General features: G+C 41.1%; 2 protein-coding genes across 2 annotated transcripts; both read left to right on the forward strand.

Moving 5' to 3' along the window:
* Nucleotides 1-604: 604 nt before the first annotated feature.
* Nucleotides 605-52897, forward strand: IL18RAP (interleukin 18 receptor accessory protein). Its single transcript, XM_063458489.1, has 10 exons — nt 605-706; nt 6649-6910; nt 7024-7192; nt 11334-11508; nt 14658-14726; nt 33078-33201; nt 34251-34405; nt 48365-48508; nt 50990-51169; nt 51803-52897. The coding sequence occupies exons 1-10, from the start codon at nt 634-636 to the stop codon at nt 52201-52203; spliced, it is 1752 nt and encodes a 583-aa protein (XP_063314559.1). The 5' UTR covers nt 605-633; the 3' UTR covers nt 52204-52897.
* Nucleotides 15431-17795, forward strand: LOC134614559 (AP-2 complex subunit mu). Its single transcript, XM_063458502.1, has one exon. It carries the CDS (start codon nt 15472-15474, stop codon nt 16807-16809), a length of 1338 nt encoding a protein of 445 aa, XP_063314572.1. The 5' UTR covers nt 15431-15471; the 3' UTR covers nt 16810-17795.
* Nucleotides 52898-60948: the final 8051 nt, after the last annotated feature.

Here is a 60948-nt window from a genome sequence, read left to right on the forward strand (position 1 = left end):
TTCTTTGACTGTCATTGAGGGATGCTTTGTCCTTGGTATGATTTTAAGTGCTGAATGTGTTTATTTGATAAACTATGAGGCTGCTGCTCCATTATCCAGGCCAGTATCCCTCTTCAACACAACATAACTAGTCCTGTCCTTCGTTATATCACTGGTTTGGCCCCATTCAAATCTAATAATATTCCAGTATATAATTGGTCGCGAAAGGGTTAGAAAAATTGTGACTACATAAATGGTGTGGTTTCACAACAATATCTGTAGCGACACCTTGCACTTAAAATTAAAACTGCATACGTACTCTCTAATTTATTCTAGTCTCCTGCTTTGATGTTTTGATGAGAGAAAAGATGTGATACAACATGGGTAAGTAATAGCTACTTTATAGCTGTTTAATATACTTTGTTTGCTGAGTTATAGCTACATTTATGTTAAACGTAATATACAGAAAATTAACGTCCTACTATAACATACAAATGACTCCAGAACGGAAGCTTGATTCTCAGGGAAGGAAGTGTTAACACAATCTTCAATAGTTTTGTTTATCTTCCAGTAAAACCTGTGGCTTGCTAAATTTGTAATATTTCTTTAACCACAGATGTCTGTTCATAATGACTGATGGGACCGATTTGAAATATGCTGCTGTTCGTTCTGTCTTTTTGGTACGCCTTTGCAAAACAAGTATTAATGACAGATGGTGCCTTGAAAAGTAAGTTTCCTTTTTTTTTTTGTAATTACATTTCATGGTGTTGAAATATAATATAATATAATTATCACCCTGTATGGGTATTCACAACACAGAAGATATATAATGAGATCATATTGTTTTATAAGATTTTGTTAATTAACACGGTTATTCGGTAAAGGGAGAATTGCAGGGGATTTAAAGTGAATTTAAAATGTTAAGGTCAAACTAGCTGAACTGGGACAATTCACCCAGTCAGCTATGATTCAGTTTGACTACTTTGCCCTTCAGTTTTAAATTCACTCTGAATTTGTGTTGAATTCTCACTTCAGTGAATAGCCCTATAGCACTGCTAAGTGAAGTTGAATTCAATTAACATTTGTAATAGTACATTTTGTGAATATCAGCGTGTATTGAGAACAATGAGTACAATCTCTACATCTCTATCATACTTTTGTAATAGTTTTAGGTAAAATTGGATTACTGTGCATTAACCTCTTTGAAGCAAGTTAGGAAATTCTTACATGCATAATTGTGAAAACGTTGCTTTATTGTGGTTTTGTGGTTATGAAACGTAGTTATACGCAATGCTGCTTTGTGCCTATGAAAAATAATACGTCTCTGTGTATGTAAAACATGGTATAAAATATATTTTTTTTCGGCTTACTCTGCTGCTTCAAACGCTGTAAAAACTCAGCATAGTAGGGCTATTGAATTACCATTTTGAAATAAAGCTCACATAGTACTCTGTCAGTGATACATGGTATAGCTTTAAGAACACATATATTATCTTGTTTAAATATTCCACACCTTTTCCAAATAAAGGAAATTGGGAATTTGAAAGATTTGAAGTTGTTGGTGCCATGGCCATTAAAGGCTTCTTGTGAACTGTTTTCTGTTTAAACTGATCAGCTTATTTTTGTATTACTTGCTAAAATAATCTTTTTAATGGAACTTCCCATGCACATGATTTTTAATTATGTATCCCATGCAGCATCAAATATATATAACTTTAACTCCATTGTCTTATGCTTCTAGTTCAAAGCATTGAGAGAGTGCAGGAAGCTGGGCAGTTGTATGTACCTGCTGAATAATATTCCATTAAAATCCAAGGAAGCTTGGTGTTCCACTTATATAAACACAATTGGTTTATAAGCAAGAGTTGCAGATTTCTATTCACTTGTACTAATACATTTTCAATCATTTTAATTGAATGAGATTATCTCATTTGTTAAATAATACGGCATTAAAAATGAAAACAAAAAAACATTTAAAAAAAGGACTTTGCGACCCGTGGTCACAGGGTCATGGGGAGGATGGGGGTATTGGATCTAATTAAGAGGTGACAATTGTAAGGTAATCCCTTTTTAGCATGCCCATCACCCATTGATATAATCTTTATGAAATACTTATATTGAGTGTGTTGGAATTTCAATGAAATTCCAATCCAGTCAAAATATTTTGAGACACAGTAGGGGCTACTTTGTCTCAGTATTTTTTCTATGCTTGACACTGGTTGACACTTGGCGGAACTACGCCATCAAGCCGTGCTAATCCCCCAGTGACTGCTGCAGTAAAATTCACTCTATCTGTGGAGGACTCCATAGTCTTGCAAAAGTACAGCAGTGACATGGGCTCCTGGCAGTTGAAGCACAAGGAGCAGAAGAGGACTGGCAAGACAATGGGGGGGGGGGGGGGGGGGGGGGGGCCCGCAAGGGACAGGTTCAGGTAAATAAAACTCACTTTTGCCTGCCCCCCCTGGCTACTGGACCACCCCAGCAGTGATGTTACAATTAGTTGTTGTTTTTTTGCAAATTATGCAAAGCCCCCAGATGGTGACAGGTAAAGAGACCCCACCCAACACAGTGGATAAAGTAGGATGTATCTTACATTTTCTTAGCCCCTAGTCTGTGGGTGGCAGTAGAAGGGACTTTACTATGGCCTACTTATATCTTTTTTTCATTTACAGGAGGCAGGGGGGTTTACAGTGAACTGTCCACCATCATTATTGTCCCCTCCAGCAGACACACAGTATTTCAAATTATCTTTCACTTGCATGAAAGCAAGTGAATGATAATTTGCAAATGTACATCCTGCCAATTGTCTTCGGTTCTAAATTTGATTAAAACCAGTGCTTTCTGAAACTTATGAATCATTTACTTTGTATAGCATTCGATGTAAAAAAAGCCATATCTTAATCTAGACACTGAATGCATTTCGACGATTGCTGCAGACTTGCTCTGTGATACCGAATTCCAACCGCACTTTACTGTAATAAGTATAAGAAGTGCCAAAAACGATCTGGATTCGGCCATTTTCACCAGATTTTGCCCAGATATAAAATCCGGTGTTTAAGGAATAACCCTGTGTAACATTTGGTCCTTAGTTTTGCTAAAAATAAAAGCTTTACTGCTTACTGCAACATAGTTTTAACAAAACTAAAGATATTTAAATGTGGTACTTTTTGTTAACCAAGCAGGAAGCTGCTGTACTCAATCCATTGTTTGCTGGTTGCTGGTAAATGATTGTATAGGAACTTTTCACTCTGTTGGACAACATCCATAAGTCAAGCAACCAGCAGTGCAACACTCTTCTATTATCTAATAGTTTTAATTTCACAAGAAAATAAACAGTTGAGCCTAAATGTAATACAAATTATGCATCTGTGGCATGAATGTAGACAAACATCAGTATATGACAGAAAAAAGTGAGTTTGTAGGAAAAAGTATGTACAGTTCAAGAAGTAGTAAATACAAAAGGTGGAATCACTGGACACGTAAAAAGAAGTATTGTGTGAGTATACTGTGTTTAACACTAATGTGCCATACTCTGAGATTAAATCAGTTAAAGCTAAATTATTGACTCTTTTTGGTGTAGTTGTGGTCTGTACTAGTTTGCCATGCCATTCTTATTTTTGCAATTTTCCATTTTTGGATTTTGTGATATATATTGTTACTGTTATGGTAATTCACTAAAGTCTGAATGGCATTGGATGAGATAAAACCATCTGTTACTGTATGAGGCCATTCAGACTGTACATTCTGGACATTGTTCACACTATTTAACAATGTCCTGATTTTTCAGAGTAGGCTCCAAACTACTCTTTTTTTATGTGCAATGAAACCTGCCAGACAGCTGAAATTCGGACCTGGATTTTTGAAATCCGGGACTGAATGCTTTAACTTCAGCACGGATAGTAAAAACTATCTGGCATATCTACTAAACAGTTATCAGACAGCAGTTTCTTCTCTTCTCCATGCCTACAAAAGTCCAGTGAAAAAAAATACTAATTCTCAATGTTACTATTAAAAAATATAAAAAGAGCCCCGATTTGCAAAAAAAAAAAACCTGATGGAAAAAAAAGAAAAGGTTGCAACAAAAATAATTCTTTCTGAGCCCTGTAGAGGTTCTACTCAGAATGAACTCAGAGCATTCTTACAGAATTTCTAATAGGAGAGTTGTGCAAGGGAAGGGGTCCCTACCTTTAATAATCCTAAGGACAAAAGTTAAAAAGGCAGGAAAGGTCTAAACAGGGATATAGAGTCAGGCTAAAACATTATAACCTTGATCCAATATATGAAAAGGTTAATAGGTAATAAGAGGGGGGGGGGGGGAGGGGGAGGGAAAGGGAAAGGAAAAAAATGGAAGAAGAACAAAGCCTCCTAAATGGAGGAATAAAGTTACCCAATAACTAGCCCAAATTCCCCAAACTCCCCACCTAAAGAGAACACTGAACCGTTCCCTGTATACCTCGGCACTATAGTGTAAGTGCCTACCTATAACCTTATTGCCCTACCTGCCTAAGTAGCCAAAAGTATAAACTTAAATAAGAAATCAATCCATAGTGCTACCTAAAGTGAACAAAATAAATTAAATAAAGAAATAAAGTCTAACTCGACGCGCGTTTCAGCTTTCTAACGTAGAACGCTGAAATGCGCGTCGAGTTAGACTTTATTTCTTTATTTAATTTATTTTGTTCACTTTAGGTAGCACTATGGATTGATTTCTTATTTAAGTTTATACTTTTGGCTACTTAGGCAGGTAGGGCAATAAGGTTATAGGTAGGCACTTACACTATAGTGCCGAGGTATACAGGGAACGGTTCAGTGTTCTCTTTAGGTGGGGAGTTTGGGGAATTTGGGCTAGTTATTGGGTAACTTTATTCCTCCATTTAGGAGGCTTTGTTCTCCTTCCATTTTTTTCCTTTCCCTCCCCCTCCCTCTTATTACCTATTAACCTTTTCATATATTGGATCAAGGTTATAATGTTTTAGCCTGACTCTATATCCCTGTTTAGACCTTTCCTGCCTTTTTAACTTTTGTCCTTAGGATTATTAAAGGTAGGGACCCCTTCCCTTGCACAACTCTCCTATTAGGGACTCCGGTCCCCTTTCTCTCGTTACAATTTTAAATTTTGTGGGTTATTCCCCGTTAAGGAGAGTTATTTTGGGCATATTACACCTGTCTACGGGTAATCTACATTGCCCCTGGATTGGTGTATTTTTTCTCTGTTTCTTCTTACAGAATTTGACTTACAGAATGCTCTGATTGGTTGGCTTACAAGCCAGATTGATTGATTGATTGATTGATTTATACTGTGGTGTTGCTTTATTTTTTTGTTAGACTTTTCTCCTAATCAGATCTTTTTTTTTTTTTTTTTTTTTTTTTTTATGGTAACATTGGGAATTATGTTTATTTGTCCTTTTGTGGGGCTAAAGAAAAGAAGAAGTAAGGAGAAATAATGTCTGATGTCTGGGGTAGGCAGGCATTTTTTTTGTTGATTGGGAACCCAAAGCTATCCATGGTGGTTACAGGGAGGCTGATAATTGTCAGAATTTTGGGGGTGGACAAATGCTATTATAATGCGAACAGGGGGTGTCTCATCCTGTCCTGTTAGGTCTAACCCTTCTCCTATAATATTATGGACCATCTTCCTGTGTTTCTCCTTCCAGACTGGTATCTGCCCCTTTGCATGCACTCCTCTTTCCAGACGGGTATCAACCCCTCTGTCAGTGCTCCTCCTTCCAGGTGGTTATTGAACCCTCTGCCTGCACTCTTTCTTCCAGGCAGATATTGACTAATTCTTGCATTTTTTTTAGAAATCCCATATGGCCATTTGTATTGTTATGTCTCCCTCTTCTACATTATCTGAATCCCTTCTTCTTTTTATTGGTGTCTCTAATTTTTAGGGGAAATAACTGACTGGAATAAGCCCAATTTGCTCGGTCCCAAGAGAATTATTTGGAATAACCCCAATTTGGTCATTTCTTTTTTTTTTTATGTTCCACCCAAAAAATATTGAATCTTGTTTTTGGTGAGATCCCTTCTCTTACAGAGTGGTTACCATTATATTCTCTTTTCCTCACAACAACCTCCATGTTTGCATTATTTCCTTCTCTTTTAGGTGGTGAAAAAGTTCTTGTGGGATCTTTTCCTTTTTGAACTGCCTCTGAATAAGAGCTCAACTTCATACTTTGCTCTCCATCTTTTGGAGTTTGTGTTTTAGTGAAATATTTCCCTCCATTATAATTTGTTTTTCTCACATTACCCTTCTCATAATTTTCTCTATCTCTTATCTGGTCCTCAACATTCCTAATTTTATGTTCTATATTTGAACTATTTTATTATATGGTTTCCAGGGTTTCCTTTTTCTCAATCTCACCTTCTTTTTCTTTTAGAGGGATATAAAGTCCTTTACATTGTGGCAGGTAGGTGAGGGTTCAGTGAATATATCATTGTAGAATACATTTTGAGAGGGAAAGAGTAGAAATACATATTAAATTGATTCACATAGATTTAGAAGTAACTGTATATGTTAGTGTGTGTGCATCTATAAATTATGAGTAGCAGTTTCCTTTGATCAAATTTGGAATATGTGGTCTAATAAGCATTTTGACATGTTCACTATACTTTAATCTTTAATATTATAATAACCTCACATTTTGCTTTTTCTATTTTAAATTTTAGATTTTCAACATAGTTTAAGTGAACCATGTCTCAAATATCAGGCATTTGCTGGAGAGAATATTTTTTTCCTATGTGCACCACCTTCTGTTGAACCAAGATATATTCAGAACACATCTGGAAATAATTTTGCCTGGTTCTTTCAAGACAGAACTGGTCATATAAATGCAATTAAGTTTATTGAAGGTTCACCTATACAGATGAAAGAAAATGCACTTTGGTTTTCACCGGTACAAATAAAGGATTCTGGAATTTACATCTGCAAGTATGGAATTACCATAATGTAACATAGTACAAACATTTTAAAGCAATATAAAACAATACCTGACAAAATATAAAACAACACTGACATATATTTCCTCTCTTGGTATAATGCAGCGCAACAACATTCAATTTAAAGATACGCCTTGTTGTTAAAGAAAAAGAAAACTGTTTGAGATATTCTCAAAGTCAGCTCTTTTTAAAAATCAGCACAAAAAGAACGATTACCTGTCCTTCACTGAGTTGTCACAATAAGCAAAATACGTCAAATGTTATATGGTACAAGGTGAGTAGTTTATATTAAAGTAGCATTATTAATTATTTTACTATAATTTTACTATAATCTTCTTAAAACAAAGTATTACCTTTATCTAACAGAATGAGTGCATAGATACAGTAGCAGATACATTTGTTTCATCATTTGATGTCTAGAATGCTTTTCAGGATTACGTGATATTGAAGGAGAACGGACACTTTCTAGGATTTTTAATGCTAAAGAAGTGACAAAGGAGGACAAAGAGGCTTTCCACAAGAGGTCCTTCTGCTCTCCACATATAACAACCACAGAACATGCACATGGTTGCTATGGAAACCCCCTATCCAGCACTGCTAGGGGTATGAAAACGAAAGGACATTATGTCACTCCATTCAGAAACTGACAAAGAAGCCAGCAAGCTAACATCACTGGGAAGTTTTGCCCTGCTTGGGGACGTGTCCTCGAAAAAGGCAAATTAGTGATCAGCAGAGAAGGAGCACAGTTGTACCTGAGAGCAACAGAGGAGGCGTGGAGCAGGACCTCGCTGATGTGATCGTGGCAGGGAGCAGAGGCCAACTTCCCTTTAAGCTCCTCTACATGAGAGATGAAAAAAATGTCTAATAGTGTCTATGTATCAGGATTACAAGTCGATCCAGCACGCAGTATTGTGTCACACCTAGAACTAAGGATAATGTATAACCGGACCTTAGAATGGCTGGACTTAACGTCTCCAAGAATAGTCAAAATACTTGCTGAGGTCAGGGACACAGAATCAGACACAAAGATGAGGGAAAGCCAAAAGTCAAGGGTACCAGATATCAGGTAAGTCAAAACAAAGCCAAAGTCAAATACCAGAAAATCAAGATCAGGAACGCACTCTCGGATAACCATAGGCATGAAGCCACGACACAGCACTGAGCAACAGGAGAACTGGGCCTGTATACCCCTTCTTTGAATCCGATTGGCTGTAACCGGCCCTTGACCCCAAAGGCAATTACCAGGTTTCCATTTGCATGATTGCTGCTCAGCACAAACCCTCCTGTGGATTTGATTGGCCATGACCGGCCTTTAACACCAAAAGTAACTACCAGGTTTCCATGTGCATGATTGCTGCTCGGCAAAACTTTTCCTGTCAGGACAGTAATTCTGCTCAGCACAACTTTTCCTGTCAAGACAGTAAATGCCATTAACCACATTTTTATGTGCAGATGAATGCGTGACACTGTGGTGGAAGAGGTAGTCCAATTAACAAGGTCCATTAGGAAGCAAGAGTATCCAAATACAGGGAGTGCAGAATTATTAGGCAAATTAGTATTTTGACCACATCATCCTCTTTATGCATGTTGTCTTACTCCAAGCTGTATAGGCTCGAAAGCCTACTACCAATTAAGCATATTAGGTGATGTGCATCTCTGTAATGAGAAGGGGTGTGGTCTAATGACATCAACACCCTATATCAGGTGTGCATAATTATTAGGCAACTTCCTTTCCTTTGGCAAAATGGGTCAAAAGAAGGACTTGACAGGTTCAGAAAAATCAAAAATAGTGAGATATCTTGCAGAGTGATGCAGCACTCTTAAAATTGCAAAGCTTCTGAAGCGTGATCATCGAACAATCAAGCGTTTCATTCAAAATAGTCAACAGGGTCGCAAGAAGCGTGTGGAGAAACCAAGGCGCAAAATAACTGCCCATGAACTGAGAAAAGTCAAGCGTGCAGCTGCCAAGATGCCACTTGCCACCAGTTTGGCCATATTTCAGAGCTGCAACATCACTGGAGTGCCCAAAAGCACAAGGTGTGCAATACTCAGAGACATGGCCAAGGTAAGAAAGGCTGAAAGACGACCACCACTGAACAAGACACACAAGCTGAAACGTCAAGACTGGGCCAAGAAATATCTCAAGACTGATTTTTCTAAGGTTTTATGGACTGATGAAATGAGAGTGAGTCTTGATGGGCCAGATGGATGGATTGGTAAAGGGCAGAGAGCTCCAGTCCGACTCAGACGCCAGCAAGGTGGAGGTGGAGTACTGGTTTGGGCTGGTATCATCAAAGATGAGCTTGTGGGGCCTTTTCGGGTTGAGGATGGAGTCAAGCTCAACTCCCAGTCCTACTGCCAGTTTCTGGAAGACACCTTCTTCAAGCAGTGGTACAGGAAGAAGTCTGCATCCTTCAAGAAAAACATGATTTTCATGCAGGACAATGCTCCATCACACGCGTCCAAGTACTCCACAGCGTGGCTGGCAAGAAAGGGTATAAAAGAAGAAAATCTAATGACATGGCCTCCTTGTTCACCTGATCTGAACCCCATTGAGAACCTGTGGTCCATCATCAAATGTGAGATTTACAAGGAGGGAAAACAGTACACCTCTCTGAACAGTGTCTGGGAGGCTGTGGTTGCTGCTGCACGCAATGTTGATGGTGAACAGATCAAAACACTGACAGAATCCATGGATGGCAGGCTTTTGAGTGTCCTTGCAAAGAAAGGTGGCTATATTGGTCACTGATTTGTTTTTGTTATGTTTTTGAATGTCAGAAATGTATATTTGTGAATGTTGAGATGTTATATTGGTTTCACTGGTAAAAATAAATAATTGAAATGGGTATATATTTGTTTTTTGTTAAGTTGCCTAATAATTATGCACAGTAATAGTCACCTGCACACACAGATATCCCCCTAAAATAGCTATAACTAAAAACAAACTAAAAACTACTTCCAAAAATATTCAGCTTTGATATTAATTAGTTTTTTGGGTTCATTGAGAACATGGTTGTTGTTCAATAATAAAATTAATCCTCAAAAATACAACTTGCCTAATAATTCTGCGCTCCCTGTACAGGTGATGAAGTTAAAATATAGACAAAGATAGTGTAACCAAGGTTACATGATAATGCATGAGTTGTTTCCAAATTATTAAAGTGGGTTTAATAAGCACCAACATACCTTTAGCTTAATGAAATGGTTTTAGTGCATATATAGTACCCCGCAGTGTTACTGCTCAGTTCTCTGCTATTTAGTTAATTCACTGTTTATGCAGCCCTAGTTACATCTCCCTGCGTCTGACCTACACAGTCTCCTTGCACATTTATTTCAACGACAAATCTAATATTTAAATGAAGTTGGATTAGCTGAAACCAATTTTAGGAGGTAATGCTTGGCCCCAAGGTTGAAATTCCTGTGGAGAGAAAACAGACATAGTAACAGTCACATCTTACTGGTGTGGTAGACCTAATAGTAATGCACAACGATTTGGATGGGGTGACTTTTAAAGTAAACATATAGCTGCACAACTTTAACTTTTATGGGTAGTAAACTCCCATAACTCCTGACACTAAGGAAACAAATACCTAAGCTTTTGGAAAGCACACTGGACAATTTTAAAGTTTTTTTTTTAACTTCAGTTAACTTCACTCTTGCTTCACAGACCTCCTTTCTAGTGTTTGTTTCTGAGACGTTCTGTGCTGTGAAAATTTAGGAGATGATACCCACATTAGCTATTCTGAGTTTTGCATTGGGAGGTTCTCCAGTCTGCCATGTTATCTAACTACTAACTCAACTAATTTTATTAATTGTATTCTTATTTAATTTCTTCTGCTACTCTTACTATCCTACCTTAACCGCTCACCTAATTCTATTTTCTATACTTGTATTTACTATACTCTGCAGCAATATGTGCACATTTTCTTATAGAGAATATCTTGCATACAGATTCATATGTCTGTATTTTGTATTTTCTATTTATACAATCTCTTAAGTGGGCGCTCCATATACCTAAAGCACTTTTGGAATTCTGGAAAGAAAAAAATGATGTCTCTGTCAGATAAAGACTATCCATAAAGCAAAAAGGAATGAGGGACTTTATAGCTTACAATGTTCTACAATGTAAACAAAATTCAAGCCATATAAACATAATATTTGGAGCAAAGTAGTTAAATTACGATTGCTAAAATGTATACATTTATCTGGATACAGACTTGTGTCTGTTCTTTATATGATCAGCCTAAGACTATTTGAATGGCTTTATAGCATATATTATTTGATGTAGAATATTTATTGAGAGACACATTGTTTTTGACACATAAAGTATTCTCAAAAAAACAAAAAAAAACAAATGTAACTAAATTTCCGCAATAAATGTTGATAATTGACTTTGAAATTCTGCTCTATTTCAGGATTATAAAAAAGTGACCGAGAGACCAGAAAGATTTTCTTTAAAATTATTAAATGACAATATTATACTGGAATATATAATCTATAGTGACAAAGGAATATATACATGTGAATATACTGTAGAAATAGATGGAGAACAATGGATAGTAAGAGCAACTATAAACATTGAAACTGGGGGTAAGTCTACATTCATTACATAAATTTTTATAAAGCTATAACTAAACAAAATTTTACAAAGAAAGATTGTCAGTCATGTGCTAGTTTATATTAGAAAACATTAGTAACAATTCAGTACCACAAAGATTGTTAAAATTAGGATCAATAAAGATCCCGTTTTCAGTGGATAGAATGGTAATATTGAATTGAAGTATATTAGCCTGGCCTAATGGTGAACAAAAGCTGCAAAGAATGTTGGGAAATAACAAATTGACAACTTGAAGAATGCACGCACTTGTAATGTAAAATTGGAAATAGATGGAGACTTTGATGGGTTTTACTTTGTTTTTTTTTCAGTGGATAAGACAAGAGAGCTATAAGGGGGCACTTACAAGCTTTAAAAATAACTTCACAATTCTCCAGGTTCAATTCTCAGCAAGTAAATATAAAATAATATTTAGCTTGTCACCATTTTAAGGGTGTTCTGGTGGTCTGATCATGACTCCAAGATATCCTTAAAAATGGTCACAAGCTAAATATAAATTTCCTGGTTAAATAATTGGATATTATTAAAAGATAGGACTTCCATAGCATCTCTAATATATAATTGACACACATATGTAATCATAATTTAGACATAATATCCATAGTCATTTTAAATAACACTACAATAAACACCCAAACACAATCTCACTATTTAGGATGTTGTTGTTTTTTTTTTTTTTTTTTAATTCTTTATTTTATTTGTGCATGGAAATTCACATATAGCACACCGTGCCACAATAGCCAGAGTATGCAGAGTTGAACAAAGGTTTACGTTAGTTAGGCAGTGGAAAAAACGTTGCACATTTTTAAATTTCTAACGCTTAACGAGTTATATCTAGGCTGATTGTTAATAAAAATAAGAAACTGGATTAGCGTAAGACAGGTTATAATGGTGATAGAGAACATTGCAGGCTAGTTGTTCAAGCTTACATTACTATGTAATAGATATGCTAGTGATTAGCTGTATCTGGCTAAACATGCTGAATAGATCAATATAAGCTTCACATGCTAGTATCTAAGTTTCGCAGGCTAGGAAGTCCTGCAGAGAGTAGCTTAGGCAGGCTAAGTAGACTGGTATTGCTAGAGAGACGAACCACAAGATGCCTTCATTGAACAGATTAGTAGATGGGGCAAAAAAGTAAAATAAAAGGTCACAGGCAATATAACACATACAAAAAGCGAATGCCATGTCAAATAGTATTGTGGCTGCAGGATTGTGTACAATTTTTATATTTAATGTACAGGTGGTGCCGATTAAAGCGAGTAGTAGACATAAATAACCCTGGTGAAGAGTTTGCCTGACTGTTGTAGGGTAGTGGTATGTTAAGTAGCATTATTAGATGTGGCCTCTTTAGCGTTGCAGGTGTCTAGGTTATGATGTGGCACTAGTCAACAGAAAAGTAAATTAAATTAACAGGTTTTAAAAGTTATGTCTAGTGACAGTTGCGTTAAACCTATCAAAAATATATAGTTATAACAAGCTTGGCTAAACAATGTAGGTGCTAGAGTAAGGTTAGCTAGTTTTTGCTTAACAGATTAGTCTAGTCTATGTAGGCAGCAGGTCAGTACGCTACTATATGCCAGACAATGTTAGACAGAGTGTCACGTTAGCCTCCAGCACATGCTAAACATTATGCTAGTAACCACCTGCTGCTTAGTATCTATCGGTTGGGTCATAAGCTGTGCATATTTAGTCATGCAGCCTGCGTTTCTGGCTAACTATGGATAAGGTTGCTTTAACACGGTTATGCTTTACATGCAAATGGCTGTATGAGTAGATGAAACGGCATAGGCTTAACAGTAAGGTGTGTGTTTAGCATTGCATTACGTGAGACCATATACTGCTCAACATGGCGCTCACGGTTCTTAGTGTACAGTCCGGGTCATTCACCCTACTCCTGATGCTTTGAGGGTGTAGCTGGCGTGATGGCTCGATTGCTGCCTCCCGTCTGCGTCCTCCCGCCAGGCCTTTCTCATGGTGTGTCCCCTTGGGTCGGGTGGTTTAGCAGTGCTTTGCAGTGTGGCAGCGTAGATTCTTTTTCCAGCTGTGCTGCGTTTCGCCTCCGGTTCCAGTTGGGGGCCATATTGGATGTATGGGGGGGTTCCCATCTAGTTGGCGCCGAGTTACCGGGCGGATCCATGCCGTGATCTGTCTCACTGCCAGCCTGTAGAGCTTCCCCCGGACTTTCATCTTTGTCCATAGGTTGTCTCAGAGCTGATCATAGAACTCCCTCGTGTGTTTGGGAGGTTTGATGAGTGTGCTCTGTGTTGTGAGTTTTGCCTGGCGTTGGCGGGTCCGAGTTGCCTTACGTTCGGTTGCTTGGTTAAGCTGTGGTGCAGGGGTAATCATCCCCTGTGAGGACCTGGATATTCCCCGCAGGTCCAAAGGGGGGGGAGGGGAGAGGTAGCAGGGCTGCTGTGGTATCATGCTTGTGGGCATGTCACCTGTCGGGCGGTCGGACGCTTCCTTCTGCTCTCGGGCCTCACTCTATTTTAGGCCGCCGCGTGGCCGGCAATGAGTTTTCCACCGTGCACACGTGCCGGACCGGTGTCAATTTGTTGCTCACGATCTGCTGAGTCGGTCCCCGACCCCTGTGTGCTGCCAGCTCTGGTATCGCACGGTACTTGTTTAATTTTGCTCATCTTTGTGGGAGCTCATGTGAAGTGCATCCGGCCATCTTGGCTGCCAGGCCCCGCCCCAGGATGTTATTTTTTACATTGATGTCAACAGGGGTTTGGGGATTTTAAAGAGGTGCATACACCGTGGTGAGAATTCAAAGTTAATTTCAAATTTAAGATAAGACTAGGTCATGTATGCTTTGAGTTTGGCCACTCTGGCCTTAAATTTGAAATTTTAATTAGAAATATTTATGTGAGAAATTAATAAAATACAGATTCCTACTCTGATGTCTTAGCAATTATAAGTAAATGTGTGCATAGAGATATGTTTGTAGAGCAACAAACACAGTGAGTATATGTTATGGTGCTTGGAGTGCTCATTTACAGAAATGTCAGCTGCTAATTCATAGAAATGTGCTATTATTTTTTAGTTGTCGAGCTCTAGCCTTACATGCAGCTATTGTACAGTTGTTGGATCTTCTAATATACTGTTCATTATTTTCTAGTTAATGACACATGGCAACCTCCCCATATTTTATTTCCCACCAATGGAAGTACTATTGAAGCAGAGCTTGGTAAGAAAAGTTATTAAATACTCTTTTGGTTACTGTAATGCAAGTGCCTTTTTTGTAAACTGAAGTTTATGAATGAATTGATGCAAAAAGATAGACATACTGTGAAAAATACAAATTACATTTGCATTTAAACATGAACAACTTGCATGCATGCCAAATTCATTATTAAATTAATAATAAAATTGTATGTATAGTATTTGAAAGTAATTAAGTGTAATATAAGAACCTACTGTAATACACACATCCAAAGCAAGAAAGAAAATTAGTAAATGCAGCAGTTCCCAAACTGGTGTGCCGGGCACACAGGGGCGCCGCAAAATATTTCCCCCGGTAGTATGATCATATGAATATTTGCACCGGGAACTGTGCCTCACTCTCCTGGAACTGTGCCAGCTGTGCAGGAAAAGAGAGGAGATCAGAGATTTCCCTCACCGGCCCACTTTTACTGTATTTTTTTATATATATATATATTTCTATATATATATTTGAATTTGCCCACCTACCCCCACAGACCCACAATAACCCCACCCATACACACACACTGCCCTCCATTCACACACTCTATCCCCTATACACACAATTATCCCCCCATACACACACACATACTGCCCCCCATACGCACACTCTGTCCCCCATACGCACACACTGTCCCCCATACAAACACACTGCTCCTCCATCCACACAAACTGTACCCCTCACTCTCATCGGAGGCACGGAGAGTGAGAGGAGGTCTGTATTAACCATCATGGGAAGGAAAAACGGAACTGTAGCCACCATGATTGGAGGACTTTTCATCTATAATCACAAGGGGGAGGTCCTTATCTCCAGAGTGTACAGAGATGACATAGGGCGGAATGCAGTGGATGCTTTCCGGGTCAATGTCATCCATGCTCGACAGCAGGTGCGCTCTCCAGTCACCAATATTGCCCGCACTAGCTTCTTTCATGTCAAGCGCTCGAACATCTGGCTCGCAGCAGTCACCAAGCAGAATGTCAATGCTGCAATGGTGTTCGAGTTCCTCTACAAGATGTGTGATGTTATGACTGCCTACTTTGGGAAGATCAGTGAGGAGAACATAAAGAACAACTTTGTATTGATTTATGAGCTGCTGGATGAGATCCTAGATTTTGGTTACCCTCAAAACTCTGAGACAGGAGCCCTGAAAACATTCATCACACAACAAGGGATTAAAAGCCAGCATCAGACCAAGGAGGAACAATCTCAGATCACAAGCCAGGTTACTGGACAGATTGGCTGGAGACGTGAAGGTATTAAATATCGTCGGAATGAGCTATTCCTTGATGTGTTGGAGAGTGTCAATCTGCTGATGTCCCCACAGGGACAAGTTCTTAGTGCCCATGTGTCTGGTCGTGTGGTGATGAAGAGCTATTTAAGTGGGATGCCGGAGTGCAAGTTTGGGATGAATGACAAAATTGTGATTGAGAAACAAGGCAAAGGAACTGCAGATGAAACTGGAAAAACTGGGAAACAATCCATTGCAATTGATGACTGTACATTCCACCAGTGTGTTCGGCTCAGCAAGTTTGATTCAGAGCGCAGCATTAGTTTTATACCGCCAGATGGAGAGTTTGAACTAATGAGATACCGAACCACAAAAGACATCATCTTACCTTTTCGTGTCATCCCTCTTGTGCGTGAAGTTGGACGAACCAAACTGGAGGTGAAGGTGGTCATTAAATCAAACTTCAAACCCTCTCTTCTTGCTCAGAAAATTGAGGTTCGCATCCCAACTCCACTTAATACTAGTGGTGTGCAAGTTATTTGTATGAAGGGTAAAGCCAAGTACAAAGCCAGTGAGAATGCCATCGTCTGGAAAATAAAACGTATGGCAGGAATGAATGAATCTCAGATAAGTGCCGAGATTGAACTCCTGCCAACCAATGATAAAAAGAAGTGGGCACGTCCCCCTATTTCCATGAACTTTGAGGTCCCCTTTGCTCCGTCCGGCCTGAAAGTTCGATACCTGAAGGTATTTGAACCGAAGCTGAACTACAGTGACCATGATGTTATTAAATGGGTTCGCTATATTGGAAGAAGTGGAATCTATGAGACACGTTGTTAATGCAGCAATGCTCTGAGGGGAAAGAGCAACTTCACTCGCTAAACCTTCCTCCCAATCTAACATTTTTGGTAAAATAAGGTCAGAATGTGGACCTTAAACAGAAAGGAGAGAGCTTGTCTTCTACTTTCTGTGGTGGATGGTTTAAAGATGCTCATTCCTTGTCCTGCTTCTTCCGCCCGATCATTCTTACCACAGAGCTGCATAATCCATCCTAGTACTGATGCTTTCAAGGCTGCTTCAGAACTGGAAGGATTTACTATGAATACTGGGGGTCTCTTACTGATGTGGGATCTCCTGTCTTGCTGCTGTGTCTTCAAAATACCCTTCACATGCAGCTGCACTTACATTATTTTACGGGAATGCTTCAAGCACTATATTCTACATTGCTTGTTGTAATTGTGGTGCAAGGAGGTAGTGAGAAGTCTCTCTCCCCTCCTCCCTCCCTCTCTCCCACCCCCCCAGTTCCCCACACTGCAATTTCTCAGCACCTAAAGCACTCTCCTTGCTGAGAATGTCCAAAATATAAAATGCGCACATGTTGTGCTTATTCGTTGTCATTAACCCCTTTTGGTGTGACAAAACTCATGTTAATGCTGAATTATTTTGTGCGTATAGGGACTTCACCCACTGCCTCCTTACATTATAACCATTACAACGGACTAGTATTTATGGTGCTAGATGTGTTCTGTTAACTCCGTAAGTCTGTGAATATTGCTGGCAGATAGTATTCCTAAATAGTGTAGTGCACCCCGCACGCTGTCCATACTACCCTCTTCTCTTACTATAGTGTCCTGTTTTGTGTCCCCAAGTATTTCTCTCATTAGAGCTGTGAGCACTGCCACAGACCAGCAGAGCATCTCCAGAAGAGTGACGGGAAGGAGCAGCTGTGCTCTCTGGCATTCTTGTCTATGGCTGGAAAGCGGACTCATTGCTCTATTGCAAGGTGTTTAATCCTCTGTGTGGTTCCTGACCTCTCACAGTGTTTGTGACCAAATGAAGGAAAAAGATTGTCTTGATTCTTGGTAAAAGCTTTCTCCTTCTTGTCCATTACAATGGGAAAGGAAGTAATTGTCGCTCCTTAAAGCAATCATTGGGGGTCTAAAGCATTAATCATATCATTGCCAGGGAGCAGTTACAGATACTAAATAAAGGATGGGATTCCTCACCTTCTCCTGCTGGTGTGGCCCGATTAATTCTCTCTCCTACACATGTGCTCTTTGTGCTGTGATATGCTGTTTTTTTTTCTTTGTGATGGTCAAATTATAATAAACCCAATAAAAAGTATAGAAACTAAAAAAAAAAAAAAAACTGTACCCCTCACACACACTGTACCCCTCACATGCAGGTTCTGGATCTGCGCCTGAACGGCAAGCATTTCTGCTGAACAAGGGCCCAGCACATGCCGCAGCGCTGTACATATATACAACCTAGACAATTGTTTTGACTTGGGGCGCCTTGGAAAAATATTGAAATATTAAGGGTGCCTTGAACCAAAAAAGTTTGGGAAAAGTTTGGGAACCACTGAGTTAATGGAACCAAGTTATGTGTCAAATGCAACACAATGCGAGCCATGTCAGCCCTACAATACCCTCCAGTCCTGTATGCTGCCTGTTCAGTAATGTTCAAATTGTTCTGACTTAGCAACTCACTATGATGTCAGATGAAATAGTAAACTTGATGGAAAATAAGCTATCCACCAGAATCAGGATGATTACAATTTAAAGGGTATCTGTCCTAACAAATACAACTTAATCTTAAATAATAGAGAATCCATTTTAATATATTCACTGAGCTAGCAGAATTGCTAGCAAATGTTTTGATTTTTCTAAAATCAGTGGTTAATATCGTCCAGGCCATTTCCTCTCAACGACGTGGGCTGAGTACAGTGGCCCTGTCCTTTTTAACCCTGCAATATAAAACATTGCTGTTTTTGAGGGCTACATTGTAGGGTTAAATTCTCCTCAAGTAGGGTTAAATCCTCCTCAAGTGGCTGTCATGAATAAAACTCAGTAACGTGAGCGAGAAGTTTCCATAAAAAAGAAACAATTCAATGCACATCCTCTATGAGGAGCATTAGATTGGGCCATGCCACCTACATGCCATTGCGGAAGAGGTGAGCAGTACCAAAGGAAGCCTTTGTGCTGGAAAAAACGTGTAAATCTATAATCTTACATTTTTACTGCACACTGGGGAACAATTAATGCATTAGGAAGAGTCCTTCTCTCAGTCAGTTCAGTCTGTGTTGAACCTATGCAGGTTAGCATAGAGCTAAGAAGACTGTGCTCTGCATGTCTATCAGGAAACCCTCCTCTGAGTGTCTTTCTTGCTTGAATTGTAGATTTGTATGTACGTAGTGGGGAATTACGATGAAGCATAAACATAATTAAACCCCATTCAACCTCCCCCCAATAACGACAGACAACGTGGTATGGATGAACAGGCCACAGCATTTATTATAACATAAATAAATTACTGTATAACACACCCATAACTCCATATATTAAACTCTTCTTTCTGTAACGAAATTGTTAGCAACAAAACATAAATAATATATATATATATAAATAACAACTCAACATACAGTGCTATACAGAGAACCCCCCGTCCTTGCCAATAAAAACCTGCAGTGGCTCCTAAACACCACTGCCTCTCACCTCCCCCCCCGTCATAAAAACATATTCCAATGCCTGCCATCAGCCGACCTTATCCACGCTCGATGGGCACGAGACCTCAGGCAACCTAAAGTTAAACCTTTTGAAGCAGGGGAGGCTGAGACCTGTAAACATGAGGAACTTATTCCATCCTTAACATAACCACACTTAATTGGCAAGGACATACCCCCGACTCGCTGTGACTAACTAAACCTACTCGGGGTGGGCGGGCGGGAAGCTGTTCACTGGCCCGAATCCCAAGTGGCACTGAGGTAAGACCTCCCCCCTGCTGGCTCACATAGCCCTAACCCCCACCCACACAATACACCCACTATCAAAGACCCTCCCCTGCATCTATCCCCACACTCCTACATGTGCCCTTGTCCGCTTAGCTGCGCTATCTCCCCAGGGCCTATACTAGCTTTAGTGTAACTATAATCTTAATTTTATTAATGACAGGAGGTGAATATTTGCTTAAGTCTCTCTTTACTAGAACTCCACAGCAGCACATTAACATAGAGAGAAAAAAACAATCACAAAAAAGTAAGGAAGCCATAAAAGGCCCCTCCCAACCAACTACTTCCTCTTTTAAGCTGCGACAAAATAAAGTACATGAACAATGTACAACTCAATAGATAGCAGAAGAACCAAACGAGATCAGCCGATGACTGTCATCCGAAACTTGAAGCGAACGTTGATCAGTAGATGAACTCTTGAACGCTATCCTGAAAACTGGAACTTGGATCTGTAGCCAAACCATTAAGCTGAAACAAGATAAACAGAGTTGAAAACTCTGATTAGTGAATGAAATGTACTGTGAAATCATGAATACCCATAATCAATTAATGACCGTACAACATCCCAGAAAACACACTCTGACTTCCTCTAAATAGACAATAACCTGACCTATCTACCACAGTCCTGGAGAACAAACTAACACTAAAATAGGTCATTGAAATCTTAAAACAAGTAGAGGGAGAAACTGCGAAGGAAATAGTCACCTCCTGTCATTAATAAAATTAAGATTATAGCTACACTAAAGCTAGTATAATCTACAATTTTATAGCATGACAGAAGGCTTCATATTTGCTGTTTTAACGCTCTGACAGCAATGCAAATGAAGCATGATCCGATGGTCTAAAATAAAATTGGCAAAAGGTATCTTCTCGTGACCGGTCAGCTGAACGCATAATGTCTTGAAGGGAAGCGCCCGCCATGAAGGCTCCAGAAGTCGCCGCGCCTCTAACAGAATGCGCTCCAGAGGTCAAATTCACCCCCGCCAATGCCAATAACCATTTAATCCATCGCGTCATAGTAGGAGATGAGACCGTTTGTGAAGTCTGACGTAAGAAATCAACAAATGGCTGGAATAAGAAGAGCAAAGAGAAGCGGTAATCACCACATAATGAGACAGAGTTCTCGCTACACAGAGTTAGTATTGCGGAAATACGGATAAAAAATAGCTGTCGAATCTGACTTAGTCCGTCTAGACACCCTGAAGGTGACCCCTTCCAGAGAGAAAGAAAAAGCATCAACATCGAAGGCCCGGACATCAGAAACACATCTGAAAGAAATAAAACATAGTAAGAGGGTAAATTTTGCCAAAAAATGACGAACTTGAAGTCTTGATTATCAGGCCAATCCCGGAATGACAAAACTGTGCGCACGTCCCAGAAGGAGGAATACTTAGGCAAAGGCAGTCGCGACAGTCTCATACCACAAAGAAGTCTGCAGACTAGTGGATCATGACCAATGGGCAAACCTCTAAGCAGTACGTGGGCTGCCACATTTGCCAATCTCGCCACATTTTGCCTGTTCGGTGTTTGCTTCCGGATCTTTGCTACACTATTGACTGATTTCCTGGACTCTGACCTCTGCCTGATTTACCGACTTTGTTACTCCGCTGCCAGCCCTGAATTCTACTTCTCGCCTGACCCTGCCTTTGGATGTTGTCTCCTCCTTGTGCCATCTCCTGCAACTGGGCTCCAACTCCTGGTAAACTGTTCCATAAGTCCCCTGGTGACTGTTAAATAATGACCAGATCATTACCATGGAGCCCGTGGAGATGTTGAATGTCCTGACTATCCTCACACAGCAAGTGACCCTCCTGTCCGAAACCGTAAGTGAATTGCAACGTGGTTTTGCTGAGTTAAAGGGGAACACACACCATGCTCCTGAACCTGATATTGCATTACCTGGCAAGTTCACTGGGAAAAAGACTGAACTGCAATTATTTATCACAGTCGGTGAACTGCTTTTCACTTCAAAACCATGCACATACCCCAATGATTATGTGAAGGTTCGCACTACAATTGCCCTGCTGTCGGGTAAACCCCAAACCTGGGCACACCAACTCCTGCACTCCAACAGTCCAATACTGGACTCATGGGACTCCTTTGCTGCTGCAATGCGTACATTATACCATGACACCCTGAGACCCTCTGCTGCACGCTCTGCCCTCCGTTCCCTCCAGCAAGGGAGAAGACCAGTGGAGGATTATACTACAGAATTCCGGGAGCCAGTTGCTGACAACGGTTATAATGAGACTGGTCTGTCTGAGGCATTAAAAGATGAACAAGCCAGAGTTGGGGTACCCACTTCATTCACCTTCTGGTCACCCAGCTAGATCGCCGGTTCAGAGAAAGAAAGCAGGAGCAATTTGAAACCAGCTTTTTTCCCCATCAACGTTCCAAACCTGCTGGTGAGACCTATACCCTTGTCCCCACCATGGACACAGAGGAACCCATGCAAATTGGAACATTGAATACCATGCTCACAGTAAATGAAAAAGCCACAAGCAGAGCCAAAGGCCTTTTCTTCTATTGTGGCAAGGGAGGCCACTATATCAGCTATTGCCCGATACATCCTCCTCGCCCTAAACATAGCCATGTGGGGACTATGTGTCACCATCCTACAAGTCAATAATGGTCTCTTTTTTGTTCAACTCTGCATGCTACTGGACCACAAACACCACCTAACCAGACCAATGGCACCATCACAGCACTGGCAAACCCTGCTCCTGTTCCAGAGCCTCAAAAGGAGACTGCTGTGGCTACCTTCCAATCCTCAGCTTCTGTCTCCCCTAAAGTTTCCTGCTCTAACACAGAGGATCTGTCCCCAGACTTTGTAATTGCTGTCACGATTCGGGGAACCCAACACGCTAACACACACACAGACACACACACAGAAAGTGTGCATTACCGGTCCTTAGAGTGGCCGGGCTAAGCACACACAGAATAGTCAGGAGACAAGCCGAGTAAGGGGGAACCAGAAAACAGAATAACGAGAAACAAGCCGAGGTCAAAGGGTAGGAGAAAGTCACAAAGTCAGATAAACAAGCCAGAGAGTACGTAACCAGAAAGCACACGTTCAGAATCAATACTATAAAGCAAAGACCACAACAGGGCAGGGAGGAACAGGAAAGGTAAGTATTTAAACCATCAGGTTAATTCTGATTGGATAATTTCCAATCAGAATTAACAATCACACGTGGGAGATATCTAAACCTCCCACTGTGATTGAGGCACTGTGCCTTTAATGCCGGGTCAGGTGACTGACCCCGGCGTGACATATCTTGGACAGTCTTCCAGCGTGCAGCGTCATGCATGCTGCCGCTGGGGGGCGTGGAGGAAGACGCGGGCGGCATCCGAGGCTGGAGGGATGCCGCTCGCCGAACCCACGTGGAGAAGGGGACCGCGGACGGCTGGAGGGTGAGTGCCGCGATCGGACTGCAGCCTCCCCTTGCAGCCGCCCGCGGGATCCTGACAATTGCCTCCAATGGAACCGTGGTCCGCAGGCAAGATCTAAAGGTCTTTGAGCAGGCTCCTTGCTTCCACTGCCTTCTCAAAGAATAACAATCTGAAAAATGTTCCAACCCTCTCAGATCCTGATGATTCTGATGCCTATACAGACCTGGATTTCCTGTCTGAACCTGAACTGGACTAGTTAATGCCATGTTTGTTCACCCCCGGAGGTCACTCCTTGTGGGGGGGGGGGGGGGGCTCTGTCACGACTCAGCCCGAGCCCTGCAGACAGCAAGGCTTGACTGCCCCTTTAAGAGACCTGACTGGGTTTGAACTCACTGCTCCAGCATTTTCCAATTAGGGTCAGCTGCATCTAATTAGTAGGCTGTAAAATCCAGCCCTGCCTGAAACCTAGTATCTGGTCATTATGCCTGCTTGGTGTTTCCTGCCGGATCTTTGCAACACTACTGACTGATTTCCTGGACTTTGACCTCTGCCTGATTTACCGACTTTGTTACTCCGCTGCCAGCCCTGACTTCTGCTTCTCGCCTGACCCTGCCTTTGGATTACCCCTTTATCTGTACTGTGTTTTTTTGGATTTTGTCTGCTCCTTGTGCCATCTCCTGCAACTGGGCTCCAACTCCTGGTAAACTGTTCCACAAGTCCCCTGGTGACTGTTACAGTTACAGGGCCCATAAAGGGATCGGTATCCCGTTGCAGACACCATCAACACCAGGAGCCCCATGCTGATAAATAACATCTCCTAGTCCCCGGGATCCAGGAATCCCAGAGGAGGTCCTTAGCCGACTACGATAACGCCTCAACATTCCAGGCTCCCCTGAAAGAGTCCAGGCCACCAAGTGTAGGTGGCTGTCCCTCACGAGGGGATGAGGATTGCCCCTGGGAGTCCAAGAGGAGCAACAGAGGTGACGGCAGGAGCAGTGGATCCCGATGGGAAAGATCCAGGAGCTCCAGAAACCAGGCAACACCAAAGACACACGCTGACGTCGAACTGGCAGCAATACCCTGGGAATCAGAATCATAGCAAACAGAGGAAATGCATAAACTCTCCGAGAAGGCCATGCCTGAAGAAAAGCGCCCACCGCTAAGCACGCCGGATCCGGGAGCCAGCTGAAGTAGATCAGGACCTGATAGTTCGTCTGGGAGGTGAAAAGATCCACTGTGAATGGACCCCTCTGTTCCATGAGTTTGAGGAAGATGGGCCGAAGGAGTTTCCAATCGCTGGCGTCCATCCAATGTCTGGAGAACCAATCCGCCGTCAGATTCAACTCCCCTGGCAGATACTCCGCCTGGAGGGTGATGTTGCGCTGGAAGCAGAAGCTGTAAATCTCCTTCATCACCTCCGAGAACGGGCACCTCCCAAGCAGTTGATGTACTGCACCGCCGAGACAAATGAGGACGCAGCAATCCAAAAGGTGGTTTGCCAGACTCCAAATCGCAAATGATCCTGCAATCAGTTCCAGGCAGTTGATGTGGAACTCCGACTCCATCTCCGACCATGGTCCCCCCAAAGACTCGCATCCAACTCTAGCACAAAATCTGGTGTTGGACCGAAGATTGCCTTACCATTCCAGGCCGACATGTTAAGGAGCCACCAGTGCAGTTCTGTCTTCACGTCCGAGGAAAGGGGAATCATCTGGTCGTAGGAAGGTCGTAGAAAACAGACCTTCAGCTGCTGCATGGCCCTGTAATGAAGTGGGACCGGGTAGATCGCCTGGATCGAGGCCGAGAGGAGACCCACTACTCAAGTCAACATTCGCAGGGGAATCAGATCTTGAAGTAGGATCCTCCAGATTTCCTTTCGGATGGTCGCTATCTTGGATAGAGGCAGACGCAGGACACATTCCTTCACGTCTACTTCTAAACCCAAGAACTGACTTCTCCTGGTTGACCACGAACCCCAGGTGTTCGAGTAAGGAGACCGCAGAGTGCGTCTGACAACAGCAGATCGTCCAGGTAGACAATACAACGGACGCCTTCCGATCGGATGTGAGCAATCACCGGTTTTAAGAGCTTGGTGAAGCACCACAGAGTCGAGCTGAGGCCAAAGGGAAGACAGAATTGGCAAAGTCTGCCTTTCCTGAGGAAGCGGAGGAACCTGCGGCACTCGGCGTCCACGGGGACTGAGAGGTAGTAGTCCTTCAGGTCCAATCTCCTGGTCGGGAGAGGTCCCGCCGGAGATGGATGCCCTCCATCTTCAAATGGTGGTAGACAACGAAGGCGTTCACTTCCCGTAGATTGATCACCAAGGGAAATTTTCAAGATTTTTTTTCTTACCAGAAAAATCGAGCTGAAAAAACCTTGCGTGTCCGGAGCCCACTGTACCGTGCCCTTGTCAAAAAGGGCCAGAATTTCCACATCTATCAGGGCTCTATCAGTGCACCTGAGTTGGAGGGGAATGAAAATCTATGACATATCCCCAAAGAACCCATTCGTCTGAGGGCACCTTCCACCACCTGTCCCTGCAGTGAAACAGTCAGCCCGCATGCAACATGGAGAAAGGAGAAATGGCAGGAGTTGCTCTCACCTGAAGAGAATCTTGCAAGTCCTCTGGCACGATTTCCTCTACCACTGTCTGACCTCTGAGAGTAGAAGGGCCGGGCTGGTCGGAGTGGAAAAATTATGGTCCATGGGATCCTCGACGGCCAAAAGGCCAGAAGCGTCTGGAGTCCTGCCAAAAACCCGTGAAGTCTGCGGATGAAAGACCCTCTTCATGTAGGTCTGCGCCTTGTCCAGGAAAGTGAACAGGTTCACATGTTTGTGCAGTTCTTTTATGAACGGTTCCCCGAACACAAGACCTTTAGCCAAGGGGCCCAATCCCTTCAACCCCAAATCTGACAACTTGTTATCCACCGCCTTCCTGCGTTCCATGGAGAGCGCCACATTCATATTGCCCATCAGGCAAATAGAGCGCAAAGCCCAGTCCTGCATGGCGGCTGGGTTCAGGGTAGCCCCTTCCGAGTAGGCCTCATCCACCAACATTAACATCCTGCATAGGGGACCCAGCATGTCCAATATCCTGTCCTGCGCCAAGCGTAGGCTGCGCTCAACTCCTTTCTTTAGATCTTGCCCATTATGGGTCATGTATGTAGAAACCAGGGGATCGATTTCCCGGGTTGTGGCGACCTTCTCCGGCAGTACAAGTCTGGGGCATTCTGCCCGAAGCTTCCTGCGAACCTCCAAAACCAGAGCGGACCCAGTAATGCACTAATTGTGCTAAATGTTCGGGGAGGGACCATTCGGAGGACCTGGGGTGTCGAATGGTCCGAGGGCTGAACAGGGGTTTGTCCGTGGCGTCCAGGAAAGTGTCTTCGTCCATGGCCATAGCCGTCGCCCCTTCCAGAAGTGCCCCTGCGCACTTGCCTGATCTCTCATAGGAGAGTCTGACTCAGCCGAGTCGTCTGCCATCTGGGGGAATCCCCTAGCGCCCCACTCTGGTTGAGTTAGAGGTAGGGCCCTAGCCAAGGCCTTTTCCACGGAGGTCGCTACTGCCACATTACTGATGGACTGCAGATTCTGCTCCTGGATAGATGGATCCATGATCAAGGAGTCGTGGACAAGGTGACACATATGGGCATAGAGGACCGGTGTCGCCAGCAGGTAATTGGGGCAGCACCCCTAATAGTGGCAGAGGCAAGTAAGCTAGTGCATGCAGGGTCCAAATGAGAGTATGGAGCCGCCAGGCGTACACAGAGAATGGCACAGACAGCACAGGCCAAATCAGGGGGCACAGACAAAGCATGCCAATCAATAGGGCACAGTCAAAGCAGCCCAATCCAGGGCACAGCCAAAGCAGGCTAGTTATATGGGCACAAACAGAGCAGGCCAAATAATGTGGTATAGCCAAGGCAGGTCAATCAGAGCATGCAGGCAACATGCTGAGGGCAGGTTTCAGGCATTAGGTTTCAGGGTGAGAGAAACAGGAGACAGCTCCCGCTCTGCGGGCGGAGCCATCGGGTGGGGGCCAACACGTGGGATCATCGCGGTCGTCAGCGGGAGGCGGTCGGAGGACCGATCCCTGCTGACCGCAAGTAAAACGAGTTTGGGGGGAAGGGGTAGGGTAGGCAGTGAGGGCAGGAAAAATAAGTAGAGAGAGGGGTAGGCAGACAGTCCCCCAATCCTGCAGAGCCCATAGAGTAAGCCCCAAGCAGAGAGAAACCATGCAAAACACCCCCACACAACAAAACAATCGCACAAAATACAGAAATAGACAGAAATCTATACAGGAAAAAACTGTAAAATGCAATAAAATATCCAGTCACCCAATGTTAACAGGAGGCAGTGGTACTCTGACCTGTGCTTGATGTGGAGCAGCAAAGAAAGAGGAAGTAGTTGGTTGGGAGGGGCCTTTTATGGTTTCCTTACTTTTTTGTGATTGGCTTTATCTCTCTATGTTAATGTGCTGCTGTGGAGTTCTAGTAAAGAGAGACTTAAGCAAATATGAAGCCTCCTGTCATGCTATAAAATTCAGCCTAAGGGAAATTTGAGCGACCGTAGCTGTTCTGTGTGATGGGACCATATGGGCTAGCCTTCTCTCCACACATGCTTTAATTAACCTTTTGCACCCGTAATTCTGATACTGGATCACTGGTTACCCTGCAAGACTTGCTGTTTTGTAGGTGCCCTTGTCAAAGTAACTCAGGTCTTTTTTGCCTGCCCATTTTTCCTACTTGTAACACATGAAAAACCGACTGTTCACTTGCTGCCTGATATATCCCACCACTTTACAAGTGCCAATGTAATGATATAATCAATGTCATTCACTTCACCTGTCAGCAGTTTTAATGTTTTGCCTGATCAGTGTATATCTCTCATATCAAGTGCATTTTAAAATCACTCATCGTCATTGAATCACACTGCCCAAGCTGGTTACAGTGATGCACGGTGTGAAAACTGACAACACTTGAACAGACAGACTAAGTTGTTAATTTAGTAAATAACAGTTTGTCAATGACCCCTAACATTCAGATTGGTTTGTTGGAGGGCACTCACACCAAAGCAAACACAGATTGCAGCCAAGGGGTGCTTACTGTAACTACTCTGTTTCCTTCAGGGCACAATCCATACAATGTAACACAATACAGAAGCACACCAGGTTAAAAAAAACAAATAATCTTTAAGAAATGCAAAATAGCAGTTTATTCTCTATATAAGAGAAGTCAAACTACAATCACAAATAGTACACGCTGTTTGCAAAATTTAATACTCAAGTATTCACCATACCTAAGAAAAGTCTCCATCACAAATAAGACAAAGCGCAATTACAAAAATATACATATGAATGGGATTACAAACTAGATGATAAGAATGCAAAAGTGTAGTGAGTGAATAGAGGATTCTTATACCAAAACAAAAACAAAAAAAATTTCAACCAAAATCTCCTTGTTCTTCATATTTATTATTGTATTGTGTTTAAATCTGTAGGTATACTGAGTGTATGCAGTTATGTAAATGCATACAGGGTTCAAGATAATATTAGCAGTGGTTATGGTAAAGGGTGGTTTATAGTGGTTAATATCAGAATACTAAAAAAAACGTGCAAGAGTTAGGTGCTCACTAAATCCAGTATACAGGCAGCAAATCTTGCAAAGAGTCCCCAACCTTGTGAAAACATAAAAATCAAACAAACAAAAGTAGATTTCGCCTAAAGAAAATTGATAATGTCACAATAATATACATACATTGTTTACTTTTGTAGTGCCAGGTATCTCAAGTGGTGTAACAGGGATAAACTCACACTTTAGTTTTCAGCGTGGACGGTATAATCCCCGTCTAAGGATATAATTCAGCAACGATGGTATTGCTCCAGTAGATAGATAATGTGAAGACAAAAAGTGGAAATATCCAATGGTACAATAAAGCAGCAGACAGTATTAAAAATATAAAAGTAGGTATCCCACTTACATTTCCCAGAGCATGGACCTGCTCTGGTGTTTAGAATGTTGGTGGTATGATCCCCACCTGAGATTTGCAGGACCAGGAAGCCAATGGGTAATAGAGTATACAATCCCAAATAAATCCCAAATAAAATAAATGTAACAAGATTAACTAAAAAGCAGAACTTGTGGTGAAACCCCAAGGTGAAACACGTGTGGCTCTCAGCCGCTCTCTAAAGTGTGAGTTTATCCCTGTTACACTATATTTTAGCTTACTGTTAAAACATACTTCACTATTTTATATATTTTGTTTCCCTTTCTTTTGAGATACCTGGCACTACAAAAGTAAACAATGTACAGTGAGACTTCGGTTTATGAATTTAATGCGTTCTCCAGGACATTTCTTATTGCGAAAAATTTGTAAACCGAAATGCGGTTTCCCATAGGAATGCATTGAAAACCAATTATTCTGTTCTGGAGGTCAGAAAAATGTCAAAATGCAGAACACACAATAAAAGTAATGCAAACAACGGAGCTCAGCTCCCTACCTTTCCACAGCTTGAGAAATGCACCAAAAAGTCCCAAAACAACTGAAATCAATTTCCAGAATGGCTCCAAATCTCGATGCAAAAGCCGCTCCAACACCTCCACACTCGATGCCATGTGCTACCCACAGGCTCCAGCATGCAGGGGGCGGTGCTATAAATCTCTCAGGTGCAATGCATCCTAGGGAAACTCGCTTTGTATTGCAACATTTTTTTGTAAACAATGGATTTTCATTTGTAAACCGAAAATTATGTTAACCAAGGCATTTGTAAACCAAGGTCTCACTGTACATATATTATTGTGAAATTATCAATTCTCGTTTGTTTGGTTAATATCAGAGTTAAAATATACAAGGAGTTGAGTGTTAATAAGAAAGAAATGCTTGAAATGGGTTATAGTTGTGGTATACGGGATGTTTAGAATTTTTGCCTATTATTACCACACCAATACACACATGTGCACAACACCTATACGCATACACACAATGGCACCCCCTGCAATTCCTAGATACATGAAATACAGTCCTTACATGCAAACGCAACACACCACTAGGCACACACACTCTAAAGGCCCTATAAACACACACACAAACACACACACACACATATAATATACAGCCCAAAAACACAGTGGAGTTAAATTTAATATTTAGTGTTTTAAGATGAGTTAAACCTAGTATTAAGGTAAAGGGTTTTGTTTCAGGTTTAGACTTTAAGTGCATTTGGCACAAAGAAAATTGTGTGTTTATGTTTTTGGAGGGGTTCCATTTAGGATTAAGAAAAAAATTAGTGTTTAGGGTACAGACATGTGGAGTTTGAACCGTTATTTTCAAAGTACTCACCCTCCTATGATTGATACTAAAACTGCAGTAGACTAGCTGTTGTGCAGTGTGCATTCTGCAATGCTGTCTCTAACAATGCTGCAAGGTATTTCCTGTGTGGGAGGCTGTTAGTGAGCAGATGGAAAGTCATCCCTTCCACTTCCTGTCCAGCCTCAAACACAGACAATGGAGGAGCTGGGGCAGCACTGAATTTTACATCTACATAAGCTCCAAATATGTTGTATATGCACATTATTAATGCGGTAAATAGGTGCCCCTACAGGATAGGCACCTACTCTGTCTGATGGGAAATTCAGCCCTGAGGAGAATAGTTCTAAACTTTAGCCACATGAACCTTTAACCCTTTAAGGACCGCTGACGGTTCAGGACCGTCAGCGGTAAAACGTGCGTTTGGACCGTCATAACGGTTTTGGGCAACTTACCTGATCGCCGTCGGTCCCACGGCGGCGATCAGCTCTCCTCCTGGTCCAGGGGGACTGCCTGTCTGCCCGGGCAGTCCCCCCTTGGCAGATCAGGACGCCACGGCCATGTGATCACTCGATCACATGACCGCAATAGGTGTCTGTGTATCTGCCTGCAGGGGGACTGTCTGTGCTGACAGGCAGTCTCCCTGCAAGTGTAAAATCATAAAATAAAGTTTAAAAAAAAAACAATCAGTGTAAAAAAAATAATAATATGTGTATATATATATGATATATATACATGTATTATATCTATATATACCTATATATAATATATGTATATGTATCATATATATAATGTCATAGTAAGTGTATTTTTATATTTATATATACGTATATTAATATAAAAATACACTTATATTTAAATTACACACGAATATATACAATATATATAATAACTATATATATGGTATATATATATTATTATAAAATACAAATAATATGTTAATAAAAATAAATAACAAAAAATAAAAATAATTTTTAATAATTAAAAAAAAATTATATATATATATGCAATTTTATTCTAACAGTATTTTTTGATATTGATATATATATATATATTTATATCAAAATACACTTAGAATGTAATGATATATATATCTATGTATAAATAAATAAATAAAAATAATACGAAATATACATATGTCACATACATAATTACATAAATAATTTCATAAATATACACGTAGACGTCAAATATATAAATATGTATATATATTAAAATTATACGTGCGGATTTATGTAATATTTTTACCTAATTAAGTAATTTTAATGATTGCAATTCGAGGGACCTGCCTGCCAACCCAGGCCGAAAGTCCAGATAATTTCATTTGCTAGCACTGTGTTTAACCCTGTAACTTTCTATGACACCCTAAATCCTGTACATGGGGGTACTGTTTTACTCAGGAGACTTCGCTGAACACAAATATTAGTGTTTCAAAACAGTAAAACACATCACAGCGATGATATTGTCAGTGAAAGTGAAGTTTTTTGCATTTTTCACACACAAACAGCTCTTTCACTGAGGATATTATTGCTGTGATATATTTTACTGTTCTGATACACTCATATTTGTGTTCAGCGAAGTCTCCTGAGTATAACAGTACCCCACATGTAGATGTTTTATAGTGTTTGTGAAAGTTACAGGGTCAAACATAAGGCTTGATTTTACTTTTTTTTTTTATTGAAATTTGTCAGATTGGTTAGGTTGCCTTTGAGAGCGTATGGTAGCCAAGGAATGAGAATTAGCCCCATGATGGCATACCATTTGCAAAAGAAGACAACCCAAGGTATTGCAAATGGGGTATGTTCAGCCTTTTTTAGTAGCCACCTAGTCACAAACACTGGCCAAAGTTAGCGTTTTTTGCATTTTTAACACACAAACAAATATAAATGCTAACTTTGGCCAGTGTTTGTGACTAGGTGGCTACTAAAAAAGACTGGACATACCCCATTTTGAATACCCTGGGTTGTCTACTTTAAAAAAAATATGTACATGTTAGGTGTGTTTCGGGCATTTATGACAGATAACGGTGTTACAATGTCACTATTGATACATTTAAAATATATATATATTGAAACAGCAATTTCCTACTTGTATTTATAGGCCTATAACTTGCAAAAAAAAGCAATAAAGCATGTAAACACTGGGTGTTTTTAAACTCGGGACAAAATTTTGAATCAATTTAGCAGTTTTTTTCATTAGCTTTTGTAGATAAGTAAAAGATTTTTCAAGTAAAAGTCCAAAAACATGTTTTTTTTAAAATTTTTCACCATATTTTTTTTATTTTTTTTTTAATACAATATATGACATAATACAAATAATGGTATGTAAAGAAAGCCCTTCTCGTCGTGAAAAAAACAATATATAACTTGTATGGGAACCGTAAATGAGAGAGCGGAAAATTACAGCTAAACACCAACACCACAAAAGTGTTAAAACTGCTCTGGTCCTTAACGTACAAACATCGCAAAAACAGGCCGGTCCTTAAGGGGTTAATGATTGATGAATCACAACAATGCCTAATTCAAAAGTAAACACTCTCCTAAATCCTAGAAAATGTGAATGAAATGTGTAATTCAAAATGGGAGCAAATTCAAATGTCCATCATTTCTTTTTATGCATACAGAAAAACCTCTTCAACTTATATGTAGAGTACATTTTGGCTATGAGAGAATATTCAAACCATATATAAAATGGACGAAGCTGGATTCAGAATCTAAAGAAATCCTCCTTGAAGAAACTAACAGATGGTAACTACGGGAGAACGCATTCAAGGAACAAAGAATGATACAGTATTGTAATGGAGTAAATTGCATGTTATAGGCTATAACGGGTATGCAACCTTCGGCAAATATGTAATGCCTCCTTAACCTCGTTTTTTGGGAGTTAGAGAAAATAGTATTAGGATTATTTCTTCAGCAGGAATTGTGGAGAATTTACAAAGGAATTGCTAAATTATTTCCATTTTCATCAATATAGGAAACATTTTACAGATATTTTTCCAAATAAATTATTTTTGATCTAAATATGTAAATATGTTCATTCTCTGCAATTCTCAGTTACATACATAAACTCTCATATCACTCTTTGTCACGCAATGCTTTCAGTTCTCGTCAGGTTTCTACATATATGGACTCCCATCCCACCCTTTTAATATTTTCCTAAACAATCAATGTTCCTCCCATCAGAAGAAAAAAACAACAGAAGAACTTAAGTGGAAAGTTAATGGATACAAATCTTTAATTTATATTGTACCACACAGATAAACTTCCCGAACAATTTTTTTCTCTTTACAGATTTCTTTTCAAATAATATTTATTATATTTTTGAAAAAACTCAAAATCAACTAATGAAAAAGGTACAGAATAAAAAAAAGGAAAAAGGGGGGAATTTTCTCTACCCAAACCTATATTGTACATAAAAATTTGGCTGCACTCACGGTCTTCTTGTAGCCAAATGTAGTAACCGAATGAACGAATGGCATATTCATTCTGTTTTCATTTGTTAGTTCTGCTCACTCACATCAAATCTGATGGGACTGAGCCGAACTAACAAATGCGTATGAATGAATGTGCCATTCGTTCATTTGTATTACTAGTTCGGCTTTTGAATTACAGACAGGTAGTGTACTGTGTCTGTTAAAGTATGTTATCTTTATGCATTTCTAGTAAGATGAAAATGAAAATCCAATCTGTTGATGCCAATAATAAATTCCCCCCAAATAGTGTTTTGATGTAATATTGTAATACATATTAAATATGTTCCCTATATATGCTCAATGTTCCCTTTTCTTTTCAAGTAACAATGAAAAAGACGTTGAAGGTACACAGTGTTTCCTGACAACCAGGATAAATAAAGTTAGTTTAGAGGAACTTAATGACATTTATCGTTGCTATGCCCAGAATTCAGTGGGAAATTCAACAACAGTGATTAAGCTAGTGCAGAAACACACAGGTAAATAAGTTTGCAGTATTTTTTCATTCTATAACATATTCTTGAATTCATTACTCCCTCTATTATTTTAGTGTTTTGATCTTTGTCAATGCTGCTTTGTACTGTTCTTGCACTTCTTTTGTTATATTGGTTTAATATTTTACCCAGTTCTGTATATCCTACCATAATCTCTTTCTGGATTATGCTTCCATAATTTTCTCTTGAGTATCATTTATAATTTTCCCTACACTTTTTATGCCTTCTCTTAATTTATATAACCACACAAACCTACAGGGAGTGCAGAATTATTAGGCAAATGAGTATTTTGACCACATCATCCTCTTTATGCATGTTGTCTTACTCCAAGCTGTATAGGCTCGAAAGCCTACTACCAATTAAGCATATTAGGTGATGTGCATCTCTGTAATGAGAAGGGGTGTGGTCTAATGACATCAACACCCTATATCAGGTGTGCATAATTATTAGGCAACTTCCTTTCCTTTGGCAAAATGGGTCAAAAGAAGGACTTGACAGGCTCAGAAAAATCAAAAATAGTGAGATATCTTGCAGAGTGATGCAGCACTCTTAAAATTGCAAAGCTTCTGAAGCGTGATCATCGAACAATCAAGCGTTTCATTCAAAATAGTCAACAGGGTCGCAAGAAGCGTGTGGAGAAACCAAGGCGCAAAATAACTGCCCATGAACTGAGAAAAGTCAAGCGTGCAGCTGCCAAGATGCCACTTGCCACCAGTTTGGCCATATTTCAGAGCTGCAACATCACTGGAGTGCCCAAAAGCACAAGGTGTGCAATACTCAGAGACATGGCCAAGGTAAGAAAGGCTGAAAGACGACCACCACTGAACAAGACACACAAGCTGAAACGTCAAGACTGGGCCAAGAAATATCTCAAGACTGATTTTTCTAAGGTTTTATGGACTGATGAAATGAGAGTGAGTCTTGATGGGCCAGATGGATGGATTGGTCAAGGGCAGAGAGCTCCAGTCCGACTCAGACGCCAGCAAGGTGGAGGTGGAGTACTGGTTTGGGCTGGTATCATCAAAGATGAGCTTGTGGGGCCTTTTCGGGTTGAGGATGGAGTCAAGCTCAACTCCCAGTCCTACTGCCAGTTTCTGGAAGACACCTTCTTCAAGCAGTGGTACAGGAAGAAGTCTGCATTCTTCAAGAAAAACATGATTTTCATGCAGGACAATGCTCCATCACACGCGTCCAAGTACTCCACAGCGTGGCTGGCAAGAAAGGGTATAAAAGAAGAAAATCTAATGACATGGCCTCCTTGTTCACCTGATCTGAACCCCATTGAGAACCTGTGGTCCATCATCAAATGTGAGATTTACAAGGAGGGAAAACAGTACACCTCTCTGAACAGTGTCTGGGAGGCTGTGGTTGCTGCTGCACGCAATGTTGATGGTGAACAGATCAAAACACTGACAGAATCCATGGATGGCAGGCTTTTGAGTGTCCTTGCAAAGAAAGGTGGCTATATTGGTCACTGATTTGTTTTTGTTATGTTTTTGAATGTCAGAAATGTATATTTGTGAATGTTGAGATGTTATATTGGTTTCACTGGTAAAAATAAATAATTGAAATGGGTATATATTTGTTTTTTGTTAAGTTGCCTAATAATTATGCACAGTAATAGTCACCTGCACACACAGATATCCCCCTAAAATAGCTATAACTAAAAACAAACTAAAAACTACTTCCAAAAATATTCAGCTTTGATATTAATTAGTTTTTTGGGTTCATTGAGAACATGGTTGTTGTTCAATAATAAAACTAATCCTCAAAAATACAACTTGCCTAATAATTCTGCACTCTCTGTAGTACAGAATATACTCATTATTGCAGAATAACAATATCTGTATTCTAAGCACATTATCTGTTTACATGCCTTAATTTAAAACAATGTTGTATCAAACTAAATTCAGAATTCTACATGCTTCTACAATGTACAAATTAATGTCGTCGCCCCTTCATAGATGACGTCCCCTTTAATGAATCCTGTAATACTCAGACAAGCCTTTAGGAGTATTGTTACTAAATTTGTAAATAACCTCTTGTGCTGGTTTGTATCTGTTCATATAGCTCTCTTAAGTGTCTCTCTTTAGTCCTCTCAAGTATTGTTCCCTTTCCCACATTATTTTGCTTTCTCCCCATTATGTCCCACCACCACAATTTTCTCTCCACCCTGCCAGCCATTAATTGTGTCTCCATCATCCTACCCCCCCGGTTGTGGTCCTCTGACCATCATTTTCAAAAAAAAATTTAATTTGTTTTCTTTTCTTTCATTTTTTTTTTTTACTTACATATTTTGATAGCCAAGGTAAGGTAAAGTATATGAATTACTTAACTTGAGCAGCATGCATCTGGCAATGCAGGCGTTTGTACAGCACTGCTGAAGAACATTGTAAGCATTTGTGCACTCATACAAAATTTTTAAATTTTGCCTGAGAATCCATGTGCACACCCTGGGGCATCACAGTGTGGTGTAGTTGCTATAACACAGAAGTGCAATGGAGGTAACATGTTTTTACTTACCTCTACTGCATTATACACTCGTCTAAATAATGAAATAGAGTTTATTGCTGTGAAGGAACAAGGAATTCTCACTACTGTAGAAGTAAAAGTTCCTCTTATACTAGTAATTACAAAAATTACATTTTATCTAATATTTATCAATACCATAACAACTCATATTGCTGTAACTTAAGAAACAATGATACAAATTAAAATAAACACAAAGGTTGGAATCACAGTAGTGACAACTTAGTGATGGCAAAATCCAAAAGCCATCATTTCCTACTTATTCTTTTTGAACTTTCTACAGCTTTCGACAATGTTGATCACCTGTTTCTCCTCCTCACCCTTCACAACCTTGTCCTTGGTGGCATTGCTCTCTTATAGTAGTACTCTTCCTACCTCTCTAACTGCTACTTCAGGGTCTCTTTGTCTGGTTATAGTGATGTACGAACAGTTCCCGGCGAACTTAGCGTGTTCGCGTTCGCCGCGGCGGGCGGACACATGCGCAGTTCGATCCGCCCCCTATTCGTCATCATTGGGCAAACTTTCACCCTGTGCCTCTCGGTCAGCAGACACATTCCAGCCAATCAGCAGCACTCCCTCCCTTCCACACCCTCCAACCTCCCTCCCAGCATCCATTTTCGATTCATTCTGAAGCTGCATGCTTAGTGAGAGGAGGGAAAGTTTAGCTGCTGCTGATTAGATAGGGAAATTGATAGCTAGGCTAGGGTATTCAGTGTCCACTACAATCCTGAAGGACTCATCTGATCTCTGCTGTAAGGACAGCACCCCAAAAAGCCCTTTTTAGGGCTATAACATCAGGCTGCTTTTTTTTTTCCTGTGTAATGTAATTGCAGGTGCCTGCCTGCCAGCTTCTGTGTGAGGTTCACATTGGATACTGTGCCTACTTGCCCAGTGCCACCACTCATATCTGTTTTTACAATAGGTTAAGCTTTACATTTAAAAGAAATAATTTTTTTTCACTGTAATAGAAGAGCAGTTGCCTGCCTGCCAGCTTCTGTGTCAGGTTGGATGCCTTGCCCATTTGCACAGTCAGTGCCACCACTCATATCTGTTTTAACAATAGGTTAAGCTTTACATTTAAAAGAAATAATATTTTTTCACTGTAATAGAAGAGCAGTTGCCTGCCTGCCAGCTTCTGTGTCAGGTTGGATGCCTTGCCCATTTGCACAGCCAGTGCCACCACTCATATCTGTTTTAACAATAGGTTAAGCTTTACATTTAAAAGAAATATTTTTTTTCACTGTAATAGATGAGCAGTTGCCTGCCTGCCAGCTTCTGTGTCAGGTTGGATGCCTTGCCCATTTGCACAGTCAGTGCCACCACTCATATCTGTTTTAACAATAGGTTAAGCTTTACATTTAAAATAAATAATTATTTTTCACTGTAATAGAAGAGCAGTTGCCTGCCTGCCAGCTTCTGTGTCATGTTGGATGCCTTGCCCATTTGCAAGGCCTTCCTTCAGCGTGTGCCCTGCACAACCCTGCCAGCGTACTTTGACAGTTGCCACTCATATCTGGTGTCTCTATAGCGTGCTTTTACAAAGAAAAAAAGTTTCCAGTGTAAGCTAATAGCAGCCAGTCAGTGTCCTTCAAGCGGCTCTGTCAGGCCTTCCTTCAGCGTGTGCTCTGCAGACCTGTGCCAGCGTGCTTTGACAGTTGCCAATCATATCTGGTGTCTCTATAGCGTGCTTTTACAAAGAAAAAAGGTTTCTAGTGTAAGCTAATAGCAGCCAGTCAGTGTCCTTCAAGCGGCTCTGTCAGTCCTTCCTTCAGCGTGTGCTCTGCAGACCTGTGCCAGCGTGCTTTGACAGTTGCCAATCATATCTGGTGTCTCTATAGCGTGCTTTTACAAAGAAAAAAGGTTTCTAGTGTAAGCTAATAGCAGCCAGTCAGTGTCCTTCAAGCGGCTCTGTCAGTCCTTCCTTCAGCGTGTGCTCTCCAGAACTGTTCCAGTGCACATTGCCAATCATATCTGGTGTCTCTATAGCGTGCTTTTAAAACCAAAATTTTTTTTTCACTGTTATAGATTGAATAGCAGTTACTTGTCTTCAAGCGGGTGTGTCAGGCCTACAGTGTGTGCTCTGCAGAACTGTTCAAGTGCACATTGCCAATCATATCTGGTGTCTCTATAGCGTGCTTTTACAAAGAAAAAAGGTTTCTAGTGTAAGCTAATAGCAGCCAATCAGTGTCCTTCAAGCGGCTCTGTCAGTCCTTCCTTCAGCGTGTGCTCTGCAGACCTGTGCCAGCGTGCTTTGACAGTTGCCAATCATATCTGGTGTCTCTATAGCGTGCTTTTAAAACCAAATTTTTTTTTTCACTGTTATAGATTGAATAGCAGTTACTTGTCTTCAAGCGGGTGTGTCAGGCCTACAGTGTGTGCTCTGCAGAACTGTTCAAGTGCACATTGCCAATCATATCTGGTGTCTCTATAGCGTGCTTTTACAAAGAAAATTTGTTTTTCACTGTTATAGATTGAATAGCAGTTACTTGTCTTCAAGCGGGTGTGTCAGGCCTACAGTGTGTGCTCTGCAGAACTGTTACAGTTCACATTGCCAATCATATCTGGTCTCACAGTAGCTTGCACGCATAGTACCACTAATCCCAAAAAAAATGACAGGCAGAGGCAGGCCACCCCGCATGGGCCGTCGTGCTCGTGGTGCTGTGATTCCCTTTTGCCCTAGAATAATGCCCAGTTTTCAGAAGCCACGAACCCTGAACTTGAAAAGTTCTGAGGACATAGTTGACTGGCTAACACAGGACACCCAATCTTGTTGTCAGGGTACCTGTAGTCTCTACCCCTATACTGTATAAAAAACACGCTGACAAACGCAGAAGGCCGGCTCCTAGTTTTGTCCCTGGTGATAGGGTATGGTTGAGTACTAGAAACATTCGTTTGAAAGTACCGTCTATGAAATTCGCTCCTCGCTACATTGGACCCTATAGGATCCTGAATCGAATTAATCCTGTTGCGTATCGCCTAGCGCTCCCCTCTGCCTTACGTATTCCTAATTCCTTTCATGTTTCCTTGCTAAAACCCCTGATCTGTAACAGATTCTCCTCCAAGGCCTCCTCTCCTCACTCTGTTCAGGTTGAGGGCCATGAGGAATACGAAATCAACTCCATCATCGATTCTCGAATCTCCCGGGGGAAAATTCAATACCTGGTTGACTGGAAGGGATATGGTCCAGAAGAGAGGACCTGGGTACCACAGGAGGATGTCCATGCTCCTCGTCTTCGCAGGGCTTTTCATTCCCGCTTTCCATCTCGTCCCGGTTCCTTCCGCCCGGTGGGCGTTTCTGAGAGGGGGGTACTGTCAGGGTACCTGTAGTCTCTACCCCTGAGACGGGTAGAGACTTAGACGTTTTTCCATCCAGACGGCATGATTCTCCCGTTCCTTGCGGTTCCCTCGCGCATGTAAACGCCGGCCGCGAGAGAACTATGCCTTTTTGTAACGTGACGCTCAATAGTCGACGTCATGATGCTATTCTAGCCCGACCTGTCAGTCAAATCCCGGACACGAATCAGGTCTCGGCGGAGGCGTGATTAGTCTCTAGAACCAGGGTATTTAAGGGAGCTCTCAGCATTTGCTCATTGCCCTGTCGTGGTTCTAGCCAGCCTAGTCACACAGTGCTCTTGTATTCTCTTGTCTTTTGGTTCTGACCCGGCTTTGTTATTACTTACCTGTCTTCTCTGTTATCCTTGACCCGGCTTGTCTCTCGCTTACCTGTCTTTTCGTTCCCTCGACCTCGGCTTGCCCCTGACCATTCTGTACGTAGTTTTACGTTAAGTCCGGCCATTCTAAGGTCCGGTATACGTATCTGCTACTCTTTGTACTCTGCGTGTTGGATCCCTGTCCCGATCCTGACACTTGTACAGCCTCCGCATGGAACCTTGACGCACCATCCTCCTCTAGCTTAGCTTCAGGCACCTCTCAAGATACCACTCACCCGCCTGCCGCCACCACCAAAACTAGCACCACAGCTGCTTTACTTGGTATGTCAGAGGAGTTATTCACACACCCATTTGAAGAAATGAGTGATGCACAACCATTATTGCTAGAGGATGTAGATAACAGGGATATGTCTCAGGCAGGCAGCATTAAACACATGGAGGTACGGTGTGATGATGATGATGTTGTACCCGCTGCTGCTTCCTTTTCTGAGTTGTCAGATACAAGCGAAGCGGTTGATGATGACGATGCGTCCATGGATGTCACATGGGTGCCCGCTCGGCAAGAAGAAGAACAGGGCGAAAGTTCAGATGGGGAGACAGAGAGGAGGAGGAGACGAGTTGGAAGCAGGGGGGGGGTCGTCGCAAGGAGCTAGTGGCACAGTAAGACAGCATGCATTGGCACCCGGGGTCAGCCCGACAGCACGCCAATCAACGCATGCTGTGTCCACCACCAGAATGCCGTCATTGCAGAGCTCAGCAGTGTGGCATTTTTTTTGTGTGTCTTCCTCGGACAACAGCGATGCCATTTGCAACCTGTGCCAAAGGAAACTGAGTCGTGGGAGGTCCACCACCCACCTAGGTACAACTGCATTGCGTAGGCACATGATCTCACATCACAAACGCCTATGGGATCAACACATGAGTACAAGCAGCACGCCATCCTCCTCCTGGTCTAGCATCTTCAGCCACGTCAACCACTGCTGTCCTTCATGCCCCCTCTCAACCATCCGCCACTCCGTCTCCCGCCTTGAGCAGTTCCCGCTCATCTGCCCATAGTCATGTGTCTGTCAAGGACATGTTTGAGCGTAAGAAGCCAATGTCACCAAGTCACCCCCTTGCCCAGCGTCTGACAGCTGGCTTGTCCGAACTATTAGCCCGCCAGCTTTTACCATACAATCTGGTTGAGTCTGAGGCGTTCAAAAAATTTGTAGCTATTGGGACACCGCAGTGGAAGGTACCCGGCCGGAATTTCTTTTCACAAAAGGCAATCCCCAACTTGTACTCGATTGTGCAAAAGGAAGTCATGGCATGTCTGGCACACAGTGTTGGGGCAAGGGTCCATCTGACCACTGATACCTGGTCTGCAAAGCATGGTCAGGGCAGGTATATCACCTACACTGCGCATTGGGTAAACCTGCTGACGGCTGACAAGCAAGGAATGCGTGGCATTGCAGAGGAGTTGGTGACACAGCCACGAATTGCAGGCAGTCCTGCTGCCACCTCCTCTACTCCTCCTACTCCATCCTCTTCCATAACCTCCTCGGCTGAGTCCTCTTGTGCCGCTGCTTCTTGCTCCACATCAACGGCACCCCCCCAGCTCCCCAGGTACTATTCCACATCCCGGATACGGCAGTGTCACGCCGTCTTGGGTTTGACTTGCTTGAAAGCAGAGAGTCACACCGGACAAGCACTCCTGTCCGCCCTGAACGCACAGGTGGAAAAGTGGCTGACTCCGCAGCAACTGGATATCGGCAAAGTGGTGTGTGACAACGGAAAAAATTTCATAGCGGCATTGAAGTTGGGCAAGTTGACACATGTGCCGTGTATGGCACATGTGTGTAATCTGATCGTACAACGCTTTGTGCATAAGTACACAGGCTTACAGGATGTCCTGAAGCAGGCCAGGAAGGTGTGTGGCCATTTCAGGCGTTCCTACACGGCCATGGCTCACTTTGCCGATATCCAGCGGCGAAACAACATGCCAGTGAGGCTCTTGATTTGCGACAGCCCTACACGTTGGAATTCAACACTCCTAATGTTCGACCGCCTGCTCCAACAAGAAAAAGCTGTTAATGAATATTTGTATGACCGGGGTGCTAGGACAGCCTCTGGGGAGCTGGGAATTTTTTTGCCACGTTACTGGACGCTCATGCGCAATGCCTGTAGGCTCATGCGTCCTTTTGAGGAGGTGACAAACCTAGTCAGTCGCAACGAAGGCACCATCAGCGACATCATACCATTTGTTTTCTTCATGGAGCGTGCCCTGCGAAGAGTGCTGGATCAGGCTGTAGATGAGCGTGAAGAGGAAGAGGAAGAGTTGTGGTCACCATCACCACCAGAAACAGCCTTATCAGCATCGCTTGCTGGACCTGCGGCAACGCTGGAAGAGGATTGTGAGGAAGAGGAGTCAGAGGAGGATTGTAGCTTTGAGGAGGAGGAGGAGGAGCAAGACCAAACACAACAGGCATCCCAGGGTGCTCGTTGTCACCTATCTGGTACCCGTGGTGTTGTACGTGGCTGGGGGGAAGAACATACCTTCAATGACATCAGTGAGGAGGAGGAACGGGAAATGAGTAGCTCGACATCCAACCTCCAAATGGGGTCTTTCATGCTGTCCTGCCTGTTGAGGGACCCTCGTATAAAAAGGCTGAAGGAGAACGACCTGTACTGGGTGTCCACGCTACTAGACCCCCGGTTTAAGCAGAAAGTGGCAGAAATGTTACCGAATTACAACAAGTCGGAAAGGATGCAGCATTTGCAAAATAAATTAAAAAGTATGCTATACACAGCGTATAAGGGTGATGTCACAGCACAACGGGAATCTAACAGGGTGAGAGGTGGAAGTCATCCTCCTCCTCCCACGACCACGCCGGCAAGGACAGGACGCTTTAAAGACGTGTTGTTGATGGAGGACATGCAGACCTTTTTAAGTCCTATGCATCGCCACAGCCCTTCGGGATCCACCCTCAGAGAGCGACTCGACCGACAGGTAGCAGACTACCTCGCCTTAACTGCAGATATCAACACTCTGAGGAGCGATGAACACTACTGGGTGTGCAGGCTTGACCTGTGGCCTGAGCTATCCCAATTTGCGATAGAACTTCTGGCCTGACCCGCTTCAAGTGTCCTGTCAGAAAGGACCTTCAGTGCAGCAGGAGGTATTGTCACTGAGAAGAGAAGTCGCCTAGGTCAAAAAAGTCTAGATTACCTCACCTTTATTAAGATGAATGAGGGATGGATCCCGAAGGGACTGACACTGGGCGATACATTCGATTAAAAAAGGCCTGATGAGATGAGCTGCCTTGGGCTAAAAATGGTCCACACGCTGCTGTATTTTAGCTCTGAATGACGTTTGACTTGCGTGACTTATCCGCCACCAACTAGGGTTCAAGCCGCCATGTTTTAGGGCACTTTCTGCCTGTGAAACAAACATCAATTTTTCTGGCCGCTGCTACAGCAGCGGCTGCAACAATACCAAATTTTTCAGGCATGTGTACATGCCTAATTTTTAGGCCCACTGGTGCAGCACTGCGGCTTCAAAAACCAAACCAAAAAAAAATCCTCCAAGATGGCACCAATATACCAGTGGTCTAAGCATCTTCCCACCTTGGCCTAAAAAGATGAGGTGATTCAACAATTAAAAATCTCTGCCATTTACACGTCCACTGATAGGAGACGCGGAAGGTATTAAACTGATATGAACAATACTAAACTCACCACTCCTATCTGGTGGCACATTAGCTTGCCCGCGCAGTGCCCCAAATTTCAAAGCATCTTCTTCCATCTCCCTGTTACATAAATCAATGCCATATCCATAGAAATTGTAGAGAATATCCAGGATAGTTTTACAGGGCCAAATCATGTCGCCTGTTGAAAGAGGTGACCTTGCTCGGGTCCCAGGTGTGCGGTTCCTAAAATGGCTGCCATATACACGTCCACTGATAGGAGACGCGGAAGGTATTCAACTGATATGAACATTTACTAAACTCACCACTCCGATTGCTGTTATTTATTTAATTTTTTTGTGGTGGTGAGGCTTTACAGGACAGAGTGCTTCTCCACGGGACATGTTAACTCACGGGCAGCTGGCTCATCAAGGAACCAGAGCAGCTTGAACGAGGTGACCTTGCTCGGGTCCCAGGTGTGCGGTTCCTAAAATGGCTGCCATATACACGTCCACTGATAGGAGACGCGGAAGGTATTAAACTGATATGAACAATACTCCACTCCTATCAGTAGGTCCGTCCCATTGTGATTTATGCCCCCCACCCACGGCGCAGGGATGGGGGCCGGGGGGAGGAAAGTAGGCCCCCCCATTGTGATTTATGGCCCCCACCCACCACGCAGGGGTGGGGGCCAAGGGGGGGAGGACAGTAGGTCCCCCCATTGTGATTTATGGCCCCCACCCACCGCGCAGGGGTTGGGGAGGACAGTAGCTCCCCCCAGTGTGTATCATGGGCTTTGAGGACAGGTGTCAATCCATACCTGACAAGTGACCCTATGTAGGGGTAACAGTCCCTATTCTGCTCTGTGTCAGTGTGTATCATGGTCTCTGTGGACGGGGAACAGTCTCTATTCTGCTCTGTGTCAGTGTGTATCATGGTCTCTGTGGACGGGGAACAGTCTCTATTCTGCTCTGTGTCAGTGTGTATCATAGAAACATAGAAACATAGAAACATAGAATGTGACGGCAGATAAGAACCATTCGGCCCATCTAGTCTGCCCAGTTTTCTAAATACTTTCATTAGTCCCTGGCATTATCTTATAGTTAGGATAGCCTTATGCCTATCCCACGCATGCTTAAACTCCTTTACTGTGTTAACCTCTACCACTTCAGCTGGAAGGCTATTCCATGCATCCACTACCCTCTCAGTAAAGTAATACTTCCTGATATTATTTTTAAACCTTTGTCCTTCTAATTTTAGACTATGTCCTCTGGTTGTGGTAGTTTTTCTTCTTTTAAATATAGTCTCCTCTTTTACTGTGTTGATTCCCTTTATGTATTTAAATGTTTCTATCATATCCCCCCTGTCTCGTCTTTCCACCAAGCTATACATGTTAAGATCCTTTAACCTTTCCTGGTAAGTTTTATCCTGCAATCCATGAACCAATTTAGTAGCCCTTCTTTGAACTCTCTCTAAGGTATCAATATCCTTCTGAAGATATGGTCTCCAGTACTGTGTACAGTACTCCAAGTGAGGTCTCACCAGTGTTCTGTACAATGGCATGAGCACTTCCCTCTTTCTACTGCTAATACCTCTCCCTATACAACCAAGCATTCTGCTAGCATTTCCTGCTGCTCTATTACATTGTCTGCCTACCTTTAAGTCCTCAGAAATAATCACCCCTAAATCCCTTTCCTCAGATGTTGAGGTTAGGACTCTATCAAATATTCTGTACTCTGCCCTTGGGTTTTTACGTCCAAGATGCATTATCTTGCACTTATCCACATTAAATGTCAGTTGCCACAACTCTGACCATTTTTCTAGTTTACCTAAATCATTTGCCATTTGGCTTATCCCTCCTGGAACATCAACCCTGTTACATATCTTAGTATCATCCGCAAAAAGACACACCTTACCATCAAGACCTTCTGCAAGATCACTAATAAAAATATTAAAGAGAATGGGTCCAAGTACAGATCCCTGAGGTACCCCACTGGTGACAAGCCCAAGCTTCGAATATACTCCATTGACTACAACCCTCTGTTGCCTGTCACTCAGCCACTGCCTTACCCATTCAACAATATTGGAATCCAAACTCAAAGATTGCAGTTTATTGATAAGCCTTCTATGTGCAACAGTGTCAATCATGGACTCTGTGGACAGGGAACAGTCTCTATTCTGCTCTGTGTCAGTGTGTATCATGGTCTCTGTGGACGGGGAACAGTCTCTATTCTGCTCTGTGTCAGTGTGTATCATGGTCTCTGTGGACGGGGAACAGTCTCTATTCTGCTCTGTGTCAGTGTGTATCATGGACTCTGTGGACAGGGAACAGTCTCTATTCTGCTCTGTGTCAGTGTGTATCATGGTCTCTGTGGAGAGTGAACAGTCTCTATTCTGCTCTGTGTCAGTGTGTATCAGGGGTTTTGAGGACAGGTGTCAATCCATATCTGCCAAGTGACCCTATGTAGGAGGAACAGTCCCTATTCTGCTCTGTGTCAGTGTGTATCAGGGGTTTTGAGGACAGGTGTCAATCCATATCTGCCAAGTGACCCTATGTAGGGGGAACAGTCTCTATTCTGCTCTGTGTCAGTGTGTATCAGGGATCATTAGGATAGGTGTCAATCCATATCTGCCAAGTGACCCTATGTAGGGGGAACAGTCCCTATTCTGCTCTGTGTCAGTGTGTATCAGGGATTTGACTATCTTTATTCAGATTCAAAAATTACAATTCCAGGAAAAATTTAACAAACATTTACAAGAACATGTTATGCACATCATAGAAACAACGTAAACCTCTTTAAAGCCACAAACTTAAGACAAAAAATACGTACACACAATGTGTAAGGGTTTGAAAGAATATTCTGAATCCTTACATGTTTACTTTATCGTTTGTTTGATTTTTGTGAACCATATATAAACTCCAAGCAGCGTGAAAACTATAAAAACTCAAGTGGCCATGCTGATCAAATTAAATAGTATGCTTTACACAGCGTATAAGGGTGATGTCACAGCACAACGGGAATGTAACAGGGGAAGAGGTGAAAGTCATCCTCCCCCTCCCACGACCCCGCCATATCTGCCAAGTGACCCTATGTAGGGGTAACAGTCTCTATTCTGCTCTGTGTCAGTGTGTATCAGGGCAGGGCTTTGAGGACAGGTGTCAATGTTAGGTGATTTCTGCCCTTTATGGATTAAAAGCAGACTCTGCATCAACTGTGCAATTTTCCATGGGAGTTTTGCCATGGATCCCCCTCCGGCATGCCACAGTCCAGGTGTTAGTCCCCTTGAAACAACTTTTCCATCACTTTTGTGGCCAGAAAGAGTCCCTGCTGGTTTTAAAATTCGCCTGCCCATTGAAGTCATTGAAAATTTCGGGTTCGCGACAACACTATCTGGTTACTCCTTTTCTTCTGTACGTCTCTCAGTTGGCATTTCTCAAAGCCCTGTACTGGTTCCATTTTTTACTTATTTACACTGCTTCTCTTGTTGACCTGATATCATTCTATCGCTTTCAATATCACCTGATCTTTCTCCCCATCTGCTGGATCATGTCACCGACTGCCTTTTCTCGGTCTTTGACTGGATAACTTTATGATTCCCCAAACTCAACCTCTACAACTCCTTGTCTTTCCTTCATCTGAGGCAGTATCTGTCCAGGGCTCTCCTTACTTATGGAATGTCCTCCCATGCCACTTTTGATTCACTCTGCCTCTACAGTTCTTCAAAAAAAATCTTAAAAAGGGTTTTTTTTTTTTTATCTGCTTAACCCTTAACCTTTCATCACTGATAACTTACCTCTGCTGCCTTCCAACCTCTGTACATATTTCCAATTGCCTCTCCCATTCTTTCAGATATATCCAAATAATTTGATACTCTCACTTCCCTCTGTGTATTTGTTCCTCATCCTTTTAAATTGCAAGCTTGTTTGCTCAGGGCTCTCTTCACCTACTGTTCCTGTATGTCAAATGTGTTTTGTTTGTCTTGTTTTAACTATTTTGCAAACTGTGGAATATGTTGGCACTATATAAAAAATTGGAATTTTAATTGTAATGTTTGTTTCACATTTTTGTTTTCAACAGACATTGTATTTCTAGTGTATGTGCTATCTGTTTCTGTGGCAGTGCTAGTGTTTTCTCTAGCAGGGAGTGGAATGATTTATTTTTACTGGATTGAAATTGTGCTAGTTTACAGGAACTATTTGTCAAAGGATGAGACTATTGGGGGTAAGTTTTATCATCTATCATGAGAGATATAGTTTGTAAAAAAAAAAGTGTATGCAAACCTGTTTTGTTTTATTTAACCTTTCATTGTTTTGAGATTCTTTTTAAAAAGTGAAAGACAACTGAAATTTGAATCAAATCTGTGGAAATATTAATATTACACATAATAAAGTAACGTTATATCAAATTAAAATATTGTTTAAAAATGATAAGTATTCTGTGTCAACTTATTTTAATTATTCATAACTTTCAATTGAGTAGTTTATTTGCTTCTTTAATATTAAAGGACAACAAAAATATTGTAGCACGATCTTGTAGAACTGAGGTAGAGGTTCATCAGGTTCTTCTGATCTGTCCAATAGGGAGTTCCAAGTAGAATGCAGAGAATAGAATGTCATATGCCCATAGAACGTCCACTATTTGCGTGTTGCTTGAGCTCCTTATCAGAGAGGGCAGATGAATGTGAAGGTTTTCTTCTTGCTTGCAAGGCCAATCTAAAACAAGTGCTAGTGCAGCTCTGTGCAGCTCCTTCCTGCCATTCAAGCATGGTATTGAATGATCCTATATTTATTTTTTTGAATGTGATCTGTAACATTGAAGAGGTAAATTCTGCATATTGCATTCATAAGTGACTATGAGAAGCATTCTTTGCAACTCACTCTTTTTTACCCTCGTTGGCTATCCTCTTCTTTTTTGTTTATTTTTCTACTAAGTCCATTTTTTTAATCTCCTATTCTTTATTCCATGCCACTTTAAATATAAAGGATAGAAATGGAAATGTTACATTCAATGAATGTGGCTCTATATAGGAAGTGATTTGTAAATGATACTGTTTAAATTAGTGCAATTTGAGAATTTTGTTTAAATATTAAACTGATTTTTGTTTTGAAAACCTAAAATATAGTGTACCAGTAAATATATTTTATACATTATTTGCATATTATCATTTTATATATAAAAATAAAATGGAAAAACATTTTGCTACAGTCATTCGTCAAATAAATGATCCATGTAAATACACTGATATGAAAGTATTGCTGGTATGAGGGGGAGTGACCACAATAAAAGGCTTATGGTGCAGTATTCTGCAAAAAAAAAAAAAAAAAATATATATATATATATATATATATATATATATATTTGTGCAAAAACTATAAAGATTTGTATAAACCAAAAGGCAGCATATTAATGAGGCTAAAACCTTTCAAGTACATTAAAGTTGTAATGGTTCTCGGAGTGTCCCTTTAAATCTAACTATGGAAGAATTCCAATATTTTGATTTGAACATAAAGGTACTTTCAGACTGAGATAAGTTCCTTCTGTTGTATTCTAAATATACATACATGAGCATCCAATGAAACAAGGTTGTTTTAAATGACTTAATATTTATGAATGGTAGCTCTTATTATGTTAATGGAAGCAATGCAATTTAACAATGAGATACTACATAAAGCACAAGTAAGGTCTACCTATACACTTCATCATGACCTTTGAGTAGTTTAGAAGTAGATTTTCTTTTTTAAATGACAGTTTTATGGCTAGTCAGTTGTTGTCATGTGCACTGGAAAATAATATATAGTTAGAAAATACACAAAAGGCAACAGCCAATAATCACGTGAATAGGTAAAATAACCCCATAAAATATTATAGTGACTAGAAAACCAGGTTCTTATCCAATTTTAACAAAGAATATGAGAACTCTGAGAATGGACACAAACTTTGAGGTAGTCAGTAGCTTGCCCTTTGGTAAATCCCTGCTCAGGTTCCAAAATAGTTTTTGCTCACTTGTGTCCTTACAGAGAGAATATTCTGAAGCATATCAGACTGGTCCCACCTGTAAGGGAAATCCAGAACCGAAATGCCAGCAAGCTCTCTCCGCATGAGAGATACAGCAACATCGATAGGCGTTTTGGCTTTTTTGGGGCCTTGTCAGTGAGGTGTAGCTGATACCCCTTTAGGCACAGTGAACATGGGGTCCACATCTGGATTACACTTTTAACTTGGAGAGCCATGTTAATGCATTTAAACAAAAATAAAGAATCTAAAAACTCTGAGAATGGACAAAAGTTTAGAGAAACTCAGTAGCTTGCCCTTTGATAAATCCCAGCTCAGTATTTAAAATAGTTTTTCCTCACTTGTGCCATTGCAGAGAGAACATAATCTGAAGCATATCAGACTGATCCCACCCGTAAATGCAATCCAGAACCAAAATGCCAAGTTCTCTCTGCACAAGAGATACAGCAACCCCAGATGATCATTTCAGCCTTCTTATCCAATTTTATTTAATCAACTTAAGAAAAGTGGAACAAGTTAAATGTCATTATTAAAACTAACAATCACTGGAGAAATAACATAATGCAATTCCATTTATCTATTTAATGCATTCTTATGTATATTTGTTTAGAGTTATCGGATATATGCTTTCAATCGGTTAATCAGACACGCAAACTTGTGAACACACTTATAATGTTTTTGTTTCTTTAGATCATAAGGATTTTGATGCTTTTATATCCTATGCAAAGCACAACTGGGAGACTGATGTGGAGGATTCCATGAACAGTTATAATGAAGAAAGATTTGCAACACAGTTGCTGCCAAGTATACTGGAGGACAAATATCAATATAAGCTTTGTATCCTAGAAAGAGACATTCTTCCAGGAGGAGGTGATGCATGGTTCATGTTTTTGTTGTTTTAAAATTACTTAAAGGGAAAAATATAGTCACCAAAACAACTTTAGCATAACAAAGCAGTTTGGTATATAGATCATGCCGCTGTAAAGAGTCGTCTGATGTTTACTCTTCCTTTATTGTAAATTCTGTTTAATTTAGAATTTCCTGCTCTGTTAATAGCTTGCTAGATCCTGCAGGAGTCTCCTGCATGTAATTAAAGTTCAAATTACAGAGCAGGAGATAAACACTTTTAAAGTGAGGTAGCATGTGATTGAAAATTAAACCATTGGTTTTCTTGCAGGCTGTATCAGTCACGGCCAGGGAAGGTGTGGCTAGTGCTGCATATATACTTCAATTCTAGTTCAAATTTTATTTTCAAAATTAACCAATCTGACAACTTGGTGAGGAGTCAAACTCAGTGCATGAAAAATGCAGTAGTTGCTACAATAATAAAAAGGGGAGCTTGATAGAATGTTAATAGAGTCCCACCTAGTGGGTGAGTTAATCTTCTACGTATAGCTGCTATGTATCAATAGGCAACTAGTCTGCAAGCAGGATTTCTATCAGCCTTGTCAGTCACGGTTGATTTCTTAATACCTTTGTATATTTGTCTTTACTAATTTACAGCTTATATTGAAGATGTTGTTGAAATGATAAAAAGGAGCAGGAGAGTGATTTTTGTACTATCCCAAGAATACATCAGTGGACCAAGTTTGTTTGAATTGGAAGCAGCGGTCAAGTGCTCCTTAGAAGAAGAAGCACTCAGGTTGATTCTGGTTAAGTTTAAACCATTTAAAGTACCTGAGACCATACCAAATGTTGTAAAGAAGGCCTTGAATGCTCTGCCCATTGTCTGCTGGAAGGAGTGCTCTAATAAGACTGCATTTCATGAAGCTAAGTTCTGGAATAAGATCAGATATTACATGCCAGTCCAGCACAGGAAAAGTAAAACAGAAAGCAATGAAACTGAGAAAACCAGCTTTTGTAATAATGGAAATTCTATTTTGATGGAACAGTTCCTAACTTGATAAACTCATGGATCATGTCAGAAAAGAACAAAGTGGAAGAATATGGAAGACATAATAATATCCGAATAGAAGATTCTCTACTAACTATTGAAATAACTTCGTCAAGAAAATAGATTGTTTACAGAGAAAGCTCATTTTGCACCCAAGGAATGGGTTTCAGTAAGCAGTGCCAGCATGTTAGAAATTAATATGATTTGCAATATTTTGTCCCACAATTTCCCATGCAAAATTGCCTACCTTGATGTTTTGTGTTAAATATAACTGATGTTATTACGTTTTGCTAATAACAGATAATTGAAACGCAGAGTTGAAATAAAGAATCTTCTTTCACATTTCATGTACTTAAAAACAACAAAAATAAAGTGCTTTAGAGGACAGATGCCATTCTGGGACAATCCTGTGGTGCAGGTAGCTATATGCATAGGAAAACATTGTGTAAGGAAAACATTTCAGAATATTGCAACCAATGTTCTGATTATATTTTCTTGAAGTCCAATAACCTCTTGTTTACTGACAAACATTCCACAATCCCCAAGTGAATATTCAAAGGCTTTATTTGAGATAATACCTAATAATGAAGTCAGGCACTTTGCAAACTTCATAAATTAGTTATAAAAATAGAGCTGTGTACAATGAATCCCGAATAACACTGCTTCAATAGTGAATTACAGTGATTGTTCTCAAATGCATGGAAAAAAATATGCAGTTCTCTCCCAATAATAATAATAATAATAATAATAATAATAATAAAATATATATATTATCTGTATTTTGAGGATTCAGTACCTCATAAAGGCGTTATTAAAGACTTCCAATACTGTGGTTTATTGTTATTCTTATATTATTAATGTTCTATGAATGTCCTTTCATATTTGAATCGTCATGTGTATCAATTTGCGATGTGCTTAATTATCATCAGGAAACTTGATAAATCCTAAACCAATGTGCTAAATATGGGTTGATTAGCATAGAACATTTCTCTTTATGGAAACTTTTTTTTTAAAGGAACGCACCCAGTACAATAAAAGATCCAGATCATTGCAGTTGTAATGGGGGCAGGAGTGCCATTTTGTAATGTTTTAATTCCGATGTAGGTCTTCCACCACTAGACACTGTTGCCACAGTATGAGGAAGATGTTTTTTTGACTGGACAATGATAGTCTAAGAGCGTCATCTGGTGCTCTAAGCTTATCACTGTCCTCTCAGTGAGAGATTGAGACAAATAGTATGTTTAGGAACAGTTTCACTAGTTAAATGGGATCCACTGGGCCCCCACCTTCACCTCCTCTGAAGCTTAATTCACCTGTATTGAACTAAGCCCGGTAGTAAATGGAGGAACTATTTGGCTTAGTGCATTCAGCTAACACTCTCACCAAATGAACTATTTCTGCACAACAGGGTTTAGATTAACAGAGCTAATAGACAACAAGCACCTGGCAGACCCCAGGTACGTTGTACTTGCTTAAAGGGACACTGTAGGCACCCAGACCACTTCAGCTCATTGAAGTGGTCTTGGTGCAAACTCCCATATGGTTAACCCTGAGCATGTAATTATTGCTGTTTTTATAAACTGCAATAATTGCCTGCTAGTGTTAATTCCTCCTCCAGTGGCTGTCTGCCAGACAGCCACTAGACGGACTTCCAAGTGGATAGGCGACTTTCGATCGCCTAAACGATGCTGGACGTCCTCATGCTTCCAGTGTCTCCGGAATCCCCATAGGAAAGCATTGAATAATGGTTTCCTATGGGGAGATCCTAATACGAGCACGACCATTGCCGTGCATGCACATTAGGTCTTCCCCGTTGGTGGACATCGGCAGGGGAGGAGCATGGGCGGAGCTGAGCCAGCACTGATGTTGACATCGGTGCTGGACGCAAGTAAGTGACAGAAGGTTGACAGAGGGGGAAGCTATAGTGCCAGGAAAATGAGTTTCCCTTCAATGTAGGAGGGAGCGTTGGCACTATAACCACTGTAGTGGTTATGGTGATCGAAGTGTTTCTTTAAACTCCTATTATGTTGCCCTGTGTGTTTGTTTAACTATTCTTTTCTAGATTAACTTTACACCATTTCCTTTCTTGTATAGTTAAGGTGCGTTATTTATTTTCTCTTTTTTTTCCTCAAGGGACTTGATATAACTATCTCTAGCCTTTTAAAAATGTCATCAAAATGTAATGCATATGCATTTTGCATAGGTCACTCCAAGTTCCAAAACAGTACAATTACTCCAAGCATCTATACAATATAATGTATAGGGTACTACAACGCAGCCTGGAAAAATTCCTTTAGTATGCCTAGTGTACGAAAAGCACTTGCTCCTTCCCTCTCCTGACAGTCAAAATGAAACCTAGAATTTTGATCTACAAAGGATTCTATTACAGGTGGTCCTTGTCACGGCAAGGGTGTATAATTTATTATTACACTATGGAATATTATCCTTTAATGTAATGTGTGTAGTAAATGGCACAAATTACAGAGATGGTATTGTTGAGGTCAAAAGGGATTACATCTTTTGAAGCTGGGACCCCCACAGAGGTCAGATGACAGAAAGGGTAGTGTGAATGGCAAAGCAATGTGAAAAAGATTTTACTATATGGATGTGAAGTAATCAAGGCTCTGCAAGGTGTGAGGTTCTACATTTGGAAAAAGTCTGAATGTCTCTTCATCCATTTGGCATGTACCTTGTAAAGGATAGTTCAATCCTTTGATATGGTAATGGGATTAGTTTCATGAAGATCCTTGTGTTCCAGTATCTTATCCAAGTGAAACATTAATACTTACCCACAGGTTAATAATTAAGCCTCATTTTTATTATATTTGGAATGGGACAAGCCCAATCTCTTAATTAAACCTAAACATGAGTTGAACAACTTAAACCGTGTGGTAGGAATTGTGATGTCCGTCCTATTGGATTGGGGGGGGGGGGGGGGAGGGGGCGTGCAACATGTCTATGGACTGGGAAAACAACAACAAATTCATAGAGGCAATTATTATTTCTGTGGCAAGTACAGTAGAGGAGATAACAGCAAAAGTTTATATTTGGCTTGTTGTTTTCTGGAACAAAGGAGGTGGTCACTTAGTATCTCTATAGGTACGCCTTGGCTCCACCCCTGCGTGAGGCGTGGTAATTCACAGGGTATATTTCCTGTGATCCTGAAGGGTGCTAGTGTACTTGCTTGGGGCCTAGATCTAATTTTGAGTTAGTCACCATCTTTCCTTGCCAGAGACCCCCTGGACAGAAGTTGCCCTTTGAAAAGCTAAGTGAGTAATTAGGACTTCTGTATTTTATCCTTTTTGTTTTTATCTGTTGTTGGTGTAAATAATTTGTTTATCATATATTGTTATATGCACTATGACAATTTTTTGCTCATAATAAACATTCATTTATTAAGTTGTGCATTTGTCTGGTTAAGAATCACGTTACCTGAAGAGACTAGTTAGTATTTTTGTAATTCCGTGAATATTGTACTAAGTAATATTTGGTGGGTTTTATTGTTGATTTACCTGGGGGACCAAGGCACCCCATTTATAAATTGTCTTGGTGGTGGCAGCGTTAAAATAGTAATAGTTATATTATCATGTTTAAGTGTGGGTGGTGTTAAAGTGGGATTTTGTCATTATTTCCGGTCCAGTGCAGACAAATAATGAACTTTAACCCTTTCACCACCACAACTACATCACGCACACTCTTGGAGTAGGGTGCGTTCGTGACAGTCCTCACTTTGAGGCCTACCTGTTTTGCGACGGCTCGCACTTACTACCAACTCTTTAGCATGGGGATTTAAGGGATTCCCCATGTTAGAGAGCTGATCTATGTTCAGGGAATTTTCCCCGAACATAGATTAGAGGGATTCCCTGCTCTGGTGTGTATCTCTGCGTTTGGGGAAATTTCCCTAAACATAGACAAGCGCACCAGAGCAGGGAATCCATGTAATCTATGTTTGGGGAACATTCCTCGAACATAGATTTTTGGGGTTCCCTGCTCTGCTGCGCTTGTCTATGTTCAGGGAAATTTTCCCGAACATAGACCTGCACTAATGCGCATGCCCCTCACTTACCATTCCCACTTACATGAGTGGGAATGGAGACACATGGAGGGGCTGGGTAGGGAGAGGGAATGGAAACACACGTTGGGACTGGGGGAGATGTAATGGGAACACATGGAGGAGCTGGAGGAGGAATGAGACACATGAAGGGACTAGAGGAGAGAGGGAATGAGTCTATTGGAGGGTTGGGGAGGGAAATTAGTCATATGGAGGGGCTGGGGGAGGGAATGATACACATAGCGGAGCTGGAGGGAGAGGGAATGGAGACACATGGAGAGGCTGAGGGGTAGGAAATGGTACACATCGGGGGACTGGGGGTAGGGAATAGGACACATGGAGGGGTTGGGGGCAGAAATGAGATGCATGGAGTGACTGGGGGGACAAAATGCATTGGGGGGTCCCAGGGCATTATTTGTACCAGGGCCCTGTGAGTTCTAGTTATGCCTCTGGGTGCTGTTACTGTGCACATGATTGTATTGCCAGAGAGATATCAGAGAGTAAAACTTTCAGCTTTGTAGATCTCTCCCTGACAAGGTGTGGGTGTGCATCATTACTTGTCCATGAAGGAACATGTCTCTGCAGATATAGTGTGCTCCTTTCTGCAGTTCTGAATGCTCAATACAGTGCAAATGCAAGGTTGTATACATGGAATGAAAAACAGGTGAATTCATAGAGCAGATGTACTTTCTATATACCATAAATATGTGTGTTTATAGAAAGTTATTCTTTACTTTGCTGACGCTATTTATACTACATTGTATCTAGTCAATGGTATAGGAATGGATAATACAAATACATATGCACAAGCACACATACAATTTCATTAAATATCTGTCTAGTATTAATATATAAGTAATGTGTAATATATGAGATTACAACCACTATGACTAAGGATTTGTGGGCACATAATTACATTTCTAATACAAGTATATGCCCACAAATCTTACTGTTTATATTGATGCTAAACAGATATTTAATGAAAATTACATTATTTTATTTTTAGAAATTATATTATTATACTATGATATCACTACTAGATATAAAGAATGTAACTAATCTATCCAGGGGAGCTTGAGACGTCTTTAACTGAGCTCATGTTTGCTCTGTACAACAATAATAAACAGGAGAACCAAGTAAGGTTAACCCTGATTTACTGTTTTTTGTTTTTTTAAAATCTTATCACATAAACTATGTACCTAGTTTCCATGTACCGTAATATGTTTTACATGCTTATTTATTTAACCCCTTATCTGTCCCATAGTGTTCTTTACCCTCCCTCCCCTGTCCCATAGTGTTCTCCCCCCCGTCCCAAGTTCAGTATTCATGATTTTCATGTGATCATTACTATCTTTCATTGTGATATATAATCATCTGAACCATTAATCCAAGCATGTCTGTTGAACTATGCACTAGAAAAAAACTATGAAAGATTTTTTTTTTTTTTACATTTCGGCCAGTTTGAACCGTTTTTGGCCGAAATTTCGGTGCACCCCTACTGCCAGCCAATTATAAGTTATTGTTCATACAATCATTGTACTTGTAACCGATACCAATGATAACACCTATGAGGACCTGTATGTTGTACTGTATACTCCTTGCTTATCTCCCTTGTTAATAAAAATATATAGTGATGTCGCGAACATAAAATTTTCCGTTCGCGAATGGCGAACGTGAACTTCCGCAAATGTTCGCGAATGGGCGAACCGGGCGAACCGCCATAGACTTCAATAGGCAGGCAAATTTTAAAACCCACAGGGACTCTTTCTGGCCACAATAGTGATGGAAAAGTTGTTTCAAGGGGACTAACACCTGGACTGTGGCATGCCGGAGGGGGATCCATGGCAAAACTCCCATGGAAAATTACATAGTTGATGCAGAGTCTGGTTTTAATCCATACAGGGCATAAATCACCTAACATTCCAAAATTGTTTGGAATAACGTGCTTTAAAACATCAGGTATGATGTTGTATCGATCAGGTAGTGTAAGGGTTACGCCCGCTTCACAGTGACAGACCAAACTCCCCTTTTAACGCACTGCAAACAACCGCAAACAGTCCATTTGCACAACCGCAAACTCCCCATTTGCACAAGGTTGGATACCGATTGATGGTTCAATATTCTGAGCCCTCTCTGATTTACTGTACACCACTATTCGATATTCCCACAAATTTTATATAGCATTTTATGTTTGTTTGAGACCACCTTAAAAATATTGGATATCGCTAAAAATCATGATCACTATATACTTTCTCTACAAACCTCTAAAACAAACCAAACTACTCATCCATCCGCTATGCCACTTTATCCCACCTAGAACTAGTGCCCAGTTAAAATACTTGACTCTTACTTACCCACACTCAGTCATGCCACACACATTTCACCACTACTCTCACTGAATCCCTCTGACTATGGCTAAATTCATCTTCTACATCAGAACACTACTCCTAAGATTGGGTTGTATCCATGTCTTGGGTCTTTCATTTAGAATAGGGGCAGCTTCGGTCTCCTTCAACACTGACACTCCAGTGCATATTATTAAAAGATTGGGCAGATGGAAATCCTCAGTCTACAACCGATATATTCCTCATCCCGAGACAGAAATGAGGAAAGCTTTTAAAAGCTTTTAAAAGTTTGGCTTTGTAAATCTGATGCAATAAGTGTGTTTTTCTTTAATACCTTTTCACCCTCTTTGCATGAACCCAATTTACATATATTACTAATATGTTTCTGAACATATATATTATTCACTCACTCACTCTCTGGGCTGGCCTAAGACATCATGCTGCCTAGGTCCAACGATAAATGACTATGGGGGATAATGTATAATAAACACAAGTTACTGGCTATGGTGGGGATATTGTATAATAAACACAGGTTACTGGCTATGGGGGATAATGTATAATAAAAACAGGTTACTGGTTGTGGGGGGATAATGTATAATAAACACAGGTTACTGGCTATGGGGGAGATAATGTATAATAAGCACAGGTTACTGGCTATGGGGGGGATAATGTATAATAAACACAGGTTACTGGCTATGGGAGGGATAAGGTATAATAAACACAGGTTACTGGCTATGGGAGGATAATGTATAATAAGCACAGGTTACTGGCTGTGGGGGGATAATGTATAATAAACACAGGTTACTGGCTATGGGAGGATAATGCATAATGAACACAGGTTACTGGCTATGGGGGGATAATGTATAATAAACACAGGTTACTGGCTATGGGAGGGATAATGTATAATAAACACAGGTTACTGGCTATGGGGGATAATGTATAATAAACACAGGTTACTGGCTATGGGAGGGATAATGTATAATAAACACAGGTTACTGGCTATGGGAGGGATAATGCATAATAAACACAGGTTACTGGTTGTGAGGGGATAATGTATAATAAACACCGGTTACTGGCTATGGGAGGGATAATGTATAATAAACACAGGTTACTGGCTATGGGAGGGATAATGTATAATAAACACAGGTTACTGGCTATGGGGGAGATAATGTATAATAAACACAGGTTACTGGCTATGGTGGATAATGTATAATAAACACACACAAAAAATGCAGCTTCAATATTAATCTAAATTGTATGCTGTCTAGGAGGTGGGAGGGTCTGGGAGGGAGGGTCTGCTGCTGATTGGCTGGAATGTGTCTGCTGACTGTGAGGTACAGGGTCAAAGTTTACTCAATGATGATGAATAGGGGGCGGACCGAACATCGCATATGTTCGCCATCCGTAGCGAACGCGAACATGCGATGTTCGCCAGGAACTATTCGCCAGCGAACCGTTCGGGACATCACTAAAAATATATCATTAAAAAAATAGGAGGCGCACAACATTTCACTCTATGAGTACAGAGAACCTTATTTTGTTGAATCTTATAGCTGTTTTTCTGATGCCCTTAATGCTAGCCTCACTTAGTATACAAATATACATTGCACATGTTTTGTTGTCTATGCATTTATTTATTTTTATTTAAACTTTAAGAGCCCACAAGTAATTTTAACTTTGTTTATGCCATTATCAGCATATGAGATTGTGACATGGTTATGATGTCATAATTTGACAATTGTTTCTCACCAGTGCATGAGGGAACACTCACTCAATACTGAATTGGCTGCATTGCTGTTCAGTGTGCTAGAGTTGTCCTTAGAGTTGTATTACTAATTTTATCAAAAATCCACACACAGTGTTTCATACACATTTTAAAATTGTGGTACTGTGAACAAACAGTTGGAAACAAATATGACAGACGAGGCAACAGTCCTTGACATTGAGGAAACGATATCTGAGACCAAAGATTCCAGTACAAAAAGTAAAACTGGATGGTTTCAAAATCTGATATTATGGATACGTTTATTTTGGACAAAACTATGTGATTTCATAAGGTGTCTAAGACTGCGGGTTTGCAATTGGTGCTCGTTCGCCTGTTTTGAGAAACTGAACATTACAGGGTTTTTCACAGGCAAAGGAAGAGCCGAAAATCTCACCTGTGAGCAAGACATCATCAACTTCCTCAACAATAACCGCAGCAAAGTAACCGGAGACAAGAGCAAGCCCAAGGAAATTGAGGTACATAGCTTTATTAGGAAGTATTAGGCTTGAGTAGACCCTTAATGTACTTGTAATATATGTTATACATTTCATATTTCAGCCATAAAAGTTATATATTGTTACAAAAAAATGGAAC

This window comes from Pelobates fuscus, chromosome 1 (genome assembly GCF_036172605.1).
Source record: "Pelobates fuscus isolate aPelFus1 chromosome 1, aPelFus1.pri, whole genome shotgun sequence".
Taxonomy (NCBI): Eukaryota; Metazoa; Chordata; class Amphibia; order Anura; family Pelobatidae; genus Pelobates; species Pelobates fuscus.

Excerpts from the sequence above, each read along its gene's own strand:
- IL18RAP (XM_063458489.1), top strand. The coding sequence starts at position 634 with ATGCTGCTGTTCGTTCTGTCTTTTTGGTACGCCTTTGCAAAACAAGTA. Across the intron at positions 11,509-14,657 it reads TATAAACATTGAAACTGGGG|TTAATGACACATGGCAACCT; the intron begins GTAAGTCTACAT and ends ATTATTTTCTAG. Across the intron at positions 51,170-51,802 it reads AGACATTCTTCCAGGAGGAG|CTTATATTGAAGATGTTGTT; the intron begins GTGATGCATGGT and ends ACTAATTTACAG.
- LOC134614559 (XM_063458502.1), top strand. The coding sequence starts at position 15,472 with ATGGGAAGGAAAAACGGAACTGTAGCCACCATGATTGGAGGACTTTTC.